Genomic DNA, 69,219 nt, shown 5'->3' with positions numbered 1-69,219 from the left:
GATATCCAACATGTCAGATATTAGAGCAAAGCACCTAAATTCCCCGATTTTTTGACACATGGAAGCATGTTAGATGTTTCTAATAGAAAAAAGTGGATTGCATGTCAATTATATTCTAATGATCCCAAACTAGCGTTCTACATTCAGTCAAAGCTGTTTAGTAAGGATGCACAGATATCAGTCTTGTGCCCGAACACATACAACCAGTATTGAAAAGTTTGTATTGTTCCACAGCCATCTTTATCATCATTGTATGATACATTTTCAATTTGATGGTTTGAATGTAACGATATCACTTCATATCATTTAAATGATAAAAGAAAACGCAGTCATTAAATAGGAACAGAAAAATCAGCCATGTTCTATCTGGTTGTTGTAGAGGCCAAGACTGAGGAAAGTGCATTGGAAGAAGAACAGATGACAGAGGACATCGAGGACAAAGAGAACAAGGAAAATCAAAAGAAAAAGGCCAAGAAAGAGAATTTGGTGAAGGGGCAGAAAACGCCTGCAGGGGGCGGCAGCTCGCTCCCAGTGAAAGGACTGAGCAACCTGGGGAACACATGCTTCTTCAACGCAGTCATCCAGGTAGGAACGCACCCGTTACACAAATAAACACCCTCAACTGTGGTTGATTATTTAATTTTCAATTGCAAACCTCAGATTTTATGATACAACAGACATATTTTATATAATATCATATATATATATATCATCAATATCATATATTTTATATAATTATCATATTTTAGTAAATTTCCACCAAAATAAATGCAGGGGAATTCAATACAATAGCCAACAATCAACATAAGGGATGCTAGAAATGGATTAATAAGTAATCGATTGCCGGGTATTTTCCTTCCTGCATTTGATGGATACCTCAATATGGATAATTTGATATTTGGGGGTGACAATTTTTGCTTTCATAAGATATTTACAAACAATAAATATCTGAGAACAAATCATTAGTCATGTGGATATTATGACCATTCATTAGAACAGATAGAACAGCCTATGTAATTCAGAAAACTGCATTACTTTACTGTAACGCAGCTTAAAGACAACATTTAACTACACCAACAATTTACTACACCAACATTTAACTACCTCATCATTTAACTACATCATCATTTAACTACATCATTAACTACACCAACATTTAACTACATCATCATTTAATAACATCTTCATTTAACTACATCATTAACTACATCAACATTTAACTACATCATTTACTACATCAACATTTGACTACATCATTAACTACATCAACATTTAACTACATCATGAACTACATCAACATTTAACTACATCATTTACTACATCAACATTTGACTACATCATTAACTACATCAACATTTGACTACATCATTAACTACATCAACATTTAACTACATCATTAACTACATCAACATTTGACCACATCATCATGTTACAATAACCAAAATTGAGCGATACCCTAGATATCCAGACGTTATCTAGTCTCCCATCACAATATTGATATAATAATGATATAATGCCCAGCCCTAATATGTATATCAGTAAGTATCCATCTTTTAAAAAGGCTGCTTCTTTGGTACTAGTTCTCTTACTGTGTACAACTGAACATCCAAAACCCTTGTGGATATTTTTAACTTGATTTCACTGCTTTTTTTTTTTTTTTTTTTGCTGTTAACGCTTGTGATTTGAATGTTGAGTCGGCTGAGTCATATCAATGAATAGTTTACAACACTATAAATGACGAATATTACCCTTGTTCCTCCCAGAACCTCTCTCAAACACAGCTGTTAAGGCGGATTATCACCAAAACCATAGAGGAGAAGACCAGTGTGAGCATTTCACCGGGGGCGTCGTCAGACTTGGTAGGTGTTCATTTCTCTGCTCTTCCCTCCTCAGCAGATGCACAGCGGACGTTTTCTGGATAAATACAGATGTATACTTGCAGGCCGGGCATTCTATTGATTTTATTTTTTGTTTTATTTTATTTTTTCCACATATGAATTCACAGGAACCCATTGACGTCCACTTAGAGCAGCCTGGATCTCTCACCTTGGCGATGAGTCAGCTCCTCAGCGAGATCGAGGAATCCAAAAAGTCAGTCCTGACGCCGCAGGAGCTTTTCAAGCAAGTTTGTAAGAAGTGAGTCGAGCTTCCCGGCACGCTGAGTGTTATGCTGCCAGTGTGTTGAGTGCCTGCTAATGCAGCCTTGTATTTCCCCTGCCAGGGCTGCCAGGTTCAAAGGCTTTCAGCAGCAAGACAGCCAGGAGCTGCTGCGCTACCTGCTGGACGGGATGCGAGCGGAGGAGATCAAAGTACACCCCCTTCCCTCCTTCCCTCCTTCCTTTGGTCCCTTGTTCCCTCATTCCTTGACTCGGAAATATAGCGGTGGAATAAAGTACAACTCTTCCAAATAAATACAACTAGAGTCCATGTAACGCAGCCCACACTTTACACTAAATACTGCTGTATCCATGTTAATAGTTACACCGATCAGCCACAATATTAAATCCATCTGCCTTATACTGTGTAGCTCCCCCTCATGTCGCCAAAACAGCTCTGACCCATTGAGGCATGGACTCCACAAGACCCCTGAAGGTGTCCATGTTCCTCAAACCATTCCTGAGCAGTGTTTGCAGTGTGGCAGGACGCATTGTCCTGCTGAACGAGGCCACCGCCATCAGGGAATACTGTTGCCCTGAAGGGGTGAACTGGGTCGACAACAATGTTTAGGAAGGTGGTTCGTGTCAAAGTAACATCCGCATGAATGCCAGGACCCAAGGTTTCCCAGCAGAACATTGTCCAGAGCATCACACTGCCCCTGCTGGCTTGTCTTCTTCCCATAATGCGTCCTGGTGCCATCTCTTCCCCAGGTAAGCAACGCACACGCACCCGCCCATCTGCAGGATGTAGAAGAAAAGGTGATTCATCAGGCCGGACCACCTTGCTCCATGGTCCGGTTGTGACGCTCACGTGTCCATTGTAGGTGCTTTCAGGGGTGGACAGGGGTCAGCATGGACACTGACTGCTCCCATACGCAGCAAGCTGCCATGCACCGTGTGTTCTACACCTTTCTATCATAGCAACATTCACTGTTTCAACACCTTGTTCTACAGTAGTTCTTCTGTGGCATCGAACCAGATGGGCTACACTTCGCTGCGCACGCACACTGCACCCGCCCACCTGGCACTAGGGCTGCAGGAATGAAGTTCGAATAGAATTTGAATATTACAAAAAAAAACAACAATAAAGTACACTTTGCTCCCCACATGCATCAATGAGCCTTGGGCCCCATGACCCTGTCTCCGGTTCACCGGTTGTCCTTCCATGGAGCACTTTTGGTAGGTACTAACTAGGGCCCAATGATTAATCAAATTCAATCCAACGGCGCAATTTAACAGAATGCAATTGTCAAATCTGAAAAGTCTGCGATTAAAACAATCACAATACACAATCTAACCAATAGGGCTGAACAGCTGTACATGTTGCACTCCTGCTTTCAAGTCTCTGTGTCTGGTATGTTCAGTCTCAGACGCCTGCCTGAAATACAAACCTGCTTCTGTGGAACTGTAAGCTCCACCAGGATGCTGCTTCCTGCCTGGGACGTGTCATTTCCTCCCAGGTTCCAGCCTCAGGAACAGGCTGACTGTAGTCTTCCAACTGTGGTGTCGGCGATGGCCGGGTTTATTTCCCACTTTCATCGCCACATCTTCCGAATTAATGGACATTCTGGTCAGAGGTGCACTCTCCCTTGTACACACAGTGAAACGCTGGAGGACAGGGAAGCGTGCCGATCGGTCTCTGCTGATGCGGACTTGGCACCATGACCGGAAATATTTCACTCTTTGTGTTCACTGTGCAACAAACTGGATGAACTTATATTGAACTTTATTGTTGTTTTTTTTTGTAATATTCAAATTCTATTCGAACTTCATTCCTGCAGCCCTAGTGCCAGGTGGGCGGGTGCAGTGTGCGTGCGCAGCGAAGTGTAGCCCATCTGGTTCGACACAGAAGAACTACTGCAGCACAGAGTGGTGAAACTGTGAATGTTGCTATGATAGAAAGGTGTAGAACACACAGTGCATGGCAGCTTGCTGCAGTTGGGAGCGCATAGTGTCCATGCTGACCCCTGTCCTGATCCACGGGGGCCCCACCTCCAACTTCCAGGACTTAAAGGATCTGCTGCTTACGTCTTGGTGCCAGATACCACAGGACACCTTCAGAGTCTGGTGGAGTCACTGCCTTCACTGGTTACAGCTGTTTTTGGGGACACGAGGGGAGCGTGCGTGTGTGCGTGCGTGTATTATATACATACAGTACTGTACAAAAGTTTAAGGCACTTTTGGAAAAAATGCTGTAAAGTGAGGGTGCTTTCAAAAATAGTTTTTATTCTAAATTAACGACCTACAATGTGCAGTGAAAAGAACCTGAATCAAATCAATATTTGGTGTGACCACCCTATAAAACGGGATCCATTCTCCTAGGTCCACTTGTGCAGTTTTTTAAGGTACTTGGCAGGTTGGTTGTTCCAAGCGTCTTGGAGAACATGCCACAGTTCTTCTGTGTATTGAGGCTCAGGTCTCAACTCCTTCTGCCTCATCATGTGATCCCAGACTGACTGGACGATGTTGAGATCGGGGCTCTGTGGGGGCCCCAGACTGACTGGACGATGTTGAGATCAGGGCTCTGTGGGGGCCCCAGACTGACTGGACAATGTTGAGATCAGGGCTCTGTGTGGGCCCCAGACTGACTGGACGATGTTGAGATCAGGGCTCTGTGGGGGCCCCAGACTGACTGGACGATGTTGAGATCGGGGCTCTGTGGGGGCCCCAGACTGACTGGACGATGTTGAGATCAGGGCTCTGTGGGGGCCCCAGACTGACTGGACGATGTTGAGATCAGGGCTCTGTGTGGGCCCCAGACTGACTGGACGATGTTGAGATCAGGGCTCTGTGGGGGGCCCAGACTGACTAGACGATGTTGAGATCAGGGCTCTGTGGGGGCCCTAGACTGACTAGACGATGTTGAGATCAGGGCTCTGTGGGGGCCCCAGACTGACTGGACGATGTTGAGATCAGGGCTCTGTGGGGGCCCCAGACTGACTGGACGGTGTTGGGATCAGGGCTCTGTGGGGGCCTAGCCATCTGTTGCTGTTCTTTTTTTAGATGAAGGTAGTTCCTTATGCCTGCATATTTGGGCTCGTTGCCACGCAACAGATACAGTGGGGCAAAAAAGTATTTAGTCAGCCACCAATTGTGCAAGTTCTCCCACTTAAAAAGATGAGAGAGGCCTGTAATTTTCATCATAGGTATACCTCAACTATGAGAGACAGAATGGGGGGAAATCCAGGAAATCACATTGTAGGATTTTTAATGAATTAATTGGTAAATTCCTCGGTAAAATAAGTATTTGGTCACCTACAAACAAGCAAGATTTCTGGCTTTCACAGACCTGTAACTTTTTCTTTAAGAGGCTCCTCTGTCCTCCACTCCTTACCTGTATTAATGGCACCTGTTTGAACTCGTTATCAGTATAAAAGACACCTGTCCACAACCTCAAACAGTCACACTCCAAACTCCACTATGGCCAAGACCAAAGAGCTGTCAAAGGACACCAGAAACAAAACTGTAGACCTGCACCAGGCTGGGAAGACTGAATCTGCAATAGGTAAGCAGCTTGTTGTGAAGAAATCAACTGTGGGAGGAATTATTAGAAAATGGAAGACATACAAGACCACTGATAATCTCCCTCAATCTGGGGCACCACGCAAGATCTCACCCCGTGGGGTCAAATGACCGTATGTGTATGTATGTGACAAATAATCTCTTGAACTTGAACTTGATCACAAGAACGGTGAGCAAACATCCCAGAACCACACGGGGGGACCTAGTGAATGACCTGCAGAGAGCTGGGACCAAAGTAACAAAGGCTACCATCAGTAACACACTACACCGCCAGGGACTCAAATCCTGCAGTGTCAGACGTGTCCCCCTGCTTAAGCCAGTACATGTCCAGGCCCATCTGAAGTTTTCTAGAGAGCATCTGGATGATCCAGAAGAGGATTGGGAGAATGTCATATGGTCAGATGAAACCAAAATATAACTTTTTGGTAAAAACTCAACTTGTCGTGTTTGGAGGAGACAGAAAGCTGAGTTCCATCCAAAGAACACCATACCTACTGTGAAGCATGGGGGTGGAAACATCATGCTTCGGGGCTGTTTTTCTGCAAAGGGACCAGGACGACTGATCCGTGTAAAGGAAAGAATGAATGGGGCCATGTATCGTGAGATTTTGAGTGAAAACCTCCTTCCATCAGCAAGGGCATTGAAGATGAAACGTGGCTGGGTCTTTCAGCATGACAATGATCCCAAACACAACGCCCGGGCAACGAAGGAGCGGCTTCGTAAGAAGCATTTCAAGGTCCTGGAGTGGCCTAGCCAGTCTCCAGATCTCAACCCCATAGAAAATCTTTGGAGGGAGTTGAAAGTCCGTGTTGCCCAGCGACAGCCCCAAAACATCACTGCTCTAGAAGAGATCTGCATGGAGGAATGGGCCAAAATACCAGCAACAGTGTGTGAAAACCTTGTGAAGACTTACAGAAAACCTTTGACCTCTGTCATTGCAAACAAAGGGTATATAACAAAGTATTGAAATGAACTTTTGTTATTGACCAAATACTTATTTTCCACCATAATTTGCAAATAAATTCTTTAAAAATCAGACAATGTGATTTTCTGGATTTTTTTTTCTCATTCTGTCTCTCATAGTTGAGGTGAACCTATGATGCAAATAACAGGCCTCTCTCATCTTTTTAAGTGGGAGAACTTGCACAATTGGTGGCTGACTAAGTACTTTTTTGCCCCACTGTATATTGATACTCATAGAGAATATGTGTTGCTGTGTGTGCAAGCGCATATAGCGCTTGCACACACAGCAACACTGTGATTTGGCAACAACCTCATGTTTTATTCAGAAGTAGAGGTTCTAGCTGCTCAAACTTCTGTTTGTTTTTTCTCAGTTTTTCACAAAATATGGCATACATTTGTCAGAACCCTCTTTACAACTCCTGCCTTGAGGCATAGTTTGTTGTTGCAGAACACAAGCGCACACTGTACAATCTGCTTTGAACAGAAAATGCAGAATAATGAGGGGGCGGGAAGAAAGCATGTGTCGTAACTGTTGATCCCATTTTGTTGTTTTAATGTGTTTAGTCGATCTCTTGTTTGTGTTTCACTTATTGTGATTATCTTCTGTTTAAAAAAAAAAAAGCAATCATTAAAGATCAAAGCATATGAAGGAAAAAAGGAGAGCAGAAAATGCTCAATTGGGAGAGTGGGATGTCTGAGTGGATTTTTCCATCTTATTTTACGTACTGGGACATGCACACATCTCGCTCCGTTTGTATAAAGTTTAACTTGGTGGCATGCTCGCACCAAACTGCACGGAAAGAAACATCAAATGAATGTCAGTGCAAATTATGGACCAATACATTTGTTCTTGTATTTTTATTGGTGTGTTTTTTTGTTTTTATATACAGAGAGTGAATTCTGGGATGTTGGAGGCGTTAAAGCAATCTGGCAAAAGCGTAGATGGCGACCAGTCAAAAACATTAATTAAAGGTAAATATGTCATGTCTCTTTTTTAACTTTATTGTGATTTGTTTGTGTGAGATTGACATTGAAGTGAATCTGTTTCCAGAGTATGAGAAAAATGGACTTCCAAAAAACTTTGTGGATCAAGTTTTTGGCGGGGAGTTGAGCAGCACGGTCATGTGTCAGCAGTGCAAAACGGTATGAGCCGCACGCACCACCTGTGGAAGATAATTCTTAAATGCTGTCGTAAAAATGCATTAATATAAATATGATATCACTCTGGTCTCCCACAGGTGTCATTAGTCACAGAAATGTTTCTGGATCTTTCTCTCCCGGTGTCTGATGAGGTATGGCACTTTTTAGGATTAAATGGGGTTAAACCATTACCTTGTTGACAAACATTCCTGTTGGTGTTTGAAGGCTTACAGAAAAAAGAACCAGAAAAAGGGATTTCCGAAGACGAGGGACTTGAGCGAGGACGGTCGGAACAGCCCTGTTGGCACCAAGGAAAGTGACTGTGTTCCCCTCGGGGCAGGAAACAAGTACCAGCAGAAGAAAGCCAAGAGGCAGGCCAAGAAACAGGCAAAGGTATTGATTTATTTATTTATTCATCGAAGGTTTGACAGTTTCGAAGTTATTGATGGGTTGAAAAACCGGAAAAGAATATACACTGTGCATTGAACTTGTGTTCTTGAATCGTATATATTTCAATGAGGATGTGATGTCCAATGTAACAAATAAAATAAATACTCTACATAACAACAACCTAGTTGTGTAAAGGGAACACAATTAAGTTATTTTAGACGGATTGAGCCCACTTAACTTCCCTTCCGTTTCATTATTTAGTAGGTATTGAAGGTATAAATGCAATCTTCTCTTGATTTCAATGAGGATAATACTGCAGTTAGCGTTTATAATGAGAAGGGTTAGTTATGGTTGTCACCACTCAAATGAAAATTTTACAAGTTACCGTTAAAACAAGAGCTTGACATGTAAAGTTGGAAAATGTCAACAGCATACGGTGGTGGGTGTGGAGTGGATATATTGCCGAAGGGGGCATCATGGATAACTATTAAATAAATTAAAATGCATGGAAAGCATATTATAATATCCAGTGATGATCAGATGACCCTGTCCTAGCCATACCCGTTTCTGATGCCCACAGAGTCAGAAGAGGCTGCAGAAGTTTGAGGTCAAGGCCACTCTGGACACTCTCTTAACTGGGAGCCCCTCTGGGACCCCCCAGGCAGAGTGTCCAGACCCCTCCGGGACCCCCCAGGCAGAGTGTCCAGACCCAGAGGAGGACATGGGGAACACTGATGTCGGGGCTCAGGAGGAGGAGAGCTCCCTAACAGTACCAAGCGGGGAGGTGGAGGACGGGGACTCCATGGCTGCGTCTGCGGTCAGTAACCGCTTCACAGTCCTGTCCGAGGGCCAGAGCTCAAAGAATGGTGACCCAGAAGACGTGAAAATGTCTGCCTTGGACCAGGAGGAGGAGGAGGAGGAGGAGGAGGAGGAGGAGGAGGAGAAGGAGGAGGTGGAGCTGGCCGGCGAAATGGAGAACATGTCTCTGAAGGACAGCACGTGGGAGGGTGACGCCCCTGTGGAGGCCAAGGAGTACACAGTGGTTACCCAGGACCCGGAGCTGGCCTTCCAGGCGCTGGCCCAGAGGACGGTGCCCGAGAACCAGGAGTGCTCGGTGCAGTCCTGCCTGTTCCATTTCACCAAGGTGGAGAACCTGACCCAGAACAATAGCCTGCTCTGCATCACCTGCACAAAGCGCCAGGCTACCAAGAGCTCCTCTGAAGGTAAGGCAGCTGAACCGCCGGCCGTAAGGCTGAGTGAATGAAAACATTTTTACAAAGCCAAAGGATTTAACACAGCGGTTCATAACGATGTCAATGTTTCTAACTTTCAGGGCCCAAGAAGAATGTTTACACCGACGCCCTTAAGCAGATGCTGATCTCTTCACCTCCACCGGTTCTCACCCTTCACCTGAAGAGGTTTCAACAGGTCAGACAGATAAAGTGTAATAACTTAATATCATTATAAAAACACTGACGCCACTAAGAGCCACATGCGAGGCCACACATTTCAAAGTTCACGGTCCTTCCTACATTTTGTATTCAGACCCTCTGGGATTCCAAGGAGATCTTTATCATTGTTGCATCCAAAAATTATTCATTTTTGCAGCAATTTTTCTTTAACATTTTCAATTTAGAATGTTGTGTATATGTTTTTCTCAGTCAAAATAATGATAATTGCAAATAAAAGAAAAAATACTTTTATTTCTATGACCAATGAAGAAAGACCTGTCGTCAAGGCCAATGCAGTTTCCTAGAGGACTGTGAAGTAAATTGTTAATGAAGATGCATCTTTGTGCGATTCAAAACCTAAATGCTGTCGTTTTGTGACAAATGTGCATTTTAGGGCTTTGCCCTGAAAGTCAATGACTCGAGTCATCAGTCGGCAACTCATCAGTCGACTGATGATTCGTCAAGTTTAGCGTTATGCACAGTGTGCATTACAATAACAGGATAAAACAGATAGAAGCTCATAAAAATGCAAAAGAATAACATTTAAATGAGGAATTATAAATAATCAAATACTGTTGTGCTCAAAAGTTTACACTGGGAGAATTTATGATTTCTTGGCCATTCTTCAGAGAATATGAATGATAACACAAAAACCTTTCTTCCACTCATGGTTAATGGTTGGGTGAAGCTATTTATTGGCAAACAACTGTGTTTACTCTTTTTAAATCAAAATGACAAAAGAAAGTACCCAAATGACCCCGATCAAAAGTTGACATACCCCAGTTGTTAATACCGTGTATTGCCCCCTTTAACATCAATGACAGCTTGAAGTATTTTGTGGTAGTTGTGGATGAGGTTCTTTATTTTCTCAGATGACAAAGCTGCCCATTCTTCTTGGCAAAAAGCCTCCAGTTCCTGTAAGTTCTTGGGCTGTCTTGCATGAACTGCACGTTTGAGATCTCCCCAGAGTGGCTCAATGATATAGAGGTCAGGAGACTGAGATGGCCACTCCAGAACCTTTGTTCTGCTGTAGCCAATGACAGGTCGACTTGGCCTTGTGTTTTGGATCATTGTCATGTTGGAATGTCCAAAAATGTCCCATGTGCAGCTTCCGGGCTGATGAGTGCAAGTTTTTCTCCAGTATTTTCTGATAACATGCTGCATTCATCTTGCCATCACTTGTGGCCAAGTTTTCTGTGCCTTTGTAGCTCACACATCCCCAAAACATCAGTGATCCACCTCCGTGTTTCACAGTAGGAATGGTGCTCCTTTCATCATAGGCCTGGTTGACTCCTCTCCAAATGTAACGTTTATGGTTGTGGCCAAAAAGTTAAATTTTGGGCTCCAAACTTTGTTCCAGAAGTTTTGAGGCTTGTCTCTGTGCTGTTTGGCGTAATGTAAGCGGGATACTTTGTGACGTTTGCGCAGAAATGGCTTTCTTCTGGCGACTCGACCATGCAGCCCATTTTTCTTCAAGTGCCTCCTTATTGTGCATCTTGAAACGGCCACACCACAATTTTTCAGAGAGTCCTGTATTTCCGCTGAAGTTATTTGTGGGTTTTTCTTTGCATCTCGAACAATTTTCTTTCCAATTTTCCAACAGAATCCCTCATTTTCCACTTCTTAATCAGCGTTTGAACACTGCTGATTGGCATTCTCAGTTCCTTGGATATCTTTTTATACCCTTTTCCTGTTTTATGCAGTTCAATTACCTTTTCTCGCAGATCCTTTGACAATTCTTTTGCTTTCCCCATGACTCAGAATCCAAAAATATCTGTGCAGCACTGGATGAAAGATGCAATGGTCTGTCAGAAGCCCAGAAACTCACTGACCTTTTATACAAGCACAGTAATTACAAACAAACAGGTCACAGGTAGGGATGGGAACCTTGATGAGCCATTCAAACCTTTTTTGTCAACTTTTGTGCATGTTATCAGGTCAAAGTCACTGGGGTATGTCAACTGTTGATCAGGGTCATTTGGGTACTTTCTTTTGTCATTTTGATTTAAAAAGAGTAAACACAGTTGTTTGCCAATTAATAGCTTCACCCAACCATTAACCATGAGTGGAAGAAAGGTTTTTGTGTTATCATTCATATTCTCTGAAGAATGGCCAAGAAATCATAAATTCTCCCAGTGTAAACTTTTGAGCACAACTGTATTTATTTTATATGTTTGAAGTGCCTGGACACGAACACGGGAGCCGCGCCCGTGTCTCCAAATAAAACTACTAAAAATAGTTTGGGGACAGTGCACGGAGGAAGGGGGCACCACTCGTAGGGATGTCAAGATTTTAACGGTACTTCTACTTTTACCGATACTTCTTATCAATCCGATACTTTAACCCTACTCTTATCGGTTCTATTTTTATTTTTTAAGAGAGAACCTATTACGCCCCATTACTACCCATTCCGCAGAGAGAGGGGGCGATCTGAGCTGGCTGTGCGTTTGTATTATTGTGTTATTAGTCGTCACTCATCCTTGCTGCTCTTCTCCAGACTGGCTACAGTGTGTGTAAGATGAACAGACACGTCCAGTTCCCTCAGGTTTTGGACCTGGCGCCGTTCTGTGCGTTGAGATGCAAGGTGAGGATCAGGCTGCATTGCACTGTGTGTACAGAGTTGTTATGGTATTTTAGAATAACTGTACCGGTCAGACCTCCCGGGGCTAAGGACCTGTGTCCCTCGCAGGGCCTGGCGGAGGGGGAGACGCAGGTTCTCTACGGCCTCTACGGCGTGGTGGAGCACAGCGGAACCATGCGATCGGGACATTACACCGCCTACGTCAAAGCACAGCCTCCGCCCCCCACAGCCTCAACCAACGGACTGGCAGGACCCGGAGGTGAGAGTCAGAAGACGAAATACGCATAATCCAGACGCAGTGAGATTCAATCGTTGTGGCACATGGAGCACAGTATGCACGGCTCGAGGACGATTCGTTCATCGTGAGCAAATCTTTTAAATCGCTCTGTAACAGACACGAGAGTCGTAAGTTTGTTTGTGTAAGGAGTAAATGAATGTTGAAAAAAAGAGAATGCATTTGTCATAATGCATTTTGAATGTGACTGATTCACACTTTACATTCCACCAAAATAAATAACTTTGACCGAATTAAATTAAATTCCCAATTCGGATGCTGAACAGACTCTTCGATTCTCGTTCATCGTTGCAGGAAGTCGTCCCCTGCTCACCGTGCTTGGGATGCGCCGATCCGATAATCTGTATCAGTCCGATACCCGCCAAATCACAGGATGGGATATTGGGGAGGAGAAGTAGAATCCAATCCATTAACCTAAACCATCATGTAAATGCTGAATTAAACTTTGAGGGACAAGCGTAAAGAATCTAACCGCTGGGGATGCACAAGCCAGTGTATCATCAGTGCCGGTCCCAAGCCCGGATGAATAGAGAGGGTTGCGTCAGGAAGGGCATCCGGCGTCAAAACCATGCCAAATCAAACATGAGGACAACAAATCTGATTTCCATACTGGATCGGTGGAGGCCCGGGTTAACGACGACCGCCAACTGGTGCCAGCGCAAATTGTGCTACTGTCGACCAAAGAAGAAGAAGAGGGAGAAGGCGTGTCTGGAGACAGCAGGAGAGGAAGGAGGGAAGGAGAGTAGAGTTGAGAGTAGGAACTTTGAACGTTGGCACTATGAAGGGTAAGGAGAGAGAGCTGGCTGACATGATGGAGAGAAGGAAGGTAGATGTACTAGGTGTACAAGAGACCAGGTGGAAGGGGAGTAAGGCCAGGAGTATCGGAGCCGGATACAAACTGTTCTACCCTGGAGTGGATGGCAGGAGAAACGGGGTAGGGATGGTCTTGAAGGAAGAACATGTCGAGACTGTTTTGGAGGTGACGAGAGTGTCGGACAGAGATGAGCATGAAGCTGGACATTGATGAGGTGATAATGAATGTGGTCAGTGCGTACGCTCCTCAAGTTGAGTGTGAGATGGAAGAGAAAGAAGAATTCTTTAGTGAGTTGGATGTAGTGGTGGAGAGCGTCCCCAAGGGAGAGAGAGAGGTCGTTGGAGCAGATCTCAATGGGCATGTTGGCGAACACCTTGAGTCATATTGTGGGCCGTCTATTCCTTCCTTGAGGGGAGTAGAATGTTTGTTTCACAGTTTGAGCATAATGTTTTAAAGGTGGCTAGGTTAAGCAAATGGCCTCCAGACAAATGTTTTAATAACGGGTTATTTTAGTTCAAGAGAGGGAAAAAGATCGGTATCGCCCGAATATTCCAGGTTGCGGTATCGGACATGAAAAAGTGACGTGGATCCATCCAGAAAAATGTAACCACTCTTTTTACTGAGTGACCCGTCAAGAGTCAAATCACCAAAAGGAGCCAAACTTTTCATCGCTCGTTCACACATGTATTTCTAGCTTTCAGGTTGTGGTTGGACCACCCATGACATAATATTTTAAATGCCCCCCGTAATACAGGTGACACAGCGCCACCTAGAGGATCCTGGTTCCACATCAGTGACAGCAGCGTTCAGCCTGTGACTGAGAACAAGGTGCAGAGCTCCCAGGCCTACCTCCTGTTCTACGAGCGGATCCCTCTGGGGGAGGGGGTGCGCGCCACACTGAGGGAGTCCTAACGACGCTGCTTCACAGATCTCAACTTGAACCGACCGACGCCTCATTCTATCAACCTCCTAACTAGTGCTGTGACACGGGTGATAATTAACAGGAACAAATGTGTGATTGATGCAAGAATAAACATTTCAACTTTTTTTTTTTTTTTTTTTTTTTTTACATTTTCTCTACCCGTCATGACGATGGTGGAGAATCGTGGATTGTTCACTATTTGTAATTTCCACCAGGAAAAAGGATTTGCAGCTGATAGTTGCTGCTGGAAGTTTATGGAGTTACTTTTGTGTCTTTATTATGCAATCAAACAGAATAGATTTGTGAGCAAAGCTCTCCAGACTGCAATCAAAAAATGTTAAATTGAAAGTCAAATAAATTAGTGATACAAAATGTATTCATGTGAATTGAAAACCTTTGTCTGCAAATCCAAAAGTTGTGCTCGCTGTCGGGCTGAACCTGGTGGGCGGGACCTACGCTGAAAAGATGTAAGATACGTTTCTATTGGCCAGTCTCGATCGGAGTGACAGCTTGGCAACATCCACAGTTTGTAAACGAGAGATGGCGTTTAGAAGTCCATGGAGTCTCGATGGGCTTCAATAATAATGGTTTTAATTGATATTTTGCCTTTCAAGGGACCCAAGCTCTCTAGACACACGCACATAGTGGATCATAGATTTGAGCGGCGGCGACATACACGCGTCAGCGTCCTCATGATCTGGAGCATCCACCCCAACTCATCGACATTAACCTAACATACACGCCTCCTGACGGAGGGAGGAAACCCACCCACACACAGGGAGAAACTCCACCCGGAAAGGACCCGGGATGGCCGGAGTTGTGTCCCAGGACCCATCTTTCTGCGTAGGCCCACGAGATTCAGAGCAAGCAAAACTTTTTGATTTGCATGAATACATTTTTAATCACAAATTTGTTTTACTTGCAGTAAAACATTTTTTGGTTTCAGTGTGGAAGGTTTTTCTCTCAAACCTGTTTGCTGCATAATAAAGACACAAAACTAACTCCATAGAAATGAAGTTCTTCACATTGAGTGGAGCAGGCTGTTCATTAATTTGGGTTGTTTGGTTTCAAACAAACGACGGGCAACCACGCCAGAAAAGAACGGGCAGATAATATTTATATCTGCATTTTTATATTGCTGTCGTTTAATTAAATGCTTGAATTTAAATGGCTCCTTGTTGTTGGGAAAGCGTATTGAAAATGCCAAGGTAGAAACGCTGCATACTGTTCCTAATACGAAGTGACATTTAATCAGGAATCTATTGCTCTGATGACAAAACAAGAAAAACAATTCAAAGCGTTGGTGCCTGTTTTCACACTTTGAGTTGGGTCCACGCAGAAGGTACCTTCAGTACCCCAGAGTCAGGGAACTGTACTGATCATTTATTCAATCTGGGGGGAAATTGCAGTGACACAGCAACTCACATCCAAAAAGTCAATCATAAAAAAAGCAATAGAATAAGAATATAAAGAGAAAATGGCAATATATAGAGAAGTGTGAATATATATAGATATAGATGCATAAAATAAAAAGACCAAATAAAACAAACGTTCAACTGAAAAATGGAATAGAAACTGCGAAGGCTGTGTAGTACAAGCAAAACAAGTAAAACATAATATCATCTAAAGGAGAAAAAAATGATTCAGTTGAAAAACAGAAGCAAATTCCTGAAATTCCTGTTCATACATAGAGAGATCAAATGAGTGACATCAAATGAGTGACATCAAATGAGTGACATCAAATGAGTGACATCAAATGAATGACATCAAATGAGTGACATCAAATGAGTGACATCAAATGAATGACATCAAATGAATGACATCAAATGAGTGACATCAAATGAATGACATCAAATGAATGACATCAAATGAGTGACATCAAATGAGTGACATCAAATGAATGACATCAAATGAGTGACATCAAATGAGTGACATCAAATGAATGACATCAAATGAGTGACATCAAATGAGTGACATCAAATGAGTGACATCAAATGAATGACATCAAATGAGTGACATCAAATGAGTGACATCAAATGAGTGACATCAAATGAATGACATCACCCCCGGCCCCCGGCCCCCGGGCCCCCGGGCCCCCGGCCTCCCGGCCTCCCCGGCCCCCGGGCCCCCGGGCCCCCGGGCCCCTGCTTCGGGGCCAATTCCTCCACGCCTCGCTGCGCAGGCGCACGGAAGCAGACGCCGCGGCTTCCTGGTCCGGGGCGTCACGTGACCGCCGCGCTCGGTTCCGGAGCCTCGGAGCAGCCACGCAGCGGCTCGTGACGCGGGGAGCCCGGTAACGTGTGTACATGTCCCCGGTAAATGTGCTAAACGTTATTAAATCAACCTCAGTCTGCGACGCGGTCAATCATTAAACATGGTGTCGCGGTAGCGCAGCCGTGTTTATGTGGGTTTTTTGTTTTTGTGTGTTGTTTTTAAAGGTTCAGTCTTGTTTGTCGTGTTTGTTTGTTTTGTTTTTACTTCGTTTTAGTTCCGAAACGCGCGTCTTACCGTGATTCAGCATTACAGCGAGCGATGATCACGTTACACACACACACACACACACACACACATTTCAGCTTTTCTGACATATTGAATATACAAATATGTTCATGTAACACACCGGTGGTAATGGACGGATGTGCTGTATTGTGACAGCATCCCCTGTAGTAATGACTTGATTATAATACATATCCAGTTTATATATATTTATGTATATGTATGTACGTCTTCCTCGGAAAGATTACTTTCCTTTTTACTGAAGTAAAAGGTCTGATTACATCCCTAATAATAGTTTCCAAACGTGCCTGTCATGTGACAACATGCTGCTGTAAATTCAACTTCCCCATTTCCCTCAGCTACATGCTTTTCAGCACCTTTCTGCCTTTTATTTTAACTTTTGCCAGCTGACTGTAATCAGGTTGTTTTTAAGTAGTATTTTAAAGCTGCGTGTTCTTCCACCGTCTCGCTTCTGCTCACTTCCAGATGTTGCTGTTCAGTTCTTTCTATTTTCCTTGTCCTGCGTCATGAAACACCAAGGTTTATTCAGAAGGTGGTGGAAATGGAACTATTTTCTCTCCTAATCTTTTTATATTTTTAATTTTTTGAATCACTAGTTTGTTGTTGCGATCCTGCTTATGGGAGTCGAACCGCCTGCCATCTGCAGGCATGTTGTGGGTACGCGATTACACCATTGGTCACTTTCACGCTTGACCCCGCTAACCGCTTTCAAAAACACCGTCGCCTTTCAAAAATGCACCGGACATTGAACCCTCAAGTCCTCCTACTGCGACTGATCTCTTTGAGCCACTGTGTCTGACGGAGCTTGGCCATCTCCTCCAACCATTTGAATGAAGGAACAGGACTCGGATGGAGAAAGCCAGACTCGAACCTGTGACATCAGCGCTGGACGTTACCATCTGAACCATCATCCCACCAGGTCTCCTGCACATCTGGCACTGGTCTCCTTGCTTTCCGTGCTCGTCTCCAGACCCAGAACTCCCCAAATAAGAAGTCCTCAGCATCCAGCAGCTTATCTCTTTGACCCAATGACTCTTGATGTGGTTAGTCAGCTCGTCCAATCATCTTAAAGAACCCTCCATTCTGAAGAATCAAGTCTTGAACATGTCTGAAGACGGCAGCGTTTGACGCATCATGCCACCAGGTCGCCTTCACATTTGTTGCTGTTTTCCAGGCGCTGCCCTTCAAAGGAACACTTGGCATGGAACCCTTGAGTCCTCAAACCCCGAAGCCCTCCTAGAGCGGGTAACCCCCTTCGAGCCAATGAGTCTTATGAAGCTTGGTCATCTCCTCCAATCATTGTAGTAAAGGAACAGGACTTGGATGGAAAAATCAGTACTTGAACCTTTTCACCCTGACGGTGCTGGAACATTGTGTCTGGGGATGATCTCTGGGCACTTTTAAAATGCGCCCCTGGTTCTCACCTGGTGTCATGTGTCAAACATAGTATCGAATGATCAAGTACTCGATAATGTTTTCTCTAACGTACATGCACTCTTGAGGACACTTTAAAATAGGGGTGTCACGATTCTCAGAATCCATGATTCGATTTGGAAATTCGAAATCCAACGCTCATTTCGATCGAATTTTGAATCGCAATCGTGACACCCCTACTATAATGTTTTCTCTAGCATGGGGCACTCTTTTCTCTAATGTGCTTCTCTAACTGCCGGCTGCAGCCACTGCTGGTGTTTACAACTGAAAGACTGATTACTGCTAAACTTGGGAAAATATTTAGTGCCACCAAAATTGCAAATGCTTCTTTAATTTAACTTCCACTTGTATCCTACTCCTGACTCTAAATACGGTGTCCTGGTCCACAGGCTGAGCCCCGGTGAACCAGGTGAACCATGCCACCCCCGGCCTCTCGCTCAGTCTTCTCCTTCGAGTCGTCGGGGCACAGCGCTCTTGTGCTGCAGAGCCTGGACGAGCAGCGGAGCCAGGACATCCTGTGCGATGTCACCGTGCTCGTGGGGGAGCGCAGCTTCCGCGCACATGCCGCCGTGCTGGCGTCCTGCAGCCGCTACTTCCATAGCAGGGCGGCGGGCCACACCGCCGGACACAACCCCACCGTCACCCTGCCACATCAGGTCAGTGTGTAATAGTAGCAGTAGTTGAGCTTTGTAATATGACTTTACCTTTGAATGAAACATGCTGCTCTACTTAACGTCCCTTTTAACTATTTGGCTTTGTGTTGTATTTTATTTTATTCTTTGTTGTTAATGTAAAAGTACAAACATAATGCAGAATGCAGAATGTGTGTGTGTGTGTGTGTGTGTGTGTGTGTGTGTGTGTGTGTGTGTGTGTGTGTGTGTGTGTGTGTGTGTGTGTGTGTGTGTGTGTGTGTGTGTGTGTGTGTGTGTGTGTGTATTAAAAAATAACACACACCCAAATTATATTTCAATAAAAATATAAATTATAAGGAAGAGATCTTTCATCACATCTGTATCATAGCTTTAGTTAAGTTTAAGTCAAGGTTTCAACATTTTCAGGGAGTAGTCTATACATCATTCTCAGAACATATTTAATTTTCTCCAGCGGTAGATGTCTTTTACTTTGTAAGAGCCAAGAATATCATATTGAAAGTTGACGGTCAGACCATAATGTTGTAATGCACCTTTTGGCCACACAAAGGACTATATTCCTAAATAGTATTTTCGTTCCATAATTTCCTTTAGGATTTCTACCAATGATAGTAGAGATCCCTAAGCGACATAACTCAGGACGTTGATGTGTTTTCATTGTTGGAACATCTCTGTCTTCCAGGTCACGGAGGAAGGCTTCGAGCCTTTGCTGCAGTTCGCCTATACCTCCAAGTTGCACTTCACCAAAGAGAACATCCACGCCATTCGCCAAAGTGCCGAATTTCTGGGATTTCACAACTTGGAGATGTCGTGCTTTGACTTTCTCCTCCCAAAGTTCAGCAAAGGCAGCGGAGGAGAAAGAGCCACTGCCCCAGTGTTAGACCACACGGTGCCTTCTGGGAGCCTGCAGTCAAACTTCCCACCACGGTGTCCCCTGGACGCACAGGGTCCGGACGACGGAAGAGGAGAAGAAGGAGACTTCTGTTTGGAGACGTGCGACCCACATTTACCCTCGCTCTCTCTGGGGGTGTCGGCCGCCGCCGTGTGTCCGATCCTAGCGTTGCCGTGTCCGGACGCCGACAAACCGGATCCCTCCCCTGGGTTCTGTGGAAAGGACATTTTGGAAACCGACTCCGTTTGTGACCAGAGCTTTATGAGCCTGGTGGACTGCGGCCTCCCCTGCGAGTTGCCGGGCCCCGCGGCCCCGAGCCCCCCGGCTCTGATCCCGGCGCGGGACACAGACGCAAACCGAGCCGTGGAGACAGACTGTGCCCCAAGCTGCGGTTCTGGTTCTGCTCTGCTGAGCCGGGCGGGCCCGGAAGGGGGAGCCGCCGTCAAAACGGCGGACCCTGCACTCCCCGGTCTGAGTCAGGAGGCGGAAGACGAGACTGAGTTCGGGGAGAGGAGCAGCGTAGAGAGGGAGGTAGCGGAACATCTGGCGAAGGGGTTCTGGTCTGACCTGGGTCCGCCCCCCATCGCCCCCATGGACCACAGCGGTCTGGCCAAGGCGGCGGACTTCCACTGGCTGAAGCAGCTGGACCTGAGCTCCAGCACGGGGGACTGCCCCTTCCTCCGGGACCTGGAGATCAGAGAAGATCCAGACCCTGGCACGGAGAGCCTGTCCCGGTCGGAGAAGAGTCCCTGCGCGTCCTGCTCCGTCAACTCTGCAGAGGATTCGGAGCTGGACACGGACGGAGACACAGAGAGTGACAACAAACGAGCCGATGAGATCGCTGAGGTGCTTTTATTACTCGTAAAATGAAGAAAGAAATGTTTATTGCGTTCTTTACAACCGTCAGGTTTAATCCACATTTCCATTTGCACCTTAAAAAGCAGGGTGTCTGCATGTCCTTAAAAAGAGCTTAAAATGTCTTCAGTTTTAAATAATAAAAAAAATGAAGGCCCTAAAAGTCAGTCAGTAGACCGTACGGTCTTAATTTCAATATAATTGTGGTCAGATTTTATTTATCCATGTGTTTCTTTTTTTCAAAATGAGTTCAAGGGTCAACATTTCTGATGTTCTAAAACCATAAACCTAATATTTACCTGACACTTGCTTGTTCTAGAGGAAGCAACTCCTAGAAATCCAAGAAAATCCTTGTAATTACCCCCCAAAAAAGAATACTGGTCAGATTTATTCCAGTTCCTAATCTCTTACAAGGTCTTATCACCTACCTTCCCTTACTATCTGACCCCAAGGAAACTGTTCTAATAACAGTTTATAGAATCATCAAGTTCATAACATAATGCTTATCACTCTGGTCCAAAACTATATAGAACTTACTGTGCCTGCAGTACTTTATTGAATAATAGAGGTGATTTCTCAAAAAATGTAGTCTAGAATCAAATTATAGTTGAAAAGTATTAAATGTGAAACCATGCGAGGCGTCCAGGTAATAAAAGTAGCAACACATGTTAATCCAGGTTCGTCACCCAACTCTGTCAGTACATTCTGAAGTCAAAGTTTAAAGGTCAAACCCTGCATCCCCCAGGTGCAGCTCCCGTTCCCCGCCGCTCAGATCCCGTCTCTGAGCCGCAGTTCCTTCCAGCAGCTGCTGCGGCGGCAGCCTCTGACCCCGGAGCAGCTGGAGTTCGTGCACGACGTGCGGCGCCGCAGCAAGAACCGCGTGGCGGCGCAGCGCTGCAGGAAGAGGAAGCTGGACGGCATCAGCTCCCTGGAGGAGGAAGTCACCGAGCTGGTCAGTTCCTGCCTTCTGCTTCTACCAGCCATTATCCCACTGTGGGCCTTTGCATTTACACCTGGTGTTGGTAAAGCCCTCTGCTCACACCGTGTCTCTGTCTCTCTCTTACGCCACATGTAGGACTGGGCCATATGGACCAAAAATCATATCTCTGTACTTTCTACAAAGTTGACTGTTGACTGAAATGTTCAGTTGTTCAGAGACAAAGTACTTACGTATTCTACCTCAATAAGGATCATTTTACGATGTGTCTCAGATAAATGTTGGTGCTTTCATGAGATATTAATACACAAATACTTGAAAAACAAGGATTAGTAATTTGGATATTCTAACCAAGGAAGCAGAGGAAAAAATGAATTGAAAGTATTACCAAGACGATGGGATTAAACAAAGCACAGCGTATTAAACTTCATAAATATAACTAGACACACACCAGAGTTGGTTCTTCAAAATACAAACCCAATACCATCACTGTCAGAATTTGTAGACATTATACAGATATCAATGTATACAAACTTCCTGAATTATAATTACTGGTAACAATAACCACAAGCAATTACATAATACAAGGAACATGAATTGATTGTGTTTATTTTGGATTTTTTTGTTTTATGTTTTTGGTGTAGCCCACCACACGTTTTTGCAGTTTGCTGTCCCTATGGTTTATGTTAAAAAGTGGTTGTCGTCGTTGTTGTTAGTTGTTGCCAGAGTGAAGCTGGATTTGCGTGGAGTGTCCTGCAGGAGGCGCTACAGGCAGTTGATTTGCTCAGGAACCTTCTGCTCCTGGTTTGCTTCACTCTTGTTGGAAAAGAACTGGGTGGTGTTTTTTTGTTCTTTACTTTGTTTGTTTATTTGTTGTGCTTGTACCATTGCACTCACAGTAAATACTACATGAAAACTCTTAACTCTCGACCCCGCCCCTCCTCTCTCCCTCCCAGAGGGGGGAGAAGCGGCGTCTCCTGCAGCAGCGCACTCAGCTCCAGCAGAACCTGCAGGACGTGCAGCTCAGCCTCTCACTGCTCTGCCAGAGCGTCGGCGTGGATCCTGGATCCAGGGCGGAGCACCTGCAGCTCCTCGCCAGCGCCTCCCCCGTGGACGCCCCTGCCCGCGTGCCCTCCGCCTCCCCCACCCTGCCGGGGGGGGACCGGGACCCCGTGGAGACCAGGAGCTCCCCCTCAGGCTGTTCCTCCTCCGTCCAGAGCAACCTGCAGACCTCCGACCTGAAGGAGGGAAGCTCCGCCCCAGGCCGCCCGAGCTCGGCCTCCACCCTTCTCGCCTGCATGGACATGGACACCAACCTGTAAGGTAGGAATTATACTCCTGTGGAGCTATGCAGCGCAAGGGCTCTGGGTCACCGTAAGTCACCTCCCCCCCACATCTCAACAAGGCGTCAGACCCGATGATTGGTTGAATTGTCCAACTTCCTGTCGGGAGGCGGCTTCCAAACAGAAAAACAGATTTCCCTTTCTGGATTTCTTCTGTGTTTTCTGTACGTTGTGGTTCAGTAGATGTGTCACTGCCCCCTAGTGGGCACATTATGCACACCACCCGTACAAGCAAACAGCGGCGGCAATGACACCGAACGACGCCGCGCACGAGAAGCGTGTTCTCTCAGGCGTTTACGGACTTCCTGTTTCCTGTCCGGATCTGCTTCACATTCCGGAGCGGAACAAGCAAAGAAAAACCTCTCCGCTATTTTAAATCACTCTACAAATCCAATTTTCCGATTGAATTGACCTTGAATGAGCGTGATCAGCACTGTGTGCAGACTGTTTCACCAGCAGAACTTTTAAATGGGACCTATCAAGATTTTCCTTATTTTCCTTCAAATATTTAATGTTACATTGAGGGATGTTCGTATCAGACGAGGCCAAAGTGTCAAATAATGACGTAAACTAACGACAAAGTAATGTCTGTGAACGAAATGCTCAGGATTCCCACCGCTCTGAACGCAGCGTTTCCAAAGGTTTTTTTTCTACTCTCTGCACGATGTCTTCATATGGTCACGTGCTGCGGCACAGCACGCCCACGGAGAACAGGGACACGCCCACGGAGAACAGGGACACGCCCACGGAGAACAGGGACACGCCCACGGAGAACAGGGACACGCCCGCGGAGAACAGGGACACGCCCACGGAGAACAGGGACACGCCAGCGGAGAACAGGGACACGCCAGCGGAGAACAGGGACACGCCCGCGGAGAACAGGGACACGCCCACGGAGAACAGGGACACGCCCGCGGTGACAGGGATAAACCCGCGGAGAACAGGGACACGCCCACGGAGAACAGGGACACGCCCGCGGAGAACAGGGACACGCCCACGGAGAACAGGGACACGCCCACGGAGAACAGGGACACGCCCACGGAGAACAGGGACACGCCCACGGAGAACAGGGACACGCCCTTTCCCACCTCTCAGTCCGTCTCAGAAGTTGTTCGACTGCTTCACAGACTGTCCATACCTTTTAAAAATATAACCTAATAAAATATAATCCCTGCTTCCCCCCGAGGGACTTGGTACCCGCAGCGATGGAGCAGGGACCGGGCCCCGGGCCCCCTTGTCACCGGGCGGGCACGGAGTGGAGGGATGGACAGCAGGGAGCAGACGGTTACTGGTTTTCTGGTTTTGGATTCTAAATGAATGATGGAATGTTACACGGATACGGGCGCCGCCCCCCGGCACACTTCCAGCAGTTGGCCAATCAGAACAAGGCGGCTTTTATGGCTTTTAAAGAGACGGGTGTGAATACATCTGGTTCAGTCATCCACAACTTGTCTGGTGGAGTCCAGAATAAAAACATGTAAATGAGCCAAGTAGGTTCCTTTTAAGGTGGAACCGTTTCTTTCCACCTGACTCCTGAGCTTTGATACAACCAGGTTTTAAACAAACTCCTGCTCTTCACTCGTTATTCCTTCCGTCGACCAAAACCAGCCGCGTTGCTCCACGTCCTCTGGCTTCTGACTTCATTTGTGCACAATTTAAAAAAACAAAACAAAAACAAAAAAAACAAAAAACATTTTGTCTGTCAGTGTAACTTCAGCATCAACACAAACTCTGCTCAAAATCACCAAACAACAAGTCCCGGAGCGCCGTGTTCCTGCTCCTCCGCCCTGAAGCCGCTCCCTCCATCCTGGAGCTCAACACTCTGCTGCCGCTCTCTGAGCGACGCCCGACGACACAAAAATAACGTTTTCCCTTTTAAACTGGAAGAACGTGTCACGTGGGCGTGGAGCTGGGCTCTGCAGCAGCGACACGTTCTCCTCCTCGGGCGTGGCAGCGGCAGCGGAGCAGTGAGACAGGCTGTGGTGTTTTCAGGAGGTTTCTATTCGCACAGCGAGAACTTCCCTTCAAAAGCAGATTCAAAATGTTTGAATTCAGTTGTTTTCTCAGGAAAAGTCGTCGAGCAACTCTGGTATAAGTTGATGCAACTAAGAGACGCTTTGGTGTCGTCATAGCTTCAACACTGTAGTTACTGAACCAGGTTTTGTTCTTCGGGATCTGATCAAACCCTGTTTCAACGCAGAGATGTAGCATTTCAGCATTTTAACAATTTAACACTTCTACATTTTAACGGTTCTAACGGCTTTGAACGGTTGGAAGTCGGTGATAGGAACCTGACGGTGGACGTGAAAATGTGTCAAAATAAGATTTTTTTTTTATACAAAAAGAACAATTCCATCACTTTGAATTTGACTGAACCTCGTTCTTTCAAATCAACAGAACTGTACAACCATAGAGTTTATTAAAATAAAGTGTGTGGATGCAAAATGTGCCTTACTGTATGCGGCTGTAAATCATGAATTAAGATTCATTGGGAGCCAATTCCTGCCTCTCTTTGTCTGTTTTTTCACGCTGACCTTAACTTTCCCAAATGATAACTAATTACTGAATGATTTCATCTCAATAAACAGATTTATATCAACGTTTGTGTGACGTGGTTGTGACGCTCTGCGTGTGTAGTACAGCTCTCTGGCCTCTAGGGGGCGCTGCTGCCTTGACTCTGCTCAGTGCAGCTGACGTCACACTTCACTCCAAGCTCACCCTTTGCTGTGACCTTTGACCTTTGTTCATTCAAAGCGTCTCGGGTGCAGAATTTGAGACAAAAGGTTGAGCACAAATTTGCAGTAAATAGAAATAAGTGTTCTTGTAAAATCCTTGACTGCACATTCTTAATTTTTTTATCCCAAGCTCTAAAACTGCAGTACTTCCAGGGTGAAGCACGGAGGTCGATTTCTATTTACGAGGGCGGAACAGTGAATTATGAGAAAGCTCACGTCTCTTGTCTGCAGGTGAAGCTTTTGTGGATATGAATATTAATATTTCATCTTGCCTGGTTTCCTTCAGAATGACCATGTGAACACACACAGCCCAAATCATCTGCTTCCGGCTCGGGGGCCAACTTAACCCTTTCCTGCAGGATGAACATGAGGCTCAAATAGCTTTATATTAAAATGTGGTTTTTTATTATTAATAATCTTTTTCTCATTCCAGATCATTTACAAAAGACTGTTTTGTAGAATATTAAATCAAATATATTGAATATTAAAATCAAACACCTTCAAAAGAAAATGGAAAATGAATTAAATGATAAACTCTGAGTTGTTGTGTCTGCTCATTCTAATCCTCCATCAGATTGTGTTTTGTTTTCTACATCATTGCTTCATGTTGTTGCTGCTTTTTGGAGATGATTTTTATTTCATAAACACTTTGACGTTTCCTTCAGTAACAGTAGTTTTTTATTTCATTTTTTTCTTGCACAGTTCATAGAAGCCTGTGGCCCACTATCATAAATGATAAATAATTATTATAGTTATATTTGGATTAATTTAAAAAACAAATTTAACCCAAAGGGATTAAAACATACAAACATATCAAATATATATTGTATATTTATTTTCAATTAAGCAGAAGTCCCTTTTACCACCAATGTGGAATGTAAAGCTGTATTAATGAGTTATTATCAATATTAGTTATTATCAATGAGTTATCAATATTAGTTAATTATATAAGTTATTATTAATATGAGGTATTACTGATATTGGTTATTATTAATATAGGTTATTATGAGTAATTATTAATATTAGTTATCAATATTAGTTATGATCAGAATTATTTATTTTCAATATAAGTTATTATCAATATTATTATCAGAATGTGTTGTTATTAATATTAGTTCCTATCAATAACTTCGAAACACCCTCCCCCTGTGATTGACAAGTGTGATCTTGTTTCCTTCATCGATGCAGAAAAGAAGGATTTAAAATAGAAGAAGAAACAACATTTTAGGAGAGGAATTAAAAAAGGAAAGATGTGAAGAGACAGTTGATCGGTGACATCATCATCCCTCCATCACCACTCCTCCATCACTCCTTCCCTCTGTCCCTTCATCCCTCCATCACTCCTTCCCTCTGTCCCTTCATCCCTCCATCACCACTCCTCCATCACTCCTTCCCTCTGTCCCTTCATCCCTCCATCACTCCTTCCCTCTGTCCCTTCATCCCTCCATCACCACTCCTCCTTCACTCCTTCCCTCCGTCCCTTCATCCCTCCATCACCACTCCATCGCTCCGTCCCTTCATCCCTCCATCACCACTCCTCCATCGCTCCTTCCCTCCGTCCCTTCATCCCTCCATCACCACTCCTCCTTCCCTCCGTCCCTTCATCCCTCCATCACCACTCCTCCATCACTCCTTCCCTCTGTCCCTTCATCCCTCCATCACCACTCCTCCATCGCTCCTTCCCTCCGTCCCTTCATCCCTCCATCACCACTCCTCCATCACTCCTTCCCTCTGTCCCTTCATCCCTCCATCACCACTCCTCCATCACTCCTTCCCTCCGTCCCTTCATCCCTCCATCACCACTCCTCCATCGCTCCGTCCCTTCATCCCTCCATCACCACTCCTCCATCGCTCCTTCCCTCCGTCCCTTCATCCCTCCATCACCACTCCTCCTTCCCTCCGTCCCTTCATCCCTCCATCACCACTCCTCCATCGCTCCTTCCCTCCGTCCCTTCATCCCTCCATCACCACTCCTCCATCACTCCTTCCCTCTGTCCCTTCATCCCTCCATCACCACTCCTCCATCGCTCCTTCCCTCCGTCCCTTCATCCCTCCATCACCACTCCTCCATCGCTCCTTCCCTCCGTCCCTTCATCCCTCCATCACCACTCCTCCATCGCTCCTTCCCTCCGTCCCTTCATCCCTCCATCACCACTCCTCCATCGCTCCTTCCCTCCGTCCCTTCATCCCTCCATCACCACTCCTCCATCACTCCTTCCCTCCGTCCCTTCATCCCTCCATCACCACTCCTCCATCGCTCCTTCCATCCATCCCTTCATCCCTCCATCACCACTCCTCCATCGCTCCTTCCATCCATCCCTTCATCCCTCCATCACCACTCCTCCATTGCTCCGTCCCTTCATCCCTCCATCACCACTCCTCCATCGCTCCTTCCCTCTGTCCCTTCATCCCTCCATCACCACTCCTCCATCGCTCCTTCCCTCATCCCTCCATCGCTCCTTCCCTGTCCCTTCATCCCTCCATCACCACTCCTCCATCGCTCCTTCCCTCCGTCCCTTCATCCCTCCATCACCACTCCTCCATCGCTCCTTCCCTCCGTCCCTTCATCTCTCATCCCTCCATCACCACTCCTCCATTGCTCCTTCTCTCCATCCCTTCATCCCTCCATCACCACTCCTCCATCACTCCTTCCCTCCGTCCCTTCAACTCTCATCCCTCCATCACCACTCCTCCATCGCTCCTTCCCTCCGTCCCTTCATCCCTCCATCACCACTCCTCCATCGCTCCTTCCCTCCGTCCCTTCAACTCTCATCCCTCCATCCGTCCTTCCCTCTATCCTTCCATCCCTTCATCTCTCCACCCTCTTCCTCCATCTCTCATCCTTCCATCCCTTTATCCCTCATTTCTCCACCCCTCCATCTCATCTCTTCATCCCTCCATCTCATCCTTCCACCCCTTCATTCCTTCAACTCTCCTTCCTTCCATCTCATCCCCATTCCTCCATCTCTCATCCCCACTCCTCCATCTCTCCATCCTGCCATCCCTCCATCCTTCCATCCCTTCACCTCTCCATCCTTCCAACCTGCCATCCCTCCATCCTTCCATCCCTTCACCTCTCCATCCTTCCATCTCTCCATCCTTCCATCTCTCAACCTTCCATCTCTCATCCTTCCATCTCTCCATCCCATTCCTCCATCTATCCATCCCTCCATCTCACCATCCTTCCATATCTGCATTCTCCATCCCCATCCTTCCATCCATCCTTCCACCCCCTCCCTCCATCTATCATCTTTCCATATCTACATCCTCCATCCCTCCATCTCACCATCCTTCCATATCTACATCCTCCATCTTTCCATCCCTCCAAACTTCCATCCCTTCATCTGTCCATCTCTCTATCCTTCCATCCCTTCATCTCTCCACCCTCTTCCTCCATCTCTCATCCTTCCATCCCTTCATCCCTCATTTCTCCACCCCTCCATCTCATCTCTTCATCCCTCCATCTCATCCTTCCACCCCTTCATTCCTTCAACTCTCCTTCCTTCCATCTCATCCCCATTCCTCCATCTCTTAATCCCTCCATCTCTCATCCCCACTCCTCCATCTCTCCATCCTGCCCTCCCTCCATCCTTCCATCCCTTCACCTCTCCATCCTTCCATCTCTCCATCCTTCCATCTCTCAACCTTCCATCTCTCATCCTTCCATCTCTCAACCTTCCATCTCTCATCCTTCCATCTCTCCATCCCATTCCTCCATCTATCCATCCCTCCATCTCACCATCCTTCCATATCTGCATTCTCCATCCCCATCCTTCCATCCATCCTTCCACCCCCTCCCTCCATCTATCATCTTTCCATATCTACATCCTCCATCCCTCCATCTCACCATCCTTCCATATCTACATCCTCCATCTTTCCATCCCTCCAACCTTCCATCCCTTCATCTGTACATCTCTCCACCCTTCCATCCCCATCCCCCTATCCCCCCATCTCTCCATCTCTCATCCTTCCATCCCTTCATCTCTCCATCCTTCCATCTGTCCATCTCTCTACCCTCCATCCCCATCCCCCTATCCACCCAACTCTCCATCCTTTCATCTCTCATCCCAATTCCTCCATTCCTATCTCTCCATTCTGCCATGCATCACAATGACCATTGGAACTACTCAGAGAACAGATATAAAGGTAAGTAAAGGTAAGTAAAGGTGAGTAAAGGTGAGTAAAGGTGAGTAAAGGTGAGTAAAGGTAAATAAAGGTGAGTAAAGGTGAGTAAAGGTAAGTAAAGGTAAGTAAAGGTGAGTAAAGGTGAGTAAAGGTGAGTAAAGGTGAGTAAAGGTAAGCAAAGGTAAGCAAAGGTAAGTAAAGGCGTGGCTGTGAACTGACGTTGTCTCAGGGATTAGAGGAAGTTAAAGCCTCCGACAGGAAGGAGGAAATCCTGAGAAACAAACGTCCTGAAGCAGATTCAACGACGAGGCTTCATTCTGCCCCAGAAGTAAAAGTAAAAAGGATCTTTCTTCTTCGCGGTGTCCTGTGCTATTCTTTAACACACTTTGGGGCTTCTGGGCGCAGCAGGAAGTCAGATGATCCTCTTCCTGCTGCAGCTGTGCGGGTCAGAGGCTCTAATCCCCGGATTAGAAACCTGCTTCTGATTAAGAGCGCAGGGTTAGAAGATTAAAGACGAACAAAATGAAAAGCAGTTTAATTCCAATCCTGGAATCCATCACAACCACAATCAGAATAAAACCCCAACGCGGCGGCTTAAAGCAGGGCGCGTCCGCACAGCGCCCCCTGCTGGACGGGCCCCACAGCGCCCCCTGCTAGACGGGCCCCACAGTGCCTCCTGCTGGATGGGCATCCTTCCATCCCTTTATCTCTATCTTCCATCCCTCCATTCCTTAATCTCTCTATCCTTCCATCCTTCCTTGTGTGAATGAAGCGAACAGACAAGACGGACGGAATGAGGGACCCCTGAAGCAGCTTGTTGCCCCTTCTACCTTCAAGACTCGTGTCAGTTCTTCAGCTGGGATGGAGGTCGAGGTTTTAAACGCCCATCTCCTTTTAAAGGCTTTTCTCATTGTTCCAGTTCGTGCATCAGAGATTCTACAACATGTCACGGAAAGACACGGCTTAGTGTTCCATCTATGAATGGTCTTCAGGTCCCTCTTCTCTCACTCGACATCAATGAGACTGAGTAAATGATGTTTATGCTTAAAGTGGTAATCCATAAGATTATTTTGTTTAAAAATTGTATTTCACCAGCACTTCATAAGAAACACCTGTTTAATGTATGTCCAGCATGTGGCTCCTGTACACGCTGTCTTCACTCATGGTGGCGGGGTCCGCCACAGGTACAATAAGTGAAAGGCGGCCCCGGTGAATTAGCTAAAGCAGCGTAGGTGCAGTGGGGTCAGTAAACTATGGATATGGATGAACTCTGTGTGTGTGTGTGTGTGTGTGTGTGTGTGTGTGTGTGTGTGTGTGTGCGTGCGTGCGTGCGTGTGCGTGCGTGTGTGTGTGTGTGTGTGCGTGTGTGTGTGTGTGTGTGCGCACCACTTTAAGTTAGCAAGAAAAAAACAAAAACAAATGAACGGATCGGAAGAAGGAAACGTTTGGGGAAAAGAAAGAGATGAAGAGTGAAGACGAGGGGAAAGCTGGACGCTGGAAAACTAAAACGTTGCAGGTTCAAAATGGAGATTTGTAGTGAAATCCACCAAACACAGAGGATCTGATGGTTTAAACAAAAAAAACTGTAATTTACCAGTTTCCAGGGTGTGACCTCTGACCCCGAACTGCAGGGGTCATAGGTCAGCAGACACACAACACACTGTGGCGTCCCGACCCCGACACGTCCGCACTGATTACGACCCACAATCCACAGGAGCCGTGGATCCGAGCGGGGGCTGGATCCCATTGACAGGATTATGGAATGAAGACCATAATACTATAATCTCCCTGCAGGACCAGAGAGGGGCAGGGCGACAGGCACACCACAGACAGATTACTGAACAGCTGGTTGTCCGCGGGCAGATTACCTTCACACTTCCCTGGGCCCGGACCCCCGGACCCTCACAACCACAACGGGGCGGGGCCTCAAGGCGGGAGGCACAGGTGTCACAGAGTTAAATGTAATACTTTCTAAGGACATCAGAGGCTTTTGAACACAATAACCTCTCTTACCCAGTAAAGTACTGCAGGTAAGTATCAGCTTACGACCCTAGGGAGCGTTATTAGAACAGTTTCCTTCTCAGATGGATAAAAGATCAAATCAAATAAAGTCACCGTCCAAAAAAGAATGAAAGGAGCGATGAGGAGCCGGATTCAATGGAAACAGTACTTTAAACCACAGACGTTGAGGAGGAGTGCTAAGTACAGCGGCGCTCTTGGATTTCTCTCCACAGGTAAGTATGACGGTATGAAGTGAGTTCATCTACAACAGGTAAGTACGAGCTCAGTGGAAGGTTTATGGCTTCAAAACAATGTTTCTGTGGAAGTGTAAGCCCTCGTCAATTCAACTTGAAGACGGTTGAAAGACTTTTACGGCCCTTTTTTCTTTTTGACTAATTGCGTTCAGGACATTCAGAGCTTTGAGGGCCCTGCAGACCCTGCCTGGGTTTGCTGTTTTGCTCGTACTCATTGTCACAGTGGAAAGGTCGAACACTTTGACTTTTAATTAAAACCAAAGTTTGACAAACAGCAAGAAGTTTCAGATTCACCAGCGAATCATCACAAACAGCTCAGCGCAACAAGGGTTTGAACAGTCCATAGAAGTAGATCAGCTGTCTATTGACTTCGTCATAATAATAATAATAATAAATAAAACAATATAATAATCACTTAAAAGCACAGTTGTCTAAATACAAAAGGGAACAGCGCTGAAACAGAGTTTGTGTCCTCGGCGGCGGGCGGAGTCTCAGGTGAGCGTTTCTTTCCGGAAGCAGCGTTTGGTTCTGCCCAGCAGCATTCTGGGTAATCTCCCCGTCCTCCTGCCGCACCTCTTCTTCCTCGTGGTCCCGCGACACTCGAGAGACGAGACGCTCGGCTCGTCCGTCAACGCACTGAAAGGAAGAAACTGCCAAAAAAAAAGAAGAAGAAGAGTGGACAGTGGGCGACGGAGGTTGACCTACGTTCAGCGTCGGAGGAGTTCACACCAACTGCAGACGAGGGAGGATTTCAGTCATTAATACCAAATGTATAACAACAAAAGGTCAGTTAAGGACTTTATTATTCAAGCCTTTAACACATCAAATATCCTTTACGAAAAAGAGATGCTTATTGGTTTCTAGTCTCTAACTTCCTGTTTCTAGTCCCTCACGTCCTGGTTCTAGCCTCTAACCTATTTCTTGTCCCTTACTTCCTGTTTCTAGCTTCTAACTTCCTGTTTCTAGTCCCTTACTTCCTAGTTCTATCCTCTAACTTCCTGTCTCTCATCTCTAACTTCCTGTTTCTAGTCCCTCACGCCCTGGCTATAGTCTCTAACTTTCTGTTTCTAGACCCTCACTTACTGTTTCTAGCCTCTAACTTCCTGTTTCTAGTTCCTTTCTTCTTAGTTCTAGCCTCTAACTTCCTGCTCTAGTCCCTCATTTACTTGTTCCAGTCTGTAACAGCCAGTTTCTAGACCATTACTTCCTGTTTCTAGCCTCTAACTTCCTGCTCTAGTCCCTCATTTCCTGGTTCCAGCCTGTAACATCTTTTTTCTAGTCCCTTACTTCCTGTTTCTAGTCTCTAACTTTGTGTTTCTAGTCCCTCAGTTCCGGGTTCTAGCTTCCTGTTTCTAGTCCCTCACATCCTGGTTCTAGCCTCTAAACTCCTATTTCTTGTCCCTTACTTCCTGTTTCTAGCCTCTAACGTCCTGTTTCTAGTCCCTTACTTCCTAGTTCTACCCTCTAACTTCCTGTTTCTAGCCTCTAACTTCCTGCTCTAGTCCCTTATTTACTAGTTCCAGTCTGTAACAGCCAGTTTCTAGACCCTTACTTCCTGTTTCTAGTCCCCCATTTCCTGGTTCTAGCCTCTAGCTTCCTGCTTCTAGTCCCTAATGTCCTGGTTCTAGCCTCTAACCTCCTGTTTCTAGCCTCTAACTTCCTGTTTCAAGTCTCCAACTTCCTGTTTCTAGTCCCTTACTTCCTAGTTCTACCCTCTAACTTGAGAGGAACGTTCACTGACGTTCCATTAACCAACCTGCCTCTCAGAGTTTCAACTCTGCCAGATTTGGTTTCCAATTAGCTGTAATTCTTCTAATGTTGAGGGAACGCAGCGCGCTACGCCACCCTACACCACCCTATGCCACCCTACACCACCCTATGCCACCCTACACCACCCTACCAGTCACATTTACGATAAAAGTGTCTCTGCGTTAGATTTACTGCCTGTGACAGAGCCCTGCAACTCAAACCACGTCCTCAGGAGATCTAATCCACTTAACGACGGCAACACAGGCTTTTCCTGCGTGTGTGTGTGTGTGTGTGTGTGTGTGTGTGTGTGTGTGTGTGTGTGTGTGTGTGTGTGTGTGTGTGTGTGTGTGTGTGTGTGTGTGTGTGTGTGTGTGTGTGTGTGCGATTGCTTTGTCGGGCGCTCAGAGCACGTATAGAAGACGGAAGGTTCTGGGATGTGAACCGTCCTGAGACTCATTCAGCAGGACATTTGCTCTCAGGGCGAACGGGGAATTCTCCAAATGTGGCCGCGGCGCTTTAAGGGGCCGACTGTCTGCCCAACGCAGCCCAGCGTGGCGACCGTTCAACGCCTGTACAACGTTAAACCCCCTCCTTGAAGGTAGGAAACTCACATTACAGTCCCGTGTTGTGTCTTTAACGGGTTGAACAACAGCCATATCACATTCCATTTAAAAGGACTTTTAAAGCCCAAACGTTGCCACAGCAGCTTTCCGGGGGGAAGCGACGCAGCTCTGTGTTTCTAGTCTCTCACGTTGCCAAAAGAGTCAATAAAACCCTGAAAAAAGTGAAGCAGAATGTCTGGTTATAATGTCAGTTTAACGTTTTTATTCAAGTCCTAATGGTTTGCCCCACGGGACTGCATTGAAAGCGTGGCATTGAGGAGTGGCGGCAGAGTGGAACGTTTGGAACCATGAACTGCACAAGGGACAGATGACTCGCGTGCATCACCCGAACCCCGTCAGGGACCTCCCGACCGAGGACCCGTCAACGTCGCGTGTTTGGATTCACTTCATGCACGAAGGAGCATGCAAGGTCAGGCAGAGGTCAATCACAGAGAAAACACCTGGACCGATACGAGCGCGGTGGAACGACGACAACCACACAAGCATCAACACCGCGCTCGTGACATCGTATCCTGCAGATGAAAACGCCGACCCAGCGGTTGATCTGCTCATCAGAGCTTTTACGGGATGCAAGAAAACCTCCGAGCATAGAGCATGCTGGGAAAACCGTGCCACCACAGCAAAGAGACAAAACAGAACAAAAAACTGAAAGGTTCTCACGTAACTTTAGTCATTCAGAAACACTGCCAACGTGACAAAACATACAGTATACATGCATTTTCATATACTTTGAATAATACAAAAAGCAAAGAAAAAAAATAAAGCAAAGACATTTAACAAGTTCATGAACAAAATCTTGGGGGAAAACTCTGCTCGCTCATAAACAAAGTGGAAAAAACCATCAGCGTGTAAATCACATGATGTTTCGAAACGAATGAATACATAGAAAAGTGGTGAAGTCCAAGTGTGAGACCAGAGTGTGCGCTGATATGAAGACTTCAAGCTTTTCATAACAGATGCTTTGATAACGCGGTGAAATCATGATATTTCGACAAGTTTGTCTTTTCCAAAAAATGGGAAATCGCCATCCCTTACCTCCATGATCGTGGCATGAAAATGGTTTATCTCAGACACAAAACGTAAAATCAAAAAAGGAAACTTTTGATTGAACAAATCAGCAAGGCCGAGACAGCGACGTGCTTTGAAATCCATCCCGATAAATAGGGTCAATAGGGGTTTTTTTTGTTTGTTTTTTTTGTTTTTTTCCCAATTTAGAGTAAAATGTCCAAGTACATCATAACTACTTTAAACACTAGTCTACAATAGAGTATTTTGTGACTGCAACCTTTGTTAAAATATTGCGTTGGGCCGTGTGACGCCGCCGTCGGCTCCGGTGACGAAGACGAGGAAAAAACACGACGGCGCAGCTTCCGCGACGGCCTCCCTAGTACTTGTTGTGCCACTCGCACTGACCCACACTCACCTCCTCAATGTCCAAGTTTTTCCTGGATTTGTAAATAAACTCCCCGATGGCTACAAATACCGAGAGCACCAGGCCGGCGGCCAGCACGATGAAGATGCCGCCGATGTTCTCCACACCCAGGGCGCTGGCCTCCTTGCTGTCCTCCTCCGGGCAGCCGTTCCCGCGCCACCACTTCTCCTTCATCATGTGCAGCTTCCCTTCCTCCTGCAGCTGCAGGATGGCGATGGTCACCTTGTCGCGGTAGGGAGAGCCTGAGCAGGGGGGGAGAACAGGATGTTCATCTCTGTCGATCAGAGGGCGCCGCATCGGACGACTGCTGAACGTCACCAGAGAGTTTACGAATGTGCCAAAAACGTTCGAAAATCCTGCGGTTAACAGACAAATGTGAGCGCTTTCATTCGAGTGCATTAGAAAAGGCCAGTCGGCCGGTCTGTGTTCACCCTTCTGTCGCTCGAACATTAAATATAACAGCGATCTATCGTCCTCCGTCACACGTGTTTTTTCAATCATATGCAGAAGCGCTACGTCGCCTGAAGCTGTCGGCAACAAAACAAAGGTGTGCAATGTGTCGTCGCAAAAGAGCTGGGGAGCCGCGCCTCTTTTAGCTCAGTATTTGTGTTGTTTAGCATTGCCTCAGTGTCGCCATTTGAAGGTTTTGCTGAGACGTCGTGTTTTCTTTTGCGTTTTTAACTTTTTAAATCGTGGCGCCATAACGATGCGACAACGCCCCCAATCAAGTCCCTTCTACTCGCTTGACGGCGTTTTGAAAGCCATGACAACAACAACCAAGTAGTACAACTGGTAAAAATCACACGACAGCGGTGACAGGTGTCGTGAGAGGATTTCAGGTTGGAGCCGCTGAGCGCTACGCCCTCACCGATGGGGGTTCCCACGCCGTAGCCCTTGGAGTCGATCAGGCCTCCGATCTGCGTCAGGTTGCAGTTGCGCTGGCTGATGTACTCGATGCTGGTGGACTCCATCAGGAGGGCGTAGTCCGTGGTGAGGACCCTCTGGATGCCCTCGCGGTTGTTCTTCACCAGGGCGGTGTTTTTCCTGCTGCTCATGAAAGCCCACATCTTCTCGTAGGTGGAGATTTTGGATTTCTGTCGGTCGAGAAAAGGGAGACGAGTTCCTTGGGTTGCCAGGCAGAGCGGGAAGAGAAATCTTTTGATATGGGCACATGGTCAAGGATTCACCTTTGTTTCCTTATAAAAAAGATATGAAGTTAAAGCCTGAATTGAGCTCTCATTTAATCACCTCGAGGCTAAATCACAGCTCTTCAACTCAATTCTAAAGGGTTTTATTCCAGGGAGCGATGTGTCACGAGCATTCAATCAATCAAACAATCGGCGGCGTCACCACACACCAGGGTTGCAGCGCAAAGGAGGCGCGGCGTGAAGCGCTGAGGGCGGAGGTTCCGTTCCTGCCCTACGGAGGGGAACCGGCGACGGCGTACAGATGTACTTTTGTTTATTTGAAGGATACATTCACACCCACGAAGCGCTCACCGACGCTTCTTTAAGTCTGAATCGTTTCCCTGTCGGACTCAATTTAAACGCAGTGAGAAGCTGCAGCAGAGCGGGAACTTTACTTCACTTTATAAATATGAACAGTTATAAATAATGGGAACAAAGGTTTTAATTAGGGCGGGGCTCTGACGGTGGAACGTGTACATTTGTGCCATTAGAGGGCGCAGCAGTCCATCTCAGCCGGATCGAAACAACACCACAATGACAATTTGGGTTTTTCAATTTCAATATTTTGCTTCCCTGAGAGCTCTCACTTTTATAAAAGCTGCTCCAATGTCCATGATCATTTTGTGATCGGAGGATTTCTGGTTCTACCGTCGTCCTTCCCCCGGGACGGAGGGAAGGAGGAGGCGTGGCGTGGCGGAAGTGTCACCTTGAAGAAGGTCATGGTGGAGCCGTCGCGCACAGCGCCGTACTCGATCTTGGTCTGCTTGGCCAGGTCGTCCGCCGAGTCGATGGGCGAGTCCATCCTCTCCACCGTCAGGAAGGCGGCCAGGTTGGCCGTGTAGGACGAGATGATGATGAGCGTGAAGAACCACCAGATCCCGCCCACGATCCTGGTGGAGAGCGCCTTGGGCATCAGCTCCGACCCTGAAGACGGAGCAACACAGAGGAGGTGGAGGAGCGGGCGTCGGCACAACTGTCATCGCCGCCGCGATGCGTACCTCCACCTCCACCTCCACCTCCGTTATGTTTACACAAACTGACGAGTTAACCATGCAACCACACGGTGATGGGTGATGTGAAATGTATGAAATCACATCAAAAATCATCTTTTCAGAACTAAAAATGGAAGCTCACGTCTTCTCAGCTTCATCACGTTCATTTATTTATTCCGAACCATGGCACAGACCTTGGCTTCGACACCACTTCAAACCTTTGTTGAGACAGATTTTCTATCACACCAGAAATAGAATTAAAGGTCATTTAATGCCATTTGGAAACCTCTCTGCATCGCTTTCATAAAATGCCCCTTTAATAAAAAATAATACCACACTGACACATCAACTCTTACTGTCCAAACCTTTAGTTTTATGTTTTTCGCGCAAAACATAATTGAATACATAATGAATTTTATTCATCAAAATTTGGAGTTGAATGCCACAGTTTCGCGGACGATGCCCTAAATATGATGACATTAAAATGTCATTACAATTTATTATGAACACTGAAATATAAAAAACTTCAACAATTAAAATCTATTTATGTCAGTGATGTATGGCAGTTGACGGAGGTCTCCACCTTGCTGCATCAGCGCTCCCACTCCAAACCAAACGCTGTTGATCAGAGTGAAGTTGTTCTCCACCACGTCAGAGTCGGGGTTACAGGGGTGTGGGTTGTACCACTCGTACGGAGTAAACCTGCCCGGCAACAAGCACACAGAAGGCAGCGCGTTAGGGAAACTCCATTCATCTGGAACAAACTGTTTGGGAAACACTTTTCACACACATCCTCTATTCCAGGGGCCTCAAACTGCAGGCCCGGTGCCACGAGATAATATATTCATAAATTTAGACCGCAAATAATGTTTTCAAATCACCATGCTTATTTAACCCACACAAATGTACTTAATGTTTTCAAAATATAAAACACAAATAAATCGATGATAAGAGAGATATTTGTAACAGGATTACGAGGAAATTCACAAATGTGCGGGAAAACAAAACGAAACAAAAGCAAAACAAATAAAACAATCAAAACAAAAACAAACAAACAAAACAAAAGAAAACCAACAAACAAAAAGCAAAACAAATAAAACAAAACAAAAACAAACAAACAAAACAAAAGCAAACCAACAAACAAAAAGCAAAACAAATAAAACAAACAAAACAAACAAACAAAACAAAACAAACAAAACAAAACAAACAAAACAAAACAAACAAACAAAACAAACAAAACAAAACAAACAGGCTGATTTTCCCATGACGGCCCCCTACAAGAAGACAACCTGGCCTGTGGCCCCCAGGTCATTTGGCTTTGAGGCCCCTGCTCTATTCCTTTACATGTTAACACCGGGAAAGGGGCCATCTCAGAAGCTGGAACTGGTTCATACTGGAACCAATAACGTAAACAACAACAACAGGCACAGAAATAAATAACACCCCATCTCCTGAGGAGCTCCGCCGGGGTCACGTTCCTCTTGGTAGATTTGTGTTTTTTGGAGACAGAGCATCGACACGGTTCAAATCTTAAAGGATGTTCGCTGTTTACCTGGCGATGACAAAGAGCACGCAGCTGACGCCCAGGCAGGCCAGCAGCACGTACATCCAGATGTCGGGCGACAGCGGGTTGAGGAAGGAGAACACGCCCGGGTTGGTGCCGTTGGGCTTGTGGTACAGGATGCTGATGCCCAGCGTCATGAAGGGCTTGGAGAAGTCGATCACCTTCTCCCTCACGTAGGTGATGGTGAGCGGGGCCACGGCCAGGTCCGCCACCTGGCGGCGGGTGGAGGCATCAGGGGCAATGCCCGACATCCGTCCCTCCATCCATCGGTCTGTCCGTCAGTCCATCCATCCATCAGATTCGTCCATTCATTGGTCAGTCCATCCATTCCTCCACCCATCCGTATATCCATCCATCCATCCATCGGTCTGTCCATCCATCCATCCATCCATCGGATTCGTCCATTCATTGGTCTGTCCATCCATCCCTCCACCCATCCATCCCTCCCATCCATCCCATCATGCCCTCCAATCTATCCCATCCATCCACCCCTTTATCCCTATTTGTGTGATGCAAGATCACATTTGTGAAGCTTCACTTACCAAAGGTTGTAAATTGAAAGTAGTTTAAATTTACACATTTGTGATTTAACTTCAAAGTTCTCACACTGAGTTGATCAGCTCTGTGTTTTTAACTACATATAAACATGAATGCCTTTGTACATCCAGCCTAATTTGTTTTTGGGAACCCCATTGGCTTCCACTTTTACATTTACATTTACATTTAGTCATTTAGCAGACGCTTTTATCCAAAGCGACTTACAAGGGAGAATAACATTCAAGCTACACTTTTATGTGTAGTAGCTTTATTCTGTAAAATAATATGGTTTTATGAAGTTTGGTTTACTTTTTACTGTTTTATTTACCTTTACATTGCTGGTCATTTGTTTTCCTGCACCTTCCATGTGTTCCTGATGCATCTTATGTTTTACATGACGGTGTTTGTCTCAATGACACTTTTTAATAACGATGACAATAAAATAATAAAAACCCTCTCTGTGGGCGTGGCTGGTCCCCAGTCGGTACTCACGTGGTCGATGAGCTCTCGCACCATGCCGTTCCACTCTCCCTTGTCGTTCTGAGCTCCGTACTTGCCGTCGGACACCAGCTTCACCTCGTAAGCGAAGCCCAGGATGTTGGAGAGCTCCTTGAGCAGGTCCAGGCAGTAGCCCTCGAAGCGGTCGTTCCCGTACAGCGGCTTGTCCGACTTCTTGTACATGACGTAAGGGTTTTCCTGCAACAATAACATCCCTGAGTGTGTCCTCTCTCACACTCAGGGATGCACCAAGCACCAAGCACCAAGCACCAAGCATCAAGCACCAAACGCCAAGCACCAAGCACCAAGCATCAAGCACCAAGCACCAAACGCCAAGCACCAAACGCCAAGCGTCGAGCGCCAAACACCAAGCACCAAACTATAAGTCATTACATTCCTTTATGTTCAACTGAACCAAAAACAACAGTCCAAGTACATAGTGAAAGTAATGGACACTCATCATTTGCCAGTATAAAGTGTTTATTTATTTTTCTGTGCAGAACATTCCTACCAGGATGGTGGTGACGATCAGGGTCCTGTTGGCCATGGAATCCGTCACGTTTGTGGAAGAGTCCTTGTTGCTTTCAGTCAAATTAAGGCCAGTGTGGGAGTTCCACACGCCGATCTGTCAGAAGAAACGTTACAGTCTCAGGACAAATACCAGGGAGTTTTTACTGTATTTTTACTTCCACAAACTTTCTCCAGAAACTTTAAAAGTTAAGTTAAGAGTAATTGAGAGTAAAAGACAGAAGGTAAGAGGCGTGAACAGACAGGGAACAGGAGTCACACTCAGTTTGCCAAAAACTAGTGGAAATCAAACTAAGTTTGAACAGCAACAGTAAATGAATCAAGAGATTTTATTTTCATTAAAATTGACTTTTTTTTTTATCAAGGCAACACATGAACTTCAACTTCAAAAAGAAAATTAGAATTGGAAAACGTGATATTATCAGGTATTAAGGTGAAGAGGAGGAGGGGAGACGTCTCAAAGGAAAACCATGTGATGGTCGGGACCTAAAGGGTTTATTTGGGGGAAACGTGGTGTTCACCAGCACCTCACAGCTACTTCAGGAGGACAAACCTTTTTCCACACTTTGTTCAAGCGACTGTTGCCTGCGATTGTCTTGTTGGAATAATCAAAAAAAGAAAAACAATTTTAATGGTTTTGAATAGCGCTGCGCTTAATTAGAAAAGAAAGAAAGAAAAAAAAAGGAACAAATATCATAAGAAAGAAATAAAGAGACGTCTCTTTCTCTCTTGTGTTGTTGGAGATTAAACTGCAGAGGCAGGAAACACATGAATACCACTTCTGTTTATTCACTGAGACATTCTAAAGACGCACAGATCTTATGGAACAAAAGCTTTGAGTTGAGTGCTACAATTCAGTGGATAAATGTTTGAATATTTTTTTAAATATGAAAACAATAATAAAAAAATAATAATAACAATAATAACTTCTCAAAACAACAGTTGAAGAAATGTTGAACAAATAGGATAAAAGAGCAGCGTGGTACATTTAAAATAATCTAAAACCATAGCCAAACAGATGAAATAAAATTATAAAAAAATATGTTATTTATTGTATTGTAATATGAAGGTGAATGCACAATAAAAAAATAAAAAAATAAAATAAATAATAATAATAATAATAATAATAATAATAATAATAATAACATGGATAAAGTGATAACAGTATGTGACTTGGGGCTCAGAGTGCTGTGCCGCTCACCTTCTCCAGCCCGTCCTCCTTCAGGCTGATGACATCCAGGTCAAAGTCTTTGCGGAGGCCGTCCGTCTTGTTGATGATTATTTGGCCCGTCAGGCCGTTCCACTGAGCCTGAGATGAGAGAGAAGCCAGAGCACACAGCTTTACAACCGCACCGGTCAAGCAGGGCCGCGGAACTCCGTCGCCTGGAGGTGCATAGGACGGGGAAACAAAACCACACCGGACCGTGTGGCATGGATCCCTGGACCGAGGAAGGTGGAACTCCGCCCACTCTGAGGTTCAAAACGCCCCCAATCCTGGCTCCGTTTCCCCCGTAACTCAAAAGCAATCGTTCAGGAACCTGCTTCTGCAACCATGGAGAAGCAGAGCATTCTGGGATGCATCAGAGCTAAGTGTTATGAACTTGAGCAGCTGGAGTGATGACTGTGGTAAAATAACTCTTCTAAGATTAAATCAAATTTGGTTTGTGCAGTAAGAATGTGAAAACTGATTTTTAGGCAATTTCTATTTAAAGCTTGTGAAGCTCGGAGAGGACACTTTCTGTTTGGACGTAAACATTTAGAAACAAAGATGGACAGTTGACCGGTGCTCAGTCAAACTCTGAAAAAGGACACGAGCAGTAGAAGGAGCAGCATCCTGGCGGGAGCTGTGTTTTCTCATTGTGAAAGTTGTTTCCTGACTGATTCACCGTACGGTCAGTGCTCCAAACCACCAGGTTACACCGTAATAACACCATACCACCAGGTTACACAGTAATAACACCATACCACCAGAATACACCATAATTACACCATACCACCAGAATACACCATAATAACACCATACCACCAGGTTACACCATAATAACACCATACCACCAGGTTGCACAGTAATAACACCATACCACCAGAATACACCATAATAACACCATACCACCAGGTTACACCGTAATAACACCATACCACCAGGTTACACCATAATAACACCAGAACACCGGGTTACACCATAATAACACCATACCACCAGAATACACCATAATTACACCATACCATCAGGTTGCACAGAGAGGACTTGAAGCGCCCGACGCCAGTACGCAGGCGGTTCAGCGAGGTCCATAGGTGGCGTGGCATGTCTTCTCCTTTTACACCTCCTCCTGGGTCCCGGATGTATCGTTGGATGCGGGAGGGCGCAGCTGACTCCCACGATTGTCTCCAGGATGCTGCCAGCCAGGCGTCCTTGGACAAGTCGTCAGGGCTGTGCTGCCTTGTTGTAGGGATGGCGAGACTTGAGCCTGCATGGTGGTGCCGGTGTTGTTGTGGCTTTGTGTAGGATGTGCCAGTCGTTCTTCTGGGCTTTCCTTGCCAGGGCGAGGGTAGCTGCTTCCCGTCGGAGACTGGGTGGGGCGATACCAGCTAGGACTGGCAGGTAGGACACAGGGGTGGGTTTCAGACAACCAGTTACTATCCGGAGGGCGCTGTTGATGACAGTATCCACCTTGTTCGCATGTGGACTTCTGCTCCAGGCAGGGGCACAGTATTCCGCTACGGGTAGGACCAGGGCTTGCGTGGATATGCGTAGGGTCTGGGGGGAAGCTCCCCAAGTCGAGCCTGCAAGGCGGCGGATGAGCGAGACCCTTGCGGTTGTCTTGGCCTTCACTTCATCCAGGTGCTGCTTGTAGGACAGCGTCCGGTCCAAGCATACGCCGAGGTACTTGGGGGCTTGCTGGAACTCCAGGGGGATGTTGCCAACATGCACGTCCAGTTCCCTTCTTGCCTCCCGGTTGTAGAGGTGGTAAGCTGCAGACACTGTTTTGCCCATGCTGAGCTGAAGGTGCCACTTCTGGAGGTAGTCTGCCAGGATGCCCATGTCTCGGTTGAGGCCTTCTTCCATAGTGTTCCATGTTGGGCATCGAAGCATGATGGCCAGGTCGTCCGCATAGCCGTACTTCTTGGATGTTGTGTCTGGCAGGTCGTGAATATAGATGTTAAATAACATTGGTGAGAGGACAGAGCCTTGCGGGACACCGTTCTTCAGCCTTGTGAGCCTGCTGGTCTGGCCATCGCTGTTTGTAGGATGAAGCTATGGTTAGATAGCATCTCCATAATAAATCTCACCATGTGCCGGTCCGGGATTGTTCTCAACAGTTTCAGGTGTAGTCCACGGTGCCACACGGTGTCATAAGCGGCTGTCAGGTCCAGGAATACTACTCCAGCTTTCTCATTATCTTGGAAGCTGTCCTCGATGTCCTGGGTGAGTAGCGTTACCTGGTCCACCGTTGACCTGCCTCTGCGGAAGCCGGCTTGTTCCGGTGGGAGTTGAGGGTCCACCACTGGCTCAATGCGGCTGTGGATCAGCCTCTCCAGAATCTTGTACGGGACACAGAGCAGGGATATGGGCCTGTAGGACTTCGGGTCTTCGGCGGGTTTGTTCGGCTTTGGCAAGGCTATGATGGAAGCACGGCGCCAGGTCTTCGGGAGCTTGGACCTCCGGAAGCATGATGAGAAGAATGTGCGTAGCCATTGAGATGTTCTTTCACTTTGGTGCATGACAAACTCTGGGTGGATATTGTCTCGACCTGGTGATTTGCCCAGCTTCAGTTTTTTAATTGCTGCCTTTAGCTCGGCTGCTGTGAAGTCTCCTGAGAGATTAGCATCAGCGCTGGCTGCTCTGGAGAGGGATGATACCTCACACGATGTCAGTCGTGCGAAGTTTTTGTCCGCATCAGGGAAGCGACCATTTTTCAGGAGCTGGGAAGCAATAGCATCTGCAGTCACTGGACACCTACGAGGTGTTGTTTTTCTCCCTGAGAGCAAGTTGATGGTCTGCCACGCCTTCCGGCTGGAGTGGGTGAAGTCGATGGATTCCGCTACTTCCGTCCACCTAGCCCTTCGGGTGTCATCCAGCTTCTGCAGTAGGGTTGTTGCTGTTGCGTCCATTTCTTCCCTGGTGATCGCCTGCTGGTGTTGGCGCAACAGGCAGCTGCACTCCTCATCCCAGCCCGGGATATAGTTTTTATTGTAGCCACGTGGGATGTTGTGCTTTGCTGCCCTTAGGAGGACTTCACAGTAGGCACTGTATGCAGCATCCACGTCTTCTGCTTCTGGGTCCATGAGACCAGCAGTTCTTCTTTCTGTTTCCACCGTAAACGACTGCCAGTTCGCCTTCCTGAAGTTCCATCTCCTGACCGGTTTGCCAGCTACCGGCTGTACTAGGGATGGTACTTTGATGATGGATGGCCGGTGGTGTGAGCGAGGGAACCTGTCCAAGACACGTCTCTCCGGTTTCAGGTCGTTACTGCGGCATATGACAAACCAGATCTGGGTTGGTATAAGAGTTCCAACGTGCAGAGCAGAAGCTTGGGGGCTCCTTTGGGTCGTACAGCAGTAGTGCCTCAACGTTAGAGGCCCACTCACTCAGTGCTTCTCCATCCTGTGATGTGTGTTGGTAACCCCAATCCGTATGTTGGCAGTTGAAGTCACCTGCATAGATGGCAGGAGCAGTCACGGATGGAAGTGATGATGCAGTCAGCGCTGTTGGTGGGGGCTTATATACGTTCACGACAGATGTTTCTTGGATTTTAGTGGCCAGCCACTCGATGTTGCAGCCAGGTGGAGATTGGCTGGTGGCTGCCCAGCTCAAACCATCTCGGACGAAGGTTGCCATTCCATGCTTCTTGCTGTGGATGGATCCAGCGAGGGAGAACCCAGGAAGCTTGAGGTTTTCATCTGACACCCAGTGTGTCTCTTGCAGGAGGACCGCTGCCACTTTGTTGGAATCGGCGAGATGCCTGATGACTTCGAGTTTGGCGATGGTAAGGCCCTCGACATTGAGTTGGAGCACCGGCAGACCTTGGTTTTCGACGGTGGGGGTGTCCGCCCGTCCTAAAGAGGATGTTCTCTGCCTTGGTTTTGGCATTGGCTTGTACCTTGGTCTGCCAGCTCGATGATTCTTTGGCGACATTAGTTTCGTGAGTTGGTCTTGCACCATTTCTCACTACTCACAGGAGAGGCCTCGTGAAGGCTGTCGTCTTCTCCCCCCACCAGGTTACACCATAATTACACCATAATAACACCAAACCACCAGGTTACACCATAATAACACCAGAACACCAGGTTACACCAAAATAACACCAGAACACCAGATTACACTCCCCCTACAGGGGATGGTAGCTCAGGGGGTAGAGCTGGTCATCTAGTGATCTAAAGGTTGCTGGTTTGATCCCAGGCTCCTCCTGCTAGCATGCTGTAGTGTCCTTGAGCAAGACACTTAACTCCTAATTGCTCCTAATGGCTGCGTCCGTCGCTGTTTGAATAATTGTAAGTGGCTTTGGATAAAAGCGTCTGATCAATGTAATGTAATTTAATGTAAGCTGTAAACTATTGACTATTTTAGTTGTATAGTCAAAATGTATTAGGTACTAGTACTTATTTATTAGATACTAGTATCTTTAACAGTTGTTACAAGTACTGTATCTACTGTGATGTTTCTCTTAATCATTTGGACAATTTTGTATCACAATTTTAGTATCTACTCCCATTGTTACTAGTATATATTCCCATTGTTACTAGTATCTATTCCTATTGTTACTAGTATCTACTCCCATTGTTACTAGCATCCATTCCCATTGTTACTAGTATCTATTCCCATTGTTACCAGTATATATTCCCATTATTACTAGTATCTACTCAGATTGTTACTAGTCTCTATTCCCATTGTTACTAGTATATATTCCCATTGTTACTAGTATATATTCCCATTATTACTAGTATCTACTCAGATTGTTGCTAGTATATATTCCCATTGTTACTAGTATCAATTCCCATTGTTACTAGTATCTATTCCCATTGTTACTAGTATCTACTCGGATTGTTGCTAGTATCTATTCATGTTGTTACTAGTATCTATTCCCATTGTTACTCGTATCTATTCCCATCGTTACTAGTCTCTATTCCCAGCGAGTCGAGCTCTAGTGCTGAGGCTGCTGTGTAGTGTATCACTGCTCGTATTGTAGTATTGCAACTTGGACTACTGGTTTGACTCTGCACATTGCCAACAAGCTTGTGTTCCAGACACACCCCCTATTCAGGTAAGTCCTCTCTTATGTGGGCGTGCTCTTAGCCAGGTGCAACCCTAATCACACCAGCAGCTGTATTCTATCACCTATTTATGGTCCTGCCCTTGAAGCGTTAGCTTCAAGCGTTGGCCCATTTGTAGTCGCTCTGTGTAAAGACGCACGTCTACCTCTGCACGTCAACCGAAGCAAGGACACCGAACAAGGCGAACCTGCCTTCTTTTTCTCACTCCATACAAAATGTGCTACTACCACATCCCTACAACTTCAAGGTCACCCAGAAAGCCTCGTTATACCATACGCCGATGCAATCCGGGTAACCTCAGGTCCCTGCAGCAAACATCTTCTGCAAAGACCTCCTTCTCTGTTGGCTTGTGGAATTGTCGATCTGCAGTTAACAAGTCAGACTTCATTTCTGGTCATGCCAACCACCTCTCCTTGGAGCTCCTTGCTCTCACTGAGACGTGGATTAAACCGGAAGATAGCGCAACCCCGGCTGCACTCTCCACTAACTACTCATTCTCCCACACATCCAGACCATCTGGCCGTGGTGGTGGGACTGGCCTGCTAATTTCCAACACATGGAAATTTAATCCACTGCTGCCTTTAAACAAGTTTGCCTCCTTTGAATATCACGCCGTCTTGGTGACTGCTCCAGTGAAAGCCTATGTGGTCGTCATCTACCGTCCACCAGGACAACTAGGTGACTTCCTACATGAGCTTGACACCCTGCTGTCATCAATTCCTGAGCATGAGTGTCCCATGCTCGTCCTCGGAGACATGAACATCCACTTGGACAGTGCGAGCTCGGCTGACTTCCTGTCTTTGGTTCGCTCATTCGACCTAAGACAGGTCCCGACTCCACCAACTCACAAGGCTGGCAAAGAGCTTGATCTCATTCTTGCTCGGAGCTGCACCACGGACAACCTAAGGGTCACTCCTCTTCATCTCTCTGACCACTTCTTCATCCACTTCAATGTCCAGCTACCAAAACAACCCCCCACCTCCCCACCCATGGTTACTATCCGCCGCAATCTCCGCAACCTGTCTCCCACCCACTTCTCCTCTGTGCTCTCCTCTTATCTTCCACCCCACGGCACTTTCGCCTCTCTGCAGGTAAATGATGCCACTGACTCTCTTTGCTCCACCTTGAGCTCATGTCTGGAGCCTGTGTCCACAATCCACCAGACCTGCTCCATCAACCCAGTCGCACCCTTGGCTGAGTGACACCCTCCGGACAACGCGCACTGACCTCAGAGCAGCCGAAAGGAAATGGCACAAATCCAACACAATTGAGGATCTTGCAAGCTACCAGACACTGCTGTCCTCCTTCTCCTCCAGCATCACTGCTGCCAAGAAGGCCTTCTTCAACGATAGGATCAACGGTGCCACAGACACACGTAAGTTATTCGCCACCTTCAAGTCTCTGCTTTACCCTCCACCACCTCCCCCAGCTACTAACCTCACTGCTGACTGCCTTGCCTCCTTTTTTACTAACAAATTGGCAGCCATCAGCAGCCAATTCACTAAACAACTCACTCACAACCTGTCTCCTCCAGCCCTAGGCTCATCGTTCCCTGGTTTCACCCCCCCCGCTAGATCCGATCCCATCTAACCTCCTTCAAGCCATATCACCGACTATCACCCCGGCAATCACACATGTGATTAATTCTTCCCTAACTTCCGGCATTTTCCCTTCCGCTTTCAAAGCGGCTCGGGTCGCACCACTGCTCAAAAAACCTTCACTCGATCCCAATCAAGTAGAAAACTATCGGCCGGTCTCTCTCCTCCCATTCCTTTCCAAAACCTTAGAGAGGGCGGTCTCTAGACAGGTTACAGAATACCTGTCAAGAAACAACCTTCTTGATACACTTCAATCTGGCTTCAAAAGTAGTCACTCCACCGAAACAGCCCTGTTGTCTGTGACAGAGGCCTTAAAAACTGCTAGAGCTGCTGCCAAATCCTCGGTTCTCATTCTGCTCGACTTATCAGCTGCTTTTGACACTGTCAATCACAGCATACTCCTGTCCATACTCTCAAGTATGGGCATATCTGGCAGTGCACTTTCCTGGTTCGAATCTTACCTCACTGGGCGCTCGTTCAGTGTGACGTGGCAAGGCCAGCTGTCTACATTACATTTAGTCATTGAGCAGACGCTTTTATCCAAAGCGACTTACAATTGTTCAAACACCGACGGACGCAGCCATCAGGAGCAAGGTATTTATCACAACATTGATATTAAAATTGACTCTCTATCTCTTGTTCCTACCAAGGCTGCAAGGAATCTTGGTGTCATTATTGATGACCAACTGACATTCTCGGACCATGTTGCCGCCGAGTCCCGGTCCTGCCGCTTCGCACTACTCAACATCTGAAAAGTCAGGCCGTACCTGACCCAATATGCCACTCAACTGCTGGTACAAACCTTGGTGATGTCCCGTCTCGACTACTGCAACGCCCTCTTAACAGGCTTGCCGGCTTGTGCGGTGAAGCCACTACAGATGATACAGAATGCGGCGGCGCGACTGGTGTTCAACCAGCCAAAGAGGGCACATGTCACTCCGCTGCTCATCGAGCTCCACTGGTTACCTGTAGCCGCCCGCATCAAGTTCAAGTCTCTCATGCTGGCCTACAGAGTGATTGCTGGGAATGCTCCCGCCTACTTAAATGCTCTTGTAAGAGCACATGTTGCCCCCCGGATGCTGCGCTCGTCACATGAGCATCGCCTGGCTCTGCCGGCCATACAGCCACGGCAATCCAGGCTATTCTCATTTGTAGTTCCACGTTGGTGGAACGAGCTGCCAAAAATAACCAGAGCAGCAAAATGACCCAGCTCTTCAGTGAGTACCTCCTGTCCTAACCTACAATTACTTAGCACCGCCTTGCAGTATTTATTGTTACACTAATGTTGTTGTTACACTAATCTCTGTCACAATGTAGCTTGAATGTTATTCTCCCTTGTAAGTCGCTTTGGATAAAAGCGTCTGCTAAATGACTAAATGTAAATGTAAATGTAATGTTACTAGTATATATTCCCATTATTACTAGTATCTACTCCGATTGTTACTAGTCTCTATTCCCATTGTTACTAGTATATATTCCCATTGTTACTAGTCTCTATTCCCATTGTTACTAGTATATATTCCCATTGGTACTAGTATTTATTCCCTTTGTTACTCGTCTCTATTCCCATTGTAACTAGTATATATACCCATTGTTACTAGTATATATACCCATTGTTACTCGTATATATTGCCATTGTTACTAGTCTCTATTCCCATTGTTACTAGTCTCTATTCCCATTGTTACTAGTATATATTCCCATTATTACTAGTATCTACTCCGATTGTTACTAGTCTCCATTCCCATTGTTACTAGTATATATTCCCATTGTTACTAGTATATATTCCCATTGGTACTAGTATATATTCCCATTGGTACTAGTATATATTCCCATTGTTACTAGTCTCTATTCCCATTGTTACTAGTATCTACTCGGATTGTTACTAGTATCTACTCGGATTGTTACTAGTATCTATTCCCATTTTACTATAATTTTTTTTTATTCATTTTACTATCACTTTTAATTGAGTACTAGTACTTTCTCATTCGTGACTAGTGCGTCTTACTACTGTTCTTACTCGTAACATTTTTATTTGTACTCGTAACATTCTAAATTAAACTATCAACAATATGTTTTTTTTAGTAATTTCTCATGACGGTTAAAAATGCATTGTTCCTGGTGAAAGTACAAATGATACTAGTAACAGACATAATAGGCAGTATACATAGATATATATAGATATAGACTGGTCTCGTTGTGCAGCCCTAGCATGTTCCCAGATCTATTTGGCTTCGGAGGCTTCGGAGTTTCAGGGAATTAGACGAGTTGATGGATCAAAGCGCCCGTCTAACCTTCTCCATCCAAACAAAATGGATTCTAGTGACGTTTTCTGGGGTGTGCATCAAGGGTGACAGGCCGGCGTTAGTGTCATCGCTCCCTGATTGAAAACATTTCATATGGTCTTATTGCACACATCTGTTATACCCACTGGACCCTATGGAGAGATTTGCTGCTCTCATTAAGTTCCTTTGTAAATCCTCACAAATCAGAGTCTGTCTCCCTCTCTCCATGTGTTTGTGTCATTACTGTACATGTGTCGAGGACACGGGATCTGGGAGGCTGGGATCTGATTTGATTGAACCGTACGGATTGTATGGAAGCTAAGCACGTCAAATGTGCCTGAAACCTAAATCTGAACATACATGACGGAGGACGGGACACTATCTATCCATCCATCTATCTATCTATCTATCTATCTATCTATCTATCTATCTATCTATCTATCTATCTATCTATCTATCTATCTATCTATCTATCTATCTATCTATCTATCTATCTATCTATCTATCTATCTATCTATCTATCTATCTATCTATCTATCTATGGGGATGGCAGCTCAGGCGATAGAGCTGGTGGTCTAGTGATCTAAAGGTTGCTGGTTCGATCCCAGGCTCCTCCTGCTAGCATGCTGTAGTGTCCTTGAGCAAGACACTTAACCCCTAATTGCTCCTGATGGCTGCATCCGTCGGTGTTTGAACAATTGTAAGTCGCTTTGGATAAAAGCGTCTGATAAATGACTAAATGTAAATGTAAATCTATCTATCTATCTAACTTGTCCTTTAACAAACAACCTCTCGTCGATAGAAAACCAATGTTCCCAAAGTAGCCGACAGGACGGAATGCAACACACTGATTATTCATAAATAAACAAAACCTCACTTTCTTTACAACACAAATACAGCAGCAAAGCATTATAACTCTACTGATCAAATATCTGTGTGTACGTACAGGAAAAGTCAGTTCATTTATCCTCCAATCAAATGCGTGTTCCTTGTCCGGGCCCCCTGCTGTCCTTTAACACCGCTGGCAACTCAATGTCTCGTTTGTCAAAAAAAGCTCTAATTAGAGAGTGTCACAGCCCGGCCGAGCCCATTACACTCAAATGAATACGTCTTGGAGAGCTGACACGGGCGGCTTTAATAATTAAACCTGAGCACTTTCAACTCAACGTTTCTTCTTTCAGAGGTTGATTGCCGATGTACTCCTCCCCTCGTCAGTAATGAGGAAATAAATAAATATTTAATTTTCAATAGCAAAAGGTCTTCAGAGGACTCCACTTGTTGGATTTCCAACTTTCTCAGCGTTAGAAAGTTGGAAAGAGTTGGACGTGAGTGAGAAAAGTAGATCATTTGCAAACGTGTTTATAGCAACATCAACTTGACTCACAAACTGTCTGTCAGCGGATGCGGTTCCTGCTCTGACAAACGATCCACTTATCTACCCAACAACGACTCCGCGCCATCCACTGCCAGCGCTTGTCGTCAGGAGCTAATCTGCGGAGAGATACCGAGATGCCGATGGTCCCGCATCAAATCTTATTTCCAAACTATTGTCTTTTTTCGCCGCCGTCCCCGAGCAAAAGGAAACAAAGCAGAGGCGGCGGGCTGTGACGGCTGGAGCGGGAAGGGGAGTTAAGGGAGCGATCGTAAAAAATGAAAAAGAGAAAACAACTCACGTCTTTGAACATGTTCATGAAGCGTGATCCGAAACGCCAGGGTTTGTGTCGGTGGCACTGGAGGGAGCTGACGGTGATCTGAGAGGCTCGCTGCGAGGCGGCCGCCACCATGTAGACGGCGTCGTACATCAGAGCTGCTTCCGTCTGAAACGCACACACCACCGTCAACCGGGACCCGCCATCACACATCACACGCCAGGCAACGCAAACGTGGCAGCGTTGACATGACGCGGCGAGCTCAACACTCATACAGAGGGACACAAGAAGGTTTTAGGAAAAATAACAACGGCAGATCAATCTCAGACTAAAGAGCAGCCATTCTGCATCCACCCGGACCCTGGACGGAGCTCTCTACCGCCTTCTACTCTTACCTAAGCCCCGCCTACTTCCCAACCTTTCACTTGCCTGTTGATGTTATAGGAATAAAATAACCTGGGTCTCAAACTCAAACTACCTGGGGACCACTGGCCAGGTTGTCTTCTCCCGGGGAACAACGTTGTACATCACGGGAAACACTGATACTACCCACAAAATGTACTTAATGTAAATCGCATTGGACAAAACCACATAACGTAATGTGATGTAATGTAATGACTTTTCACACTTAGTGAATGTATCTTTCAGCATAAATGACGGCACAGGGAAGCTTAGCGGCCACGGCAGCTCACCGTCATCATCCCCTCCATCATGCCGCCCTCGGCCTTGGAGGGCGCCTGCATGCGCTCCATGGCCCAGCGCTCCACCACCGAGGCCACCTGGGGGTTGTCGACGTTGAGCAGTCTGAACCCCGTCATGTTGACCCCACTGTAGCGGTACGGCTCCAGGTCCAGGGAAAACAGGTCCTATGGCACAGTGAACAAACCCACAATGCCGTTGTCGTCATTCTCAGTGCGGTAAAATGTGACTCTGCTGTGAAGGAGGTAAAAATAGAGTAGACTTGCTCAGCAAAGGCAAAAGCCCTGAAGCAGCGTAACAATATATATAATACCTTGAGGTTTTGCCAATGCACCGAATATATCCAACAATCTGATTATAAAACCAACCGCAGATGTTTGAGTCCCTTCTCTGCACAATCTGTACATGATATAACCTCCAGGTCAACACGTCTAAAAAGAAAACTGACCTGCTGGGGATAAAAGGAGCCTTAATTAAGAGGAATGGAACAATGGGTAATACCATGGCATCCCACCAACATGCATCAATCTAGTTTTAAGACAAAACCGCAGATGTTTGGAGTTCCTGTGTGTAGTTATTCTGAGGTGTAAATCAGGGAGCTCAGAGTGGTGGATTCTTACCAAGGTGGTGAAGAAGAAGTGGTAGTATTCAGTCATCATGCCCATGGACAGGATCTGGAAGACAGCAGAGATGGCGGGATTCAGAGGAAGTCTTTTCTCTGCTGACGTGAATCTACCCTGACCGCTGATGACTTTGCCACCTTGCTATTAACGCCCGATTCTCTCCACCCACCTCTCGCACCGAACCCTCCAGCACCTGACTCTCTTCACTCTTTCTCCCCCTATCTGGTACCCCTCTCCCACTGCACCAAAAACCTGGTAACAGCCGCTAACAATCTGGATTTGTCACCAGTGGGAAAAGAAAAACCCGGGTCTCAGTCCCGGGTCAAATGACCCGGCAATAGACTCGGGTTTTAATTGGCCCCGCCTCCGATCGGCTCTGATGAAAACAGTACACCCGGGTCAACCCGCAAATTTTGGCCCCTTTACCCGCGTTGAAGTTCCATACACGGCGCATAAATATACAGGATTATCCATGTATCATTCCATCATTTCATATCCCATTTAGAATCCAAAATCAGAAGTTAGTGACTTTTTTGGGGGACCTTGAAATGTTGTGAGTGTGGGGTTCGCACCGCGGGGACCACAGCGGAGAACCCCCACGCCCCGCTGGAGTGTTCATGCTGCCGGTGCTCCACGCTGCTTCTACTTGTAGTGTTGGGTCATTCCTGAACGATCTGAACGGCTCAAAATACTTTCTTTCTTTCTTTCTTTCTGCCCTGCTGATGGATGTGGACACTCTGCAAGAGCTGCTCATAAGTTATCTGTTCTGATTTTTCTTGATTGATCCGCAGCCTTCGACACTGTTTACCCTCATGTTCTCTTATCTAGTCTTTCAGATCTTCGTATTATAGGGACTGCAAACAGATGATTTGAGTCTTAGCTAGTGGTAGAAGGGAGAGGTGTCCAAGTCTCACCAGGTAAAGACCGGTGTCCCACAGGAATCTGTGCTTGGCCCTCTTCTCTCCTCACTGGGATCAGGCATCCAGCCACATGGTTTCTCCTACCACTGCTACGTTGATGACATCCAGCTCTACCACTCCTTTCCTCCAGGGTACACCGCTGTCTCAGCCTGCCTCGCAGACATCTCTGTCTGGATGAAGGATCCCCACCTCCAACTGAGTTTCTCCAAGACAGAACTCCTCATCATCCCAGTAAGTCCAACCATTCAACACCACATAAATGTTCAGCACCACCAACATGTTCAACACCATCCAAGTCTGCTAGAAATCTTGGGGTAGTGATTGACGACCAGCTAGCTTCCTTTGATGGTATTTCCTCTGTCTCCCGATCCTGCAGATTCATTCTTTACATCAGGAGGAACAGATAGTATCTGCCAGAGCACTCGGCAAAGCTCCTTGTCCGGGTGCTGGGCATCTCACGACTATACTACTGCACTATACTACTCATCTCTCTCCACTGGCTCCCTGTAGGTCAGCATCAAGGTGACCTACAGGGAAGTCCCTGGATCTGCATCCACATGCATTGCATCTTGTATTAGGTCATAGGCTCCAACCCGCTCTCTTAGGTCTGCAAATTAGCGCTGGCTGGTGGTGCCTCCACTGCATGGTATGAGTTCTCAATCCAGACTCTTCTCATGGTGAGAAGGAGCTACCCAGCTCATCACGCTCCGCAGAGACACTCACAACCTTCGAGAAACACCTGAAGACCCTGCTCTTTCAGGAACACCTGAATACCTGATCCTATCTTAGCTATGACAAACTATTCTTGTTTCTGTTGATATTGACTAGCTTCAAGTTGTTGCACTGACAATACACTAACAAAACATGAGCAAATGTACACATTAAATACACTTACTGAACTGCATCATTCTTCACTGTTTGCAGGGTTTGCGTTAAGTATTTCCGTGAGTTAGCATCTCAATTTGCTCATGTTCGTGTGGTGTTTGCAATTAATCTTCTCTACAGCCTTTGGTTTTAAATGTGTATGTCTGGCTTGAAAATAGGCTCTGCTTGGATTTGGAAATGAACATTGGATTTCAGAAGGGATAGAATTTGACTAATCTTGTGCATAGTGGATATTAAACAGAAAGCAATGCAAAAAAAAATGGCCAAGATAGCGCTGGGGGTATGCTCCATTGAAAAATGTAAATTGGATTTGGGAGATTTTTTTTTTTTTTTACATTAATGGCCGACTCCAGCATTTTCTGCATTTTTGAGCATTTTAATGTTTTTTTTCCTGTGGCATTCCCTGCTGCAATACATTGATGGTGTCTGTGGCATCAATACATCAGTCATACACTTTTGATCAAATGATTTCAACACAAAACGGGAGTCATAAAATGACAGATGATTGGCTGAGCTGGCACGACCAGTTCAAAGCTCTAGCTGGGACTGAGAAACCACCGTTTTTGACATCACCATATTGACAAGGTGATGACAAGGTGATATAGATTAATTTGAGCAGTCGCTTCACTATTTCAGGCTGCATTCGTCCTTCAAAGCTTGGGCTTTGAAGGACGAATGCCGCTGGACATTACGTGACTTTTTCAATTGTGAACGACAATGAACAGACGTATCAGGGCACATTTACCAACTGACATTTACAGATTTTGAGTCTCTTTTGCGCACACATTTAACAACTGTCTCTGAGGAGCGCAAATATAAAGACGGAGAACGGATGGGGGGAGTCTGGTGGTACTCCAGTACTCGCCAGGATGGATCTTCTTGTGAGGTTCATAATATGTCGCCACGTCTTGACACGGAAACAAATGAGCCCCTGAGGCTGGAGCGATGACGACGATGATGATGATGATGATGATGATGATGACGACGATGAGGAGGAGGAGGAGGAGGAGGAGGAGGAGGAGGAAATTTGGGGAAGTGGACGCAGACGCCGGCGCCCACCTGCTTGAGAACATCCGCCGAGGTCTGGTAGGAGCAGTCGAAGATGACGAAGAACTCCTTCCCCTTCTTCATCTCCTTGAGCAGCGGCCGGGCGTCCTTGCTGCCGGTCGGGAGCTGGCGGATCTTGATCTTGATGCTGTATCTGGACGGAGCTTTTATCAACTCCTGCAACCGGATGAGTCCTTGAATCGAAAGACAACACTGGCACTCAGAATGCAGCTGAAGTCAACGCTTGGAATTTCCGAGAGAATCAAGGTGTGGTTGATGCTGTGCTACATGCAGTTACTGTAGGAAGATAAACATACTAAACCCTCTCCTATGACTCTCCTTTTACAGCTTTTTGAAATGTCCACAGTACAGTAAGGTTGACTAAAGCAGTTTACCAGTAAGAAGTGACACACTTCCTGTTGCTAGTCTCTTACTTCCTGTTCCTAGTTACGTTTTTGCAGATGAAGACAAAAGAGCTGATTTGCAGAGCGCAAAAGAGTCAATAAATGAAGCAACAACGTGTGTTGAATGTTGTGGTTGTGCATCTGGTTGATTGTATTGTTCTTGTAATGTTTGTACAGCAGGCACTGTTGTGTCAAAGACAAATTTACTTTATCCATCTTTTTGTGTCCTAATAGGACCTGTGTTGCAAAATTGTGTAATGAAATAAACAATTTATTGATTTATTGATTCACTAATTTTTAAAATTCCAGTTATTATTGTTGAGCTAAAGGCCTTATAAAAGGCAGAAAGACAATACAAATGTTAATTTGTTCAGTGCATATGAATTTCCTTTTTAAATATAAAAATGGCTGGCAGTGATTGAGACTTTTTAGGACAGAGTGTGGTTCAGCCTAAAGTAGAACATTCTCTAGTCAAGAACGACCTGCAATGTCCTTTTCTTCAAATTTTGGCTTTATCCGCGGTTTTGGCTGATGGTCGGTTTTGGTTGTTTTGGACCAAGTGGGCTTCCACACACAATATGTTTTACTCTGACACACATTTCATGCGTCTGAAGCGAAACTGCATTTACAGGTTCAAACTGAGGGATATAAAAATAAGTTTTCATATTTCCCCACAATCAGAGAACCAACACATGCACCCGAAAAAGACAAAAATACATTAATTTCGATGAGCCACACCTAAGGACTTAGCCACAACCTTCACATACTGTTTTTTGTAATGAAGCAATCAACATCCAAACCCATAAATCCAATTCAAACTCCCCCAGGTGGCAACACAATACAAATCAGCCTCATTATTCAGATGACGGCCTCCTTCAACGGACACTTGAGGTTACGTGAAGCAGGTTGACCAGAAAGCAGGAGTCTGCCCGGACGACAATAAGCTAATAATCAAGTTCATCCATTTTCAGTTCTAAGTGTCCTGATTTTTTTAAACATCACATCGATCAACACAAGCTTTCTTTATAACATTAAAAGCTTCATATTTAAGAGAAGTCTGACATTGCGCCTACATGCAAAGGTCACACTTTATTTGATGAGGAGATGGTTCAGTTTAGGTAAAAGGTGGGGGATGGTTAAGGGCAGGGTAAGAGGATTGGAAGGGTGGTTTCCAAAGTGAAATGCATCCAAATACCAACAATGTAGGGGTGAAAGTGGGGGTGAAGTGGCGCAACTTCCTGTTTCTAGTCTCTTACGTTAGCATAGATATAGGCAAAAGAGCTGATATGCATGTATGCAGAACAGTCAATCAAACCCTGAACCCTGAAAAAATAAAATAAATGTTCCTAAATTTTCCCCCCGGTATAACATATAAAAACGGAATCACTGTAATGTACACTCTAAGCTTCTCAATAGTAAAGAAGAAGCTTCTCTTTATTCTCTTTATTCGTAGCATTTATTCATTCAAGGCTTCCTGCTAGGGAGCATAATGAACATCTTTAAATGATGGGAAGCACATTTTCGAGGACCTGGTTTGAAAAGTAGAGAACCAATCGTTTAAGACTGAACTGATCGTCAGTTGAGTGGACGATCCAAGGAGAGTGCACGGTGCTTCACTCCTTCCTTATACCTATTAGACCTTTTCCTAAACAGAGCTCTCACGCTCCACCGACGTCTCAGCGTCCTGAATTTGCCAGTAGGAATAACAAAGCAGATCTCATCATGGCGGTTGGCTCACCAGTCGCGTCCTCGTACACCACGGTCACCGTCTTCCACTTGTAGAACTGCACGATGTCCAGCACCGCCCGGCTGATGGAGGTGTATTCGGGGTAGAGGTTGATGTAGAAGCTGTCCCTGTTGTCCACGGAGGGGTGCTTCCAGCGGGTCTGGATGTGGGGCACCTCCAGGGCGTTACAGATGGACTGCACCGCGCTGACCGACGAGCTGTGTGAGGGCCCGAAGACGGCCCCGACACCCAGGGCCAGCTGGTCGCAGGCTGCGGGGACGCAAATCAAAGGGCTTTGAAACGTGAGCCACCGCAGTGCTACTCAATGTCCAGCGGCGTTCGCAATTTGTTTTTTCGTACCGTGACTATTTACTATTTCTTTATTTACTATTTCATATTTATTTTCACTGAAATACTTTAAAGAAAATACCCGAAATACTGAGTTATTGGCCACATGCTGCTTTAAAAATAACATTTAACATTTACACATTTACTCGCACTGGACAAACCTATGGACAACGTATGCTGAAGGGATTCAAAATCAGAAAGCAGAAAATTGATATTCAGCTCTAACTTGCGTGTGTATGTCGTATGGAGATCAACAACAAATCTCTTTTTCTCCTCTTGTTGATATTTCCATACATATAGAGATGGCGGCACATGGGACACGGAGGATTCTCTGAAGAAGGTTCCCTGCGTTTCTTTCAACTGGAAATAACCGTGTACGGCTGTGGTTACGCTTCTTACCTCTTCTGGAGGCTTCGAAACTGTCGAACAGGTTTATTCTCTGGATGTCGTAGGTCAAGGTGGTGTTTGGCATCAAGGTCCGGTTCCGGTTTATGTTGGTCACAGCAAATTTAAAGGCCAGTTCCTCAACACTGATGGGCTCGTTCTCCAGGGTCTCGAAGATGCCCCCTGCAGAGGGAGGAGGAGGAGGAGGAGGAGGAGGAAGAAGAAGAGGAGGAAGAAGAGGAGGAAGAGGAAGAGGACGAAGAAGAAGAGGAGGAGGAAGAGAAAGAGGAGGGGGAGGAAGAGGAGAAAGAGGAAGAGGAAGAGGAGGAGGAGGAGGAGGAAGAAGAGAAAGAGGAAGAGGAGGGGGAGGAGGAGGAGGAGGAGGAGGAGGAGGAGGAGGAAAAAGAGGAAGTGGAAGAGGAGGAAGAGGAAGAGGACGAAGAAGAAGAGGAGGAGGAAGAGAAAGAGGAGGGGGAGGAAGAGGAGAAAGAGGAAGAGGAAGAGGAGGAGGAGGAGGAGGAGGAAGAAGAGAAAGAGGAAGAGGAGGAGGAGGAGGAGGAGGAGGAAAAAGAGGAAGTGGAAGAGGAGGAGGAAGAGGAGGAGGAAGAGGAGGAGGAGGAGGAAGAGGAGGTGGAGGAAGTGAAAGAGGAGGAAGAGGAGGAAGAGGAAGAGGAGGAGGAGGAGGAAGAGGAGGAGGAGGAGGAAGAGGAGGAGGAGGAAGAGGAGGAGGAAGAAGAGAAAGTGGAAGAGGAGGCAGAAGAGGAGGAAGAAGAGGAGGAGGAGGAAGATGAAACTGAGTGTGGTCTCTTGAGATTGGAAATCTCGACAAGACTTAAAAAATAAATTTAATAATAATAATAATAAAATAAATATAATAATAATAATAAAATAAATATAATAATAATAATAATAAAATATTATAATAATAATAAAATAAATATAATAATAAAATAAATATTATAATAATAATAAAATAAATATTATAATAATAATAAAATAAATATTATAATAATAATAAAATGAATATAGTCTTAAAGGTGACGGAAGAAAAGTGAAGATGAAGAGAAAAGTTAAATCATATGATGAAAGGGTGAAAATGTGGCCAACGACGTAATAATTGAATAATAATGAATTGAAACACGTCGAACAAACAAAAATCACAATGACCAATGATCATATGTCATGTTCAATACGTCTAAAACCTTAAAGTGAATTAACCACCAATTAACTATGGGATGTTTGAGGGACAACATTCACATGATAATAGACGTTCATATCTTACTGCTGATTTAGACGACACGTTGGTTCCAACTCGACTATGTTTGAATAACTGACTTCATACAGCATTGTTCGTGACTGGGACAGAAACCTATGGAGCTTTGTGTGTTTTTCATGTTGCATAACGTGTCCTAGATACGATCACACTGCCACGGTGAAGCTCTTCAAATCATATTCAGCGGAGACTGACCTTATTTAACCCTGTATTCTCACCAGCTGATACAAGAGCTTTGCAGAAACGGTGCCGAGGGTTTGGACAGGACGCCAGGTACTTAAAACAAAACATCATAACCGATTTATCGGTGACTGGGTTTATACGTCTGATGGAGAACGAATGTATCCAATCAAACGCTCTCGCAGCACAAAATCCAAGTCTCCTCCCAGGACCACCGCCCGCCTGACGTTCACTTTCAACTCATAATTCACTTCAAATTCAATAGACGGACGGCCAGACGCGCTCGGCCGCGGTCATGTTTCCAATTTCTGTCAATTTGCCGCTGCAGACAACAGTCAGTCACCTTGTACCGAATAAAAATGAAAACCTCCACCCAGCAGCGGGCGATGGATGCGCGCGGGGGTGAAGCACACAACCAGAGATAATGTCATCTACGGAGAATAAATGGTGGTGTGCTGCAGGGCAGAGCGCCCAAAAACACACGCCGTGAAAGACAGTTACGATGAAGAGACGCTTTAAGGAGAATCCTCAGGAAGGCATCAAACACTTGACGGTGCAGCCCTCTTGAGTGTTTCCGATTGTCCTGTGGATGCTGATGGAGCGCTCCGTGTCCTCCACCCGCCTCTAGAAACCGGCTGCAGGTTCAGCTTTGACCTCCAGTTGAAATGTTTGGCCTGAACCTTCTGGAGGACCATGTCAAACCTTTGACCAAAGCCGACGGTGGAAGCGTTGAACAACACCTCGCACCGCCGACACGCCTCAAAGTCTCCTTCTCCAAAATGCAGAATTCACATGGACTTAAAGATCACTTACATTCAAACGTTCTCCTCACATATCTTCAAGGCTCGTCCTTGCAAAGCTTCCAGAAACGACCTTCGCAGGTGCGTGTAATGTGACGCTGCATTAATCCTTCATAGTCATCGAGATGGAACATTGTACCAACGTGAAAAGAAGAAGATCAAGTTAGAACACGGAACATGATGGGGAGATGGGGTTGGTGAAGGGGTGAGGGGGCGAGTGGGGGTGAAGGGATGAAGGATACAGCGGAGGAGGGAGGTGGAGAGTTGCGGAGTGAGATGGGGTTCGAAGAAGGGGTGAGGGGAGAAGGGGTGAGAAAAGGAGTGGAGATGGTGGGGATGGGAGGGAGGAAGAGTGAGGAGGTGAAGAGACAGGGGGAGGGGGAGAGGGAAGGAGTGAGGGGAGGGAGGACAAAGGGCTGAGGAGTGAGAGAGTGAGGGTCGACAGGAGGAGGTGAGGGGTGAGAGGATGGGTGGAGGGGCAAGGCGGTGAGAGGGGACTTGAATACAGGGAAGTGGAGCTCACACGGCCGGGGCGTGGCCACGCGGCGGCCGGGGCGTGGCCGAGGCTTTCTAAATGTAGATCTGAGAAAAGCGTCCGGGCCTTTCGCACCCAAAGCCGCACGGACCCTGATGAAGGAAAACGTCGGTGCAGCCCCGGACCGACCGAACAGGACGTGAACTGGATCCAAGTTTTTAACCTTCAGGAGGATTTTTAGGTCCGAGCCGCTGAGGACAACAACAAAAGAACTGAAGCTCTGCCAGTCGTCAAATTTCGAAATCAATACAGACCATAACCTGGAGCACAAAGAATGGAAGGCGTCTGAAAGCCACAACAGTTGGTAATCGCGTCGTTCCAGAGACGTCTTCTGCCAGGTCCTTGTACGTTCTGGCAATTTTGGGCAAAATTGCGTAAGATATTGTGATTGATTTTGAGGCTTATGGAAAAAATAAAAAAACACCCGTTGAGACCTGGACTTAAATGACCTTTTCTCTGGTTTGGAGGCGCAGCGTCCTGGACTGAGGAGCGTGGAGTGTGTGGCGTGGAGGGTGGAGCATGTGGTGTGGAGCGTGTGGCGTGGAGCGTGTGGTGTGGAGCGTGTGGCGTGGGCCGTGTGGCGTGGAGCGTAGAGCGTGTGGTGTGGAGCGTGTGGTGTGGAGCATGTGGCGTGGAGTGGACCCTGATGGAGTGTGGAGCGGGGAGCGTGTGGCGTGGAGCGTGGGGGGTGGAGCTTGTGGCGTGTGGCGTGTGGCCAGTTGTCAGACGGGACCAGCTCCACCTCTTTTCTTCTCTTTTACACGTCAACATTTGACTGCAAGCAGCAGATTTAATTCCTGGAGAATATTTTTCAGGGTAAAACCTCGACGTCGCCAGGTGCTGTACGGCTCCCACAACAACAAAAAGAAACGTGACGATGGAGAACGAGGTTTTTTCACTGTTGTTATTTATCTTCATTGTGTTGTTTGTCGTCCGTCACACAGCTCAGTAAATGAAATCTACATGAAATGTAGATTAAAAAAACAAATTTACAACATTACTGATCCCTTCTCATGAACAACGTTACATTTGGAAACAGTACGACTACTTAATACTACTCTACTACTACTTAATACTAGTCTACTACTACTCTACTTCTACTACTACTACTCTACCACCACTACTACTACTCTACTACTACTTAATTCTACTACTCCACTACTACCCTACTACTACTACCACTCCTGCTTGATACTACTCTACTACTACTACTCTACTACTACTACTACTCTACTAGTTCTACTCTACTACTCTACTACTACTCTACTGCTACTACTCCTCTACTACTACTCCTCTACTACTTGTCTTTTACCTTTTGTGCTGGACCTCCAGTCCATGTGACAAACAAGCTTCCACCTCCAACCTCCAACCTCCAACCTCCCTGAACCTGAACCTGAACCTGAACCTGAACCTGAACCTGAACCTGAACCTGAACCTGAACCTGAACCTGAACCTGAACCTTCTTCATTCTCTTTAACCTGAAACTGGAAACAGACTTTTTGACCTATTCTTTGGTTCTGAACAGAAGCAGAACGACGCGGCCGCGCTGCATCATTCTGCTCCACCCAGGTTGAGTCAACCCTGTCCAGCACGTCCAGAATTTCATCAAATCATTTCTTCTGCTGCCCGGGTTGGAATTTATTTCATGGTGAAAGGAAACAAATATTCCTGGAAGGGCCCCGGCTGCAGGGAGGGGCCCGGCCCCCGACGCCGCTTCAATAAAACACTTTCAACAGTGAAGGAGCCATCGCTCCCCAGAGACGGCGGCAAAAAGAACAAAACACTGGAGCTTGAATAAAGATGTGTGTCCTCCTCTGCACCTGATGGGAATGATAACTACTTGTTTAGCAGCGAGCGCCGTTCGGGTGGGGGTCCGACGGAGCCCGGCTCCGCCCGTCCTCGACGGCCCCCGGCGCCCGCCTGCTGGAACTAGGTCCGCTGACGTCCACCGTCCTGCCACGCAGAGCCATGTTGAACGGGGATCAAGGAGCAGCATCTGCATTCTCCACCTCCTACATCAGGGCGTGAGCGTCAGCTCCGTCAAAGTCAATGCTCTTCAGACAAAGTTATGAATGGGATCAAATAACCTGGAAAAATAAAAACCCGTGAATACGTTTCATAGTTAGAGACGACGTGTTGTTCTGTGTCGACGTTCTCATCCAACAAACAAACTCCCTTCATTGATTGGCTGTTGATGAAGGAAACAAGTCGTGTGTTAAACAAGCAGGTCCGGATGGCGGCTCCCACGCTGATATTTTCCTTAAGTTTAAAATGTCTCCTTTTACAGCCCCCATTCATAATGCACGTTCATAGTTAAAACACATCTTAATGACACCCAGCTTTTGTTTCATAAAACTCAGATTTCGTTTCAGGTTTTTAGGTTTGTTGCTGCACAGCTGCAGTTTGTTTCTGATATTTCCTTCAGCCCTCGTGTGTCTTTTTGCTTTGCTCATGTCATTCATATGTTCCCTGCTGTGTCACGTGGTCCGCTCTGTTTGCTGCGTCTACTTGTCTTTAAGTTAACTCCTGTTTAACTTCCTTATTATTATGCTTTCATTTTTCTTGTTTCCCCCTGCACTTGTTTTGCAACCCTCCTACGTTGATTTCTATTTATTTGGTCAATAAATCCTCACTTTGGCTGCACTCCACCTTGTCCGTGTGCCTGACGCTCCCTCCCTCACAAGGTGTAATTGAAGGAGCAGGAGACGGGCAGCGGTGCTCAATTTTAGGTAGTTATATTTTATGCACTGCCTGGACACTGTCTCTTTTTAAACATTTTCTAAGCTTAGAACCCCTCTACAGAGTATATTTTTTAGGAACCGAAATATGCGATTTTAGAAAAAGAAAATGCAAAACTAACACTGTAAATATTATTGTAAATCAAATGTACTTATTGTAGGTCATTATGTAATATATGTTATAATGTATATACAATGATGACTAAAAATGGTATTAAATATAACAGTGGCCCAAATACTGCAAAACTACATAGCAATACTACATAAGAATACCAGGCGCTGAAAGCAGGTTCTGGTTTGTCAATCAGTATATCAAAATATTTTGGTTTTGACGTTCTACTTATTAAATATAATTTTCTGTGTTTTATTTGCAGACCCTTTTAAACAGGAATACATTTTAACACACTTATTTCATATCACTCTGTCCTCTTTTCATTGATTTCGATGGTTTCCGCTCTTTCCTCACGTTCCTCTTGGGAACTCTGGCCCTGACTACACCACTGAGCTCACATGGTGGACTGGGGGCCGGGGCCCAGTTCCCAAACTTCTCAACATTTAACTTTAATCTTGCTGACAAAAAGTGCAGATCTCACAACGACAACAAAATAACCCACTACCATGAGCGTGTTTGAGTATGACTATAATGTTAAATAAGATAAAATCAAAAAAAATCAAAAATGATTTTATTGTCCCTGAAATTCATTCAAGGACCTTCAAGGGCCCGCGGACCCCGTCTTGGGAACCCCTCCACTACATTTGTATCGAGTTGGAGTAATAACCTGAGAATGTGTTTGTGTTTTAATTATTATGTAGATATTAGGAATGAGAACTTCCCGTTTGCAGATGACATGGATCAACGCTCCACCTCGATGCTCCGTCACCGTGGAGTCAACACCACGACCTGGAGGCTCCAGCTGCCGGGGACGACTTCTCATCCGGCAGTTATGGGTTTTGGGCTCAGGTTTTTTAATCCGTCAGCGGAGCAGCAGTGACTGTGTACTCTCTTTGTTGTCTACTCAATTATGCGTGAGGAGGAAAGTGTTGCATTGTTGTGAACAAACACGTGGAGAGATAAATATTCATGAGGCCTTGTTTGTGTTTCGTTTTTTAAAGATAATGGTTCTGAAGTTGTGATTAATAAGACGGAGCGACGCAGCCGTAGCGAGCGCCGTTATAAAGTCCCGCTCGGTACCTGACTGGAAGGTGAATTGCGTAAGACGATGCTGTGGGGTGACGGATCGCTGCATCATAAAGACACTGACTTATTACTGTTGTGTCCATGTTTTGTTGTCTGAATCCTCCCTCCATCAAGGAGGGACCACGGGGCGGTGGAGCCTGACACCACCCTCGGGGCGATCACATGAAGGGAGACCTTTTGAGGCCGGGCAGCACAATGACGTAGTGTTTGACTCCCTCCACCCCCTCCTCCTCCCGCGCTGGTCCGGCTCCCGGGGACGGCCCCTCCCCGCCCCTCCATCCACATCCACCCGCGCTCCGCCCTGGGCCGGCGCCAGGGCGTGAATGGACGCGGAGGTCCGGGCCAGGCCGCCAGGAGCGTTTGATGTGGCACTGAGCTCCCTCTGTCTGAGGGGGAAGTGCCGACGCCGTAGCGAGCAGAGAGCGCACGCCGCGGAGGGCTGTGCCCCTGTACTTACCAATCCGTATCCCGGGGTTAGGGATGTGGAAATCAACAATACCCCGCAGTTATACATTCATATCAAATCAAAGTGGTCACTAGGTTATTGCAGAGAACGAACAACCCTATTAATTGAGCGGCTGCTGTCACCGCTTCCCTCGACCTGTCGGCCGAAAAAAACAAAACGCAGAGTGCCCGGAGAAAAAGCACTAAAATGGAAGTCAATGGCCCCTGCATATAAAACATCCCACTTCCAACAAGTGAGGAGAAGGCAGAGAGAGGGTGGAGGACCAACGTGCAAGCTGCTGCTGCCGTGGTCTGACCAATGAGGGGATTCTGTTGCTAACTAAGTACCATATTTGGGGAAGAGACTTTGTGCATAAAGAAGATTAGTGTTAGTTGTTTAAGGGCTCTACAGAGAAGATTTACCATTATGACCGGCCCCCGGCGCGGGCAGCGGGCGCCAGGAGCCATCTGATGCCAATGCTCGCCAAGACGGAGAATTGTTAATTGAACCAAGCCACACACCATATGGGGGGGGGGGATTACGAGTGCAGGGGTCATGAAGAAAATGACAAAGATTAGGTGGTCTGAGAGAGTGATAGATGATTTAGAGAGCTTAACAATATTAAGCACACATCCCATCAGGACGGTCACAGGAGGAGGGCGACGCCGGCCTATTATCCTTGAGGGTTATGCAATGCAATGAGAGAAAGGAGCTCTGTGATGGAGTCCTCTTCCTCATTACAAGTGCATGGAAATGTGCAGAGAGCAAACACCAAATCACCAAATCACCTGAACGTCTGCATCAGATCAGGACGTCATGCCTGCAGGCCCGAATAGGTCCAACAATCACTCGGTCAAACACTTTTAACAAACATCCTTCTGAGCCGGAGGCCTCACTGTCACTCAACGGCAGGAATGAGTCAGAGGAGTGAAACGACTTATTTGTGGTTCGCTGAACATTTACAGACGCTGGCGCCGTCCTAAAAGTTGGATATCGACAGTATTTGGATGAAAAGTTGTTTGCTGTGCATGTCCTCGCGCCTGCAGCCCCCCAGCTGTGAGGAGCCTTTCATTTCTCATAGAAGTTTATGATGGAACAGATCCAGGTCACAGCTCGTCTGCGGAGAAGCAGAGCATTCGCCGCTTTTACGTCAATGGGGCTGAGGTCTCCATCCTGTTATTATTATTATTGTTTTCAAAATGGCTCCTCGGAGATGGTTGCTACTGAATTTTAAGGGGGCAAGGCCAGAACACCACGATCTGCGGTAAATATGAGTGGAGCATTTGTTTTATCGTTGTGAAACAAATGAAATAGATTTGCATCATTCCCTGAACATGTGTTCACCCCTCTATCGATATCCACCTTCCTATGACCATAACATTACTGTTGAACCGCAGCGTTCGTGCCAAAACCCACTGAACCGAGAACACCAACAACTTCAACGTGTTTTGTGAGAAGTTTATATTTATTCAATCACCATGACGTGGTTATTGAGGTTGAGGTTGGTGTTGGATGGGGCTACTCCACCTCTATATTCTCAGCCCGTGTTCCGAACTGTAAACAAACAAATACGTTCGTCATGAAAGAGATCGACGCCCCAGGTGATCTCCTCGGAAAACTGTGAGGATCTGCAAACTGCACAAAAGTTCCCAAACGGGAGGAACGGACGCACTCACCGATCCTCAGAACCTGCTGCGCACTGAGCCAGAACTCCGCCATAAAGTACAGCAGCGGGAGCAACGGTCCTTTCCTTTTCGCCATGTTACTCGCTCCGGGTTCCAATTTAACATGGATATTTATTCGCCGGCGCCGTCTCAGTTCATGCCGGTAACTCCCGGGTCGTCGTGTCCGCCGCGCACGCAGCCTTCCCCGCGCGCATTGTGACGAGAAGCGATCGATGGAGCCGCCGACGGGTCGACCGATCAGTGCGACGGGACCCCGCTCGTCGCCCTTCCGAGCCCCGCGGTGGTTCCCCCGGTCGCCTCCCCGGTCGCCCCTCTCTCCCCCATCCCCGACGGCGCGCACTCGGGAGTTGGAGACGCGGGCTCCGTGCGCGTCCCGTGTGCGTCCCCCTCCGGTGGCGCCCGCTCAAATGAGGGCAGCGTCGAGCCGCTGATCCGCCAA

General features: G+C 46.3%; 3 protein-coding genes across 5 annotated transcripts in view; 2 read left to right on the top strand and 1 right to left on the bottom strand.

The window, feature by feature from the left end:
- usp16 (ubiquitin specific peptidase 16) overlaps nucleotides 1-15,386 on the top strand; it is a 17,507-nt gene extending 2,121 nt beyond the window's left edge. The window contains exons 5-18 of the mRNA XM_080007317.1: nucleotides 380-585; nucleotides 1,764-1,859; nucleotides 2,006-2,136; nucleotides 2,222-2,309; nucleotides 7,532-7,613; nucleotides 7,693-7,784; nucleotides 7,880-7,933; nucleotides 8,007-8,174; nucleotides 8,752-9,084; nucleotides 9,127-9,394; nucleotides 9,505-9,599; nucleotides 12,120-12,206; nucleotides 12,312-12,462; nucleotides 14,067-15,386. Of these exons, the coding sequence (XP_079863443.1) occupies nucleotides 380-585; nucleotides 1,764-1,859; nucleotides 2,006-2,136; nucleotides 2,222-2,309; nucleotides 7,532-7,613; nucleotides 7,693-7,784; nucleotides 7,880-7,933; nucleotides 8,007-8,174; nucleotides 8,752-9,084; nucleotides 9,127-9,394; nucleotides 9,505-9,599; nucleotides 12,120-12,206; nucleotides 12,312-12,462; nucleotides 14,067-14,224 (2,009 nt within the window). The 3' untranslated portion in view covers nucleotides 14,225-15,386. The remainder of the gene's footprint in view (nucleotides 1-379; nucleotides 586-1,763; nucleotides 1,860-2,005; nucleotides 2,137-2,221; nucleotides 2,310-7,531; nucleotides 7,614-7,692; nucleotides 7,785-7,879; nucleotides 7,934-8,006; nucleotides 8,175-8,751; nucleotides 9,085-9,126; nucleotides 9,395-9,504; nucleotides 9,600-12,119; nucleotides 12,207-12,311; nucleotides 12,463-14,066) is intronic.
- Nucleotides 15,387-18,601: 3,215 nt separating this feature from the next.
- LOC307235281 (transcription regulator protein BACH1-like) lies at nucleotides 18,602-22,841 on the top strand (the record flags this gene model as incomplete). The annotated part of the gene is made up of 4 exons (XM_080007316.1): nucleotides 18,602-18,841; nucleotides 19,518-20,573; nucleotides 21,328-21,534; nucleotides 22,476-22,841. The coding sequence occupies 4 exons, from the start codon at nucleotides 18,602-18,604 to the stop codon at nucleotides 22,839-22,841; spliced, it is 1,869 nt and encodes a 622-aa protein (XP_079863442.1).
- A 12,792-nt stretch (nucleotides 22,842-35,633) lies between these two features.
- On the bottom strand, nucleotides 35,634-68,856 carry LOC307235061 (glutamate receptor ionotropic, kainate 1; the record flags this gene model as incomplete). 3 transcript variants are annotated; one of them, XM_080007024.1, is made up of 16 exons in its annotated part: nucleotides 35,634-36,023; nucleotides 36,650-36,875; nucleotides 37,675-37,892; nucleotides 38,544-38,662; nucleotides 39,513-39,736; nucleotides 40,554-40,757; nucleotides 41,071-41,184; nucleotides 41,641-41,682; nucleotides 42,289-42,396; nucleotides 52,915-53,058; nucleotides 53,583-53,756; nucleotides 54,210-54,263; nucleotides 57,077-57,258; nucleotides 59,207-59,464; nucleotides 59,942-60,109; nucleotides 68,772-68,856. In XM_080007024.1, 16 exons carry the CDS (start codon nucleotides 68,854-68,856, stop codon nucleotides 35,734-35,736), a joined length of 2,610 nt encoding a protein of 869 aa, XP_079863150.1. In that variant the 3' UTR covers nucleotides 35,634-35,733. The 3 variants fall into 3 exon arrangements, with proteins under 3 accessions (XP_079863150.1, XP_079863152.1, XP_079863151.1); XM_080007026.1 differs by having other exon boundaries at nucleotides 41,641-41,672; nucleotides 42,282-42,396; nucleotides 68,772-68,814; XM_080007025.1 differs by lacking the exon at nucleotides 41,641-41,682.
- Between the last annotated feature and the right edge of the window lie 363 nt (nucleotides 68,857-69,219).

Source organism: Zeus faber, assembly GCF_960531495.2.
Source record: "Zeus faber genome assembly, chromosome: 9".
Taxonomy (NCBI): Eukaryota; Metazoa; Chordata; class Actinopteri; order Zeiformes; family Zeidae; genus Zeus; species Zeus faber.
The sequence above is the reverse complement of the archived record's forward strand: the minus strand, read 5'-3'. Positions and strand labels throughout refer to the sequence as shown.